This window comes from Capricornis sumatraensis, chromosome 19 (assembly GCF_032405125.1).
Source record: "Capricornis sumatraensis isolate serow.1 chromosome 19, serow.2, whole genome shotgun sequence".
NCBI lineage: Eukaryota > Metazoa > Chordata > Mammalia > Artiodactyla > Bovidae > Capricornis > Capricornis sumatraensis.
The window spans coordinates 14,175,434-14,247,522 of NC_091087.1; positions in this window are offsets into that span (position 1 = coordinate 14,175,434).

The window sequence follows — 72,089 nt, forward strand, 5'->3', positions numbered from 1 at the left end:
ATTGAAAATTTCCTCCCAGGTTAATTGCTCATTTCTAATTTACTACTTCCCTTCATTCATCTTTCTTCTACTTTCTTCTTTTACTGACAGATCCATTCTTTTATTTTTTCCACTCACCTCCCACATCCATTTCCTCACTCTCTTTCTGCCACAGTTTCTCCTGTTTGCTGTTCAGTCACTCAGTCATGTCCGACTCTATGTGACCCCATGGACTGTAGCACATGAGGCTTCCCTATCCTTCATCATCTCCAGGAGCTTGTTCAAACTCATGTCCATTGAGTCGGTGATGCCATCCAATCATCTCGTCCTCTGTCATCCTCTTCCTCTCCTGCCTTCAATCTTTCCCAGCATCAGGGTCTTTTCCAATGAGTCAGCTCTTCGCATCAGGTGGCCAAAGTATTGGAGTTTCAGCTTCACCATCAGTCTTTCCAATGAATATCCAGGACTGATTTCCTTTAGGATGGACTGGTTGGATCTCCTTGCAGTCCAAGGGACTCTCAAGAGTTTTCTCCAACACCACAGTTCAAAAGCATCAATTCTTCGGTGCTCAGCCTTCTTCATAGTCCAACTCTCACATCCATACATGACCACTGGAAAAACCATAGCCTTGACTAGATGGACCTTTGTCAGAAAAGTAATGTCTCTGCTTTTTAATATGCTGTCTAGGTTGGTCATAGCTTTTCTTCCAAGGAGCAAACATCTTTTAATTTCATGGCTGCAGTCACCATCTACAGTGATTTGGGAGCCCTCCAAAAATAAAGTCTCTCACTGTTTCCATTGTTTCCCCACCTATTTACCATGAAGTGATGGGAATGGATGCCATGATCTTAATTTTTTGAATGTTGAGTTTTAAGCCAACTTTTTCACTCTCCTCTTTCACTTCCATCAAGAGGCTCTTTAGTTTCTCTTCACTTTCTGCCATAAGGGTGGTGTCATCTGTGTATCTGAGATTATTGTTATTTCTCCCAGCAATCTTGATTCCAGCTTGTGCTTCATTCAGCCTGGTATTTCGCATGATGTACTCTGCATGTAAGTTAAGTAAGCTGGGTGACAGTATACAGCCTTGATGCATTCCTTTCCCAATTTGGAACCAGTCTATTGTTCCATGTCCAGTTCTAACTGGTACTTCTTGACCTGAATACAGGTTTCTCAGAAGGCAGGTAAGGTGGTCTGGTATTGTCATCTCTTTTAGCATTTTCCATATTTTTCTCTGATCCACACAGTCAAGGCTTTGGCATAGTCAATGGAGCAGATGTTTTCTGGAATTCTCTTGCTTTTTCTATGATCCAACAAATGTTGGCAATTTGACCTGTTTCCTCTGCCTTTTCTAAATCCAGCTTGTACATCTGGAAGTTCTCAGTTCATGTACTGTTGAAGCCTAGCTTGGAGGATTTTGCACATCACCTTGCTGGCATGTGAAATGAGTGCAATTGTGCGGTAGTTTCAACATCAGTCCTTCCAATGAATATACAGGACTGATTTCCTTTAGGATGGACTGGTTGGATCTCCTTGCAGTCTAAGAGATTCTCGAGAGTCTTCTCCAACACCACAGTTTGAAAGCATCAGTTCTTTGGTGCTCAGTTTTCTTTATGGTCCAACTCACATCCATACATGACCACTGGAGAAACCATAGCTTTGACTAGATGGACCTTTATTGACAATGTAATGTCCCTGCTTTTTAATATGCTGTCTAGGATGGTCATAACTTCTTTGGAACTCTGCATTCAGATGGATATATCCTTCCTTTTCTCCTTAGGCTTTGCCTGAGAGGCATGGCATCTTGGCATAAGTCCTTTGGAGTAGGTCACCATTACCCCTACCGTAGTTTGGCCTCAGGTCAAGCTACAGGGAGGGAACACAGCCCACCTATCAGCAGCAAACTGGATTAAAGATTTACTAAGTGTGTCCTTGCCCACCAAATCAAGACCCAGTTCTCCCCACAGCAAATCCCTCCAATCAGGAAGCTTTCACAAGCTTCTTCTCCTGTTTAGTTTGGCTGATTGCTCAAAGAATTGATGAAACCCCCTTTAAGTCACCACTCGCTGAGCATCTGCCTTGTCCGTGTGCTCATCCTGGTACATTTCAGTGGCTGCATCTGTGGCCCCTCTTCATTCAACCTAAACCTATTGACCACTGGTATATAATAGGCTTCCCCCAAGGCAAGGACATTACAGACACAGGAATGGAACAGAAACCTCCATGTCCTGCCCACAGGACATATGCCTGGTCACTGAAGCTGTTGCTGGATGGGAGACCCCTTCCAGGGCCCAAGAGTTGGGTCTTGTCTAAGCCTTGGAAATGAATTGTCCAAGAAAACATACAAGCTGACAAGACCTTATTGGGAAGGGGCGCCCAGGTGGAGAGCACCAGAGTAAGGGAACCCAGGAGGACTGCTCTGCCATGTGGTTTGCAGTCTCAAGTTTTATGGTGATGAAATTAGTTTCCAGGTTGTCTGTGGCCAGTAATTCTGACTCAGGGTCCTTTTGGGCATGTGAATCACTCAGCCAAGATGGATGCCAGCGAGAGGATTCTGGGAGGTGGTCAGACACGTGATGTGTTCTTTGACCTTTCCCAGACTCTTCTGGTTGGTACGTGTTAGTTCTGTGTTCCTTACCAAGATCTCCTATTGTAAAATAACTCATGCAAATGGTTACTATGGTGTATTGCCAGGGAGGGCAGTTTCAGTTAGCGTGTTTCCCCCCACAGAGACACTTCACAACTGTGGTTTTCTTTTCAAGTCAGAGAGCTTACTCTGGCCTGGATGGAGAAGAGGGGGCAGTCCCTGGGCTCTGATGACCCAGGATCCCCCCTCAGCTGGCCAGCATAGAGGCTAGTGAACAAACGCTCCAGCTGCCTCCGTCCTCAATGACACAACACCAGGGCCTGTCTATACTGGCTCTCAGCGGTGAGAGTGGGGTGAGTCCCATTACCTGCAATCCACTTTCTTCCCTCCTGTCTTACTCCCCTTTATCCTCCTGGGATTACCTTCCACACAAAACACTCACCCCATTCCTTGTTTCTGGATCTGCTTATGGGGGAACCTCAGATCCAACAGAATACTGATCTTGTGCTGGGAGAGATAAGGGTGGTGTGAACAGCATTGGGGACACAGAAAATTGTGCCCCATCTTGGACACTGACACCTAGTAGGGCCCTGTGGGGCTCCTAGGCACAAAAGTTTTTCTGTGTCCCTCATTTCTTGGTTGCAGGAAATAGACTTTATTCAACCTCCATGAACTTCCCTGAGTTCCAGTAAGCAGATTCAAGCAGATGCTAATTAGGGAAGGGAAGGGCCATTGAGATAAGAGAGAAAAAGTCAAAAGAAACAAAAGAAAATCTTAGGGCAGGGTCCTTTGGTTCTTCCTCAAGGGATACACATAACAATATCTATGAGCTGTTTTGCGGATACTGAAAAAAGTTAATGGTATCTACCCCAAGCACATGGACCCCAAACCTGTTGGATCCAGAGGCTGATGATGCTGAATCTCACCTCACCACCAACCAATCAGAAGAATGTCCATGACCCTCTTTGAATCATTACTATAAAGCTTCTCACTACCTCTCCCAGGCTTGGACACACGGTTTTGAGGGCATTAGCCCATGGTGGCCCCCTTTACCCAGCAAAGCAACAAAGCTATGTTCTATTTCACCCAAAACGCTGTCTCCAAGATTTAACTGTGTTGAGGTACAGAAGCTAATTCAGCTTCAACCTCTACACTTTTAGTAAACCTTCCTCACAAAGGAAACAGCATGTTTCCTTTCACTTTACTATTAAAAAATTTCTTGTATGTTAGAACTATTGGTTGGGGAAGGGATGAATTACAAGTTTGGGGTTAGCCAATACAAATTACTGTAAATAAAATAGACAATCAGCAAGGTCCTACTCTATAGCATAAGCTGCTATATCCAATATCCCATAACAAATTTAATGGAAAAGACTATGAAAAAGAATATATATATATATATATATATATATATATACACACACACACAAATCACTTTGTTATACATCAGAAACTAGCATAACATGGTAAATCAGCTATACTTAAAAAAAAGAAAACTGAGAACTCTTGGTTGACATGGAACTGGCTGCCTGGATCATAAAGGCAGGAGGCCCAACTCCTCACCTTTCAGAAACAGGAAGTGAGGAAGGCAGTGAGGTCTGATCCATGGCTGGCCCATTGTCACTCCAGGAAGAAAAAACTAGAGGGGCTAAAGCATGGCCAGGTTTTGTGCAGGAAGATTGAGTGAAGAGTACCCCAGGCAGAAATCCTTTACCTTCTCTCACTGACAGTCTCTTGGGCTGATTCCAGGTGTCCAGCCCCAGGTGCAGATTCTAGCTGTGACATAGCTCCTTGACCTGGTGGAAGAAATTCAGACTGCCTGCTGTCCCCCAGGGGTACATTCCTGAACTCCACTTACAGCAGAGAGCCTTTATTTTAGGAAACCACAGCTGCCTTTGAAGGAACCATGGCCATATCAAATTGGGAAGCTAATCTGATTTCAGAAGTGTGGCCAAATCTCTGCTTAAAACTCCCTCACAATTGTCAGGGCCTTGAATCTACGGCAATCATCTCAGACTAAAGGAGAATATATGACCCAGAAAGTCATTAATTCAGGTTCTCTGTACTAGCATGGACACCTCACTAGAAAAGTGAAAGTGAAAGTTGCTCAGTCGAGTCCAACTCTTTGCGACCCCATGGACTATAGAGTCCATGGAATTCTCCAGGCCAGAATCCTGGAGTGGGTAGCCTTTCCCTTCTCCAGGGGATCTTCCCAACCCAGGGATCGAACCCAGGTCTCCTACATTGCAGGCAGATTCTTTACCAGCTGAGTCACAAAGGAAGCCCTAACTAGGTCAGATTTTAAAGGTGACCATCATGCTCTGGATGGAGGTGCAGTTACATGTGACTGAAAGGAGTCCATGGTTTTAGAAGGAAGTGTAAAACTAATCCATTCTGGTGGACTTTGACTATATGGACCTTTGTTGGCAAAGTTATGTCTCTGCTTTTTAATGCTGTTTGTCTAGGTTTATCATGACTTTACTTCCAAGGAGCAAGAGTTTTTTAATTTCGTAGCTGTAATCACTGCCTTAGTGATGATTCTGGAGCCCAAGAAAATAAAGTCTCCCACTGTTTCCATTTTTTCCCCATATACTTGCCATGAAGTGATGGGAATGGATGCCACGATCTAAGTTTTTTGAATATTGAGCTTTAATCCAGCTTTTTCACTCCCCTCTTTCACCTTCATCAAGAGGCTCTTTAGTTCCTCTTCATTTTCAGCCAAAGGGTGGTGGTGTCATATTTCTCCTGACAGTCTTGATTTCCAGCTTGTGCTTCATCCAGCCTGGAATTTCACATGATGTACTTTGCATAGAAGCTAAATAAACAGGGTGATATTATACAGCCTTGATGTTCTCCTTTCCCAATTTTGAACCAGTCCGTTGTTCCATGCCTGGTTCTAGCTGTTATTTCTTCATCTGCATACAGGTTTCTCAAGAGGTAGGTAAGGTGGTCTGGTATTCCTATCTCATTAAGAATTTTCCACAGTTTTTTGTGATCCACACAGTAAAAGGTTTTAGCATACTCAGTGAAGCGGAAATAGATATTTTTCTGGAATTCCCTTGCTTTCTCTATGATCCAACGAAAGTTGGCAATTTGATCTCTGGTCCTTCTGCCTTTTCTAAATCCAACTTGTCTATGTGGAGGTTCTTGGTTCGTGTACTGTTGAAGCATAGCTGGAAGAATTTTGAGCGTTATCTTGCTAGTGTGTGAAATGAGCACAGTGATTATTCTTGTTTTACAGATAACAAACTAAGTTTCGAAGAAGGTATGTGATTTGACTAAATTCACATGAATATTATATGGTACAGACAGAATTTGTTTGCAGGTCTGTGTGTAAAAGTTAATTCTCTATATGCGCTCCTGGATTAGTCTTCTTTAAGAAGTCTGCTCAGCACAATAGCAGAGCAAAGCTGAGAGCAGAGAGAGCATTGAGGGCTTACATAGCAACCCTGCCAGGAGCTGAAGAGGGTGTGTCTGATGAGTGGGCCTGGAGAAGAGGGCTAAACTGAGACCTATTCAGGAAGCAGAAAGAACAGGAAGGTGGACAAAGAATGCTTTTCTTTCACAATATATTTTTGAGGTTACTTTATAATTTTTAATAATAGTATTTTATGGGAACCTGCCAAATTGTATATCCATTTATTCTGCTGATGTTTAGGTTATTTTGCTGTTATGAAAAATGCTCCTGGTGCAGGAGCTAGAAATAGATCCCAAACTGTGCATTTTTCTTTTGAGTTTCTACCATGCAATTATGCGTTGTTCCATATATTTTAATATTTACATATGAGTAAAGGCAATGAAGCAGTACTCCTATGAACTGACTATGTTTCAAAATGTGATATTCTTCTCTAAGTATTTTCTCTTATTAAATTATTTTTCTGTTATAATAGTTTTTTTTTTTCCACTGAAATTTATATTGGTAATGGTGCAACTGGATAAGCCCCAGAATCCATGGCTAAAAAATGTTCAAATATTGTTTTAAGGAGAGATATAGAATTTGGTGTTGGAAAAAATACAGATAAAAGAAACATGGGCAAAACATGACTACCATATTCCTCATCTAATCAATGGGTATAATCATGCCTACCACCAAGGACTGGAGTAATCATTATATGAGGTAATGTAAATGAAAATTTCTTTATAGTTACTATGTGCTAGGAATTCCCTGGCAGTCCATTGTTTAGGATTCTGCAGTCTCATTGCTGAGGGCCCAAGTGCAATCCCTGGTGGGGGAACTAATATACTACAAGCCATGTGGGATGGCCAAAAAAAATATTACAAATGCTATATAAATGCTGTATGTTGAATATATATTCTTCTTGGAACTCCAAAGAATTTAAGTTTCTCTTTAGGTAGATTATTCTGAGAAGCTAATGTTAGTATACAAATATATTTTTACTGAAAATAAAACACAGATACAGAAACCCATTCAACATCTGTATATGGCTTAATAAGTCATAAGGTGAACATCCTGCAACCACTGCCATAGATAAGACATAGATTTGGCCATGTAGGCTATCTTTGTCACCTAGGAAGCACCCACTCCCTCCCCGAATGTCCCATCTCTATCGCAGGCCCTAATATCCTGACTTTTATAAAAGGTACTTCCTTATATTTCCTTTCATTACCCAGATGTGTATCTCCAAACGTTATGATATAGTCTTGCCTTTAAAAGGTTAGTGATATATCTTTTAAAGCTCTTTTAATATACTTTGATTCTCCCTTGCACTTTATATAAATCTGCAGTTTCCCACAGTTAGGCTTTTGCTGATGGCACACACAGGGCGCAACTCAATCAGCTCCTCTCTCCTCTGCATTTCATGCACATGGTCAGCTGGATCCAGAAACTTGTGCAGATTCAGATTAGACCTTCTTGGCCAGGTGAACGAGTGACCCCGTGTCCTTTCACAGGAGGTCTATAGTTTCTGGTTGTCTCTTTTTTTATAGTGTGAAGAGTCATGGATGGGCAGTACCTAAGTCCATTACTTAACAGAGGGCTGCAAACAATGATATTGTAATTCTGTAATTTCTTTGCTGTATATTCATTGAACTTTTTTCATAAAGAAATATTTCTTGTTATTTGCCTTTTGTTTACTCAGTTCAGTTCATGAAAAAAAGCAGAATAAATACTTGATTCTTTCCCTATATTAAACAGTTTTCAGGATAACATGTTGGTTTCCTTTCAGCTACTGAACATGATTTATTTTTCCCTTAAAGTCATTGTGAATTAATGGATTTAAAGATACCTATTGGCTTAAATCCTTTGAAATTGTGCCAGTTCTCTCCCATGGTAACTTTTGAAGTCAAAACTTCTTGTTATCAAACCCTTCCACTTTCTCACTGCCTCTGCATTGTAAGCTTTTGCATAGTGAATGACAGCTTCTTTCTGCTTATGGTCTCACGTCTCCTCCAATCCTCTTTAAAAAAAAAAAGTCTTTTATTTTATTTGGATGTTTAACCTGTATGTAGAAGGGCATAATGCATAACATACAGCTCTGTAAGTTTTCACCAAACAAGTAGTTCTACAGACAGAAACTGCCAGCACCCTAGAAGTCCTTTGCACATGCCCTGCCCAGCCACTATGCCCTCCATCTTTCCCCCCATTCTGAGTTCTGACACTGTGATTGGGTTTTGTCTTCCTATTTAACATCCCACAAATGGAATTATGTGGGATGTATTTTATTGAGTTTGACTTCTTTTTACTCAAGATCATGTTCCTGAGCCTCATCCATGTTTTGTATGACCTGTGGCTCAGCATTCCACTGAACAAATATACCACAATTTTATTTGTCTATTTTTCTGTCTTGGGGTCATCATGAATGACACCAGTGTGAACATTTTTGTACAAGTCTCTTGATGTCCATGCGCACATACTTTCGTTGGATTGGAATTTATGATTCGTAGGACATGCATATATGTGTGTGATTTGTAGCTCATGCATATACGTGTGTGTGTATGTATAAGCATGTACGTGTATACACATACATACATATATTCAACATGGGTAATTTCAGTTTCCCAAACTTCTCATCATGATTTCAAATCCCACCAGTTGCATATGAGACCTCCTATTACCCTCTAGTCCTTGTCAGCACTTGATATTACCAGTCTTTTCAATTTTAGTCATTCTAGGTAAGTGATATTTTACTGTAGTTTTAATTTGCAGTTCTGATTACTAATGAGATTGAACACATTTTCATTTGTTTATTGTCCACTTGGATATCCTTTCTTTTGAAGTTCCTATTATACATTTATTTTTGATTGGTTTGACTATCTTTTGGGCAGATTGATTTGCATAAGTTCTTTACATATCCTGGCTATAAGACGTTTGTTAGCTATCTGTGTTGTAAGTATCTTTTCACTGTTTCCCCTTTCACTCTTTTAATGATGTCTCTGGATGAACAGAAGTACTAGATTTTAATGCATCCAATTAACAAACCAAACTTCTTCTTAATGGCTGATGCCTTTATAAAGAAACAGTTCCCTTCCCTGAAGTGATTAATTATTGTGTTGCTTTTCACATTTAGATCTATCAGTACTCAATGTTCAGTTGCTCAATGACTCTGTCAACTGACCTCAGCACCATGGACTGTGCCTGTCCATGGAATTTTCCAGAAGAGTTCTGCAGCAGGTTGCCATTTCGTATTCCAGGGGGGCTTCCTGACCCAGGGATCGAAATCACGTCTCTTGCATCTCCTGCATTGGCAGGCAGATTCTCCATCACTAGTGCCACCTGGGAAGCCGTTAGATTTATAATTCACTGGGAATTTTTGTATACACTGTGAGGTAGGGGTCAAGTTTCATTTTTCGCCACATGAATAGGCAGTTTTCAGACTCAGTCTCATCTGAAATTAATATCTCCTTTCCCACCTCCCAGTGCCCTGAGGAAAAAGGCTTTTAAATGTTGATCCCCACCTCTCTGGTTTTTCATCTTGGCCCATAATTCTTCGCTACCTTGTTAGTGCTCTGACATCTTCAAGAAGATATTTTGTTATTGTTATTTTACTTTGTCCAGCTTTTTCTATTTCTCCTCAGAGATAGGGTTGATTCAGATGATATACTCTACCATTATCCAAAAAGCTTCCTCTCTCGTGTAGTCTTGGAGAAAGAAATGGCACCCCACTCCAGTACTCTTGCCTGGAAAATCCCACAGATGGAGGAGCCCGGTAGGCTACAGTCCATGGTGTTGCGAAGAGTCGGACACAACTGAGTGACTTCACTTTCACTTTTCATTTTCATGCATTGGAGAAGGAAATGGCAACCCACTCCAGTGTTCTTGCTGGAGGAACAGAGGAGCCTGGTGGGCTGCCATGTATGGGGTCGCACAGGGTCGGACACAACTGAAGTGACTTAGCAGCAACAGTAGCAGCAGCTCATTTAGTCTTCTTTCTTGTCAATTATCAGTTCTAAAATGTAAATAATGAAAACTTATCTCACTCCTTTGATTAAAATATTTCAATCTCTCCTGAATATATTTGCAGAACACTTTCCAACAGGTATTCTGGGTCTCTCTTTATGATTTGCAAAGAAAATATAAAGTTTCTATGGTCAGATACCTTCTTCCTAAGAGTTTGGAATATGCTGGAGCAAACTACCTCACTCAGGGTTTTTACCATAAGCTTCCTAAGTGTACAGTGTGCATTTTGAGGAGAGTGGTAGAAGAGTGTTCCCCAAATCTGTTTGACCGTAGATTTCTTTTCTTGACAAGCATCTCAAAAAAACTACTCTTTTAGGGAATACTCTAGGAAGTGATGCTTTAGATGTTAATAAAAAGGACATCCTCTTCTACTTTCTAGCCTCACCCCTGGGCTCCTTCTTCCCCACAACACACTCTAGCCCACTGGAACTGCTCATACTTCTCTGCACTCTCTGTGAAATGTTTTGTTCCTTGGCTGATGGCTGGAATGTTTTCTCCTGCTTCTTGGCCTGATTAACTCATAATTACTCTCTATGGTAAGGCCTCATCTCCAGGGGACTTCTCTGACTCCTGGGCCTGTGAAGTCCCTTCTCTGATCTTTCAGAGATGCCCTTGATGATTCCTTCTCCTCACGATACTGATATAACAGCATAGAATTGTCTACCTCTTTCCCTGCTTCCTTCAGCTTCCTTTGTGGCTCAGCCATAAAGAATCCATCTGGAATGTAAAAGATGCAAGAGACATGGGTTCAATCCCTGGGTCAAGAAGAACCCCTGGAGAAGGAAATGCAAGCCACTCCAGGATTCTTGGAGAATACCATGGACAGAGGAGCCTGGAAGTCTACAGCCCATGAGGTCGCAAAACAGTAGGACATGACTTAGCAACTCTGGGCCTTCCAGGAGAATAGGAGTAGCCCATCCTTTATCTAGCTCCTTTGTGCTTCAGTGAAAGTGAAGCGTTAGTCACTCAATCATACCTGACTCTGTGTGACCCCATGGACTATAATCCTTCAGGTTCCTCTGTCCATGGGATTCTCGAGGCAAGATTACTGGAGTGGGTAGCCATTTCCTTCTCCAGGGATTTTCCCGACCCAGGAATCAAACCCAGGTCTCCCACGTTGCAGGCAGACTCTTACATCGAGACAATTACAATGGACCCAATCATTCATTTACTTATCCTACTGACAGTCACTGAGTATCTCAGGCTAGGCTCCATGCTAGAGCAGAGAAGTAAGCAAAGTCAACTTGGACTTCACATTCTCGTAAATGCGTGTAGTCTCTAGACATGTCAGCACTGAAAATACAGGACAAGACACTTTTGGTTTATGTGAGCCCTGCCCCAACCTCAAGGAACCATGGGGCTATCTCTAAATGCTGTCAGATCTTTCTCAAGGGAGCTTGTAGCTTGTCTGCAGTCAAGGAGGAGCTGGAAACTGGAGACCGTAGGGACCTATAATGTTGTATAATCTGAATATTCTTAGTGGAATTTGAGATCTACCAGAATGTTCACTCACATACAGGGTCCTGTCACAGTAAGATAATGGCTTGCTATTTCATTAAGCAAATAATCTTCTGTCTCTTCACATGAGAGGAGATGTTCCAACAGGGCCCAGCTTTGGGCAACTGTTCAGGTTGAGATCATCTTTCTCCTTATCTTTAGTCTTCATAGGTGAATAAAGTTCTGGCACAAGTGAAAGCTTTATTTACTTTGCATTATTTACTATGCCTGGTAAGATAGTAGTAATTATTACTATTATTATTAAAGAACAGTAGTGTAACAATGATGGCTACCATTGATTGAATGTCCCACATGTTCTAGTCAACAGTCAATAAATGCCCTGTTTGGGATACAGTCCAAACACTAACCAACTTGTTAAGGAAATGACATGGCTCAGTGGAAAGCATGTGCCGTGGAGTCAGACAGACCATGGTTCGACTTCCAGCATTGTCACTTATGAGTTGGGTGACTCAGGCAAGTGTCCCACTTTTCTGAACTTCAAGGTCCTCTCCTATAAAATGATCAGCTCAGACTCACAGAGTTCTTGAGGAGAATGAAGTCTAATGTATGGATTGCACCTTGCTTAGCACCTGGCACATGGTCTGTGCTCAAAGCTTTATTGCTTTTCTCTGTGGCACACTGGACACCTCTCTCTGGCTATCTTGGACTTGTGTGCAAGGAAGAGGGCTGGGTCCTGGACCCCACACCTGAGGTCCCAATCTGGGGCTCCTCTTTTCCCAGGGCCATGAACACTGCAGGGTTGTGCATTTTGGGTTGGGGAGAGTTTCTGCTCCCTGCTGACTCTACTATAACTCTCTTATTGGGTTTTTATTATGGAGTCTGACCTCAAACAACCCTGAGCTCTTAAATGTTGAGATCCTTTTCTTTGCTTGAGTTGAGGAGAAACATGGGTTTTACAAAATGTTCCAACATCCCATGGAAGTCCAATCAGTGAGTGAGAAGAGGGCCAGTGATTACTCTGTGGAGCAGCAGTGTGGATAAGGGCAGTACTGCTTAGAGCCCTTCAGGGGGAGACCAGCTCTGGGGGCCAGCTCCTGATGGGCTGGGAACACAGCTTGTTCACTGAATGATATCCCATCTGTGTTGTAGTAGACTAATTTCCACTACCTGCCAGGTTTGGTTCCAAGAGCCCTCAGCTCATTATCTCTTATCCTTCCCCAGATATCTTCTGACTTGAAGGTTTGTGACGATTAAAAAGCTGACATGAAAAGACCCTGGCACCATTTCTGGTGTATCATTGGCCCCCAATAGGTGGGGAAAGTTACATTAGAAGATCAGGTTTAGAGATGTTAAGTGATTTACCCAGGGACCAGACTCAATCCCGTGAAAGTCTGTCTCTCATTTTTCTACCAAGACTTTCCCGAAACTAGAAAGGGTAGCTATATTCCAGGGAGACTTAAACACTAAAATATTGTATTGAATTTTTGTTGAATAAAGGAGATAAATATTTACTGAATGAACACATGAATGAGTGAATGAATGTATGGATGCATGTATGAAATATGACTTTTCTTCTGTAGAAAGCATGAATTATTGAGCCTTCCAGAAGAACTGGATAAACCCCTCCTCTTCATTCCCACACACACACCCAGCTTCTGCCTCAGGACACCTTATAGCTCAGTCAAGAAATAAAGTATGGGAAGGGGACTAATTTAATCCGGAGGCTCTTGGAAGTATCAACCAAGGTTCCTAAATGAAACACATTTTTGTCTCATTTTCTTGGATAAAGCCAATATCTTCATGTATTTATATATTCATACATACATTTATTCAGTATGTATTTAGAGATTAACCATATGATAGATATTCTTCTATATGCTGGAAATAAAAAGATGATTAAGAAAGGTCAAAGAAGGCTCTAAAAGAGTTCATATAGTTGCTGATAGTATTTTCTTATGATTCTTTGTATTTCTGTGTTGTCTGTTGTGATTTCTCCATTTTCATTTCTAATTTTGTCCATTTATGATAAAACCCTCCAGAAAGCAGGAATAGAAGGAACATACCTCAACATAATAAAAGCTATATATGACAAATCTATAGCAAACATTATCCTCAATGGTGAAAAATTGAAAGCATTTCCCCTAAAGTCAGGAACAAGACAAGGGTGCCCACTTTCACCACTACTATTCAACATAGTTTTGGAAGTTTTAGCCACGGCAATCAGAGCAGAAAAAGAAATAAAAGGAATCCAAATTGGAAAAGAAGTAAAACTCTCACTGTTTGCAGATGACATGATCCTCTATATAGAAAACACTAAAGAATCCACCAGAAAATTACTAGAGCTAATCAATGAATATAGTAGAGTTGCAGGATATAAAATCAACACACAGAAATCCCTTGCATTCCTATACACTAATAATGAGAAAGCAGAAAAAGAAATTAAGGAAACAATTCCATTCACCATTGCAACGAAAATAATAAAATACTTCGGAATAAATCTACCTAAAGAAACAAAAGACCTATAAATAGAAAACTATAAAACACTGATTAAAGGAATCAAAGATGACACAAATAGATGGAGAAATATACCATGTTCATGGATTCGAAGAATCAATATAGTGAAAAGGAGTATACTAACCAAAGCAATCTATAGATTCAATGTAATCCCTATCAAGCTACTAATGGTATTTTTCACAGAACTAGAACAAATAATTTCACAATTTGTATGGAAATACAAAAAAACCTCAAATCAATCTTGAGAAAGAAGAATGGAACTGGAGGAATCACCCTGCTTGACTTCAGGCTATACTACAAAGCTACAGTCATCAAGACAGTATGGTACTGGCACAAAGACAGAAATATAGATCAACGGAACAAGATAGAAAGCCTAGAGATAAATCCAGACACCTATGGACACCTTATCTTTGGCAAAGGAGGCAAGAATATACAATGGAGAAAAGACGATCTCTTTAACAAGTGGTGCTTGGAGAACTGGTCAGCCACTTGTAAAAGAATGAAACTAGAACACTTTCTAACACCATACACAAAAAATAAACTCAAAATGGATTAAAGATCTAAACATAAGACCAGAAATGGTAAAACTCCTAGAGGAAAACATAGGCAAAACACTCTCTGACATAAATCACAGCAGGATCCTCTATGACCCACCTCCAAGAGTAATGGAAATAAAAGCAAAAATAAATAAGTAGGACCTAATTAAAGTTAAAAGCTTTTGCACAACGAAGGAAACTATAAGCAAGGTGAGAAGACGGCCTTCAGAATGGGAGAAAATAATAGCAAATGAAGCAACTGACAAAGAATTAATCTCAAAAATATACAAGCAACTCCTGCAGCTCAATTCCAGAAAAATAAATGGCCCAATCAAAAAATGGGCCAAAGAACTAAATGGACATTTCTCCAAAGAAGACATACAGATGGCTAACAAACACATGAAAGATGCTCAACATCACTGATTATCAGAGAAGTGCAAATCAAAACCACAATGAGGTATCATCTCACACCTGGTCAGAATGGCTGCTAGCCAAAAGTCTACAAACTATAAGTGCTGGAGAGGGTGTGGAGAAAAGGGAGCCCTCTTACATGGTTGGTGAGAATGCAAACTAGTATAGCTACAATGGAGAACAGTGTGGAGATTCCTTAAAAAACTGGAAATAGAACTGCCATATGACACAGCAATCCCACTGCTGGGCATACACACCAAGGAAACCAGAAATGAAAGAGACACATGTACCACAATGTTCATCACAGCACTGTTTATAATAGCCAGGACATGGAAGCAACCTAGATGTTCATTGGCAGACGAATGTGTAAGAAAGCTGTGCTACATATACACAATGGAATGTTGCTACTGCTGCTGCTGCTAAGTCACTTCAGTCATGTCTGACTCTGTGCGACCCCATAGACAGCAGCCCACCAGGCTCCCCCGTCCTTGGGATTCTCCAGGCAAGAACACTGGAGTGGGTTGCCATTTCCTTCTCCAATGCATGAAAGTGAAAAGTGAAAGTGAAGTCGCTTAGTTGTGTCTGACTCCTAGCGACCCCATGGACTACAGGTTACCAGGCTCCTCCATCCATGGGATTTTCCAGGCAAGAGTACTGGAGTGGGTTGCCATTGCCTTCTCCGAATGGAATGTTACTTAACCATTAAAAAGAATACATTTGAATCAGTTCTAATGAGGTGGATGAAACTGGAGCCTATTATACAGAGTGAAGTAAGTCAGAAAGAAAAACACCAATACAGTATACTAACACATATATATGGAATTTAGAAAGATGGTAATGATGACCCTATATGTGAGACAGCAAAAGAGACGTAGATATATAGAACAGTTTTTTGGACTCTGTGGGAAAAGGCGAGGGTGGAATGATTTGAGAGAATAGCATTAAAACATGTATATTATCATATATGAAACAGATTGACAGTCCAGGTTCGATGCATGACACAGGGTGCTCAGGGCTGGTGCACTGGGATGACCCAGAGGGATGGGATGGGGAGGGAGGTGGGGAGGAGGGTTCAGGATGGGGAACACGTGTACACCCATGGCTGATTCATGTCAATATATGGCAAAAACCACTACAATATTGTAAAGTAATTAGCTTCCAATAAAAATAAATAAATAAATAAATAAATAAATAAATAAATAAATAAAAGAGTTCATAATCTTGTAACCCATAAGATACCGTGGTTCTGTGGGGGCACAGAAAAGTTGAGTTTAAAAGGATCAATAGGTGTTTGCCAGACAGAGGGAGCAGCATCTGCGAAGGTGCAGAGTATTGCACCTGGGAGACTATTGCACTTGTGGGAGCTCTGAGTTCAGTTACAGTTGGAGGGGCAACGCAACAGACAGGTGAGAGCATGGATATTGACTCCTGTTCTGATACAGCTATTGGATCTCGGCCAAATTGTTCAGTTCTCTATGTGTCCAGGGCTTCTCTGGTGGCTTAGATGGTAAAGAATCTGCCTGCAATGCAGGAGACTTGGGTTCAATCCCTGGGTTGGGAAGATCCCTTGGAGGAGGGCATGGCAACCCACTGCACTATTCTTGCCTGGAAATTCCCAGAGACAGAGGAGCCTGGTGGGCTACAGTCCACGGGGTAACAAAGAGTCAGACATGACTGAGCGACTAAGCACAGAGCTCTGTGTCATTTCTCTTCTTTTTAAACATAGAATATTGATGATGATGGCAAATATAATGATGAAGGAAAGATAAGCTTCAGCCCTTATGTGCCTGGTGTTGTTCTTTTTGACATATATTAAATCCTTTTGTCCTTAAAATACCCTAATGAAATGGATATTATTATTTCCCCCATTTTAGAGACAACAAAACCGAGGCAATTACCTCAATGAGTTACTGAGATGATTCTATGAAAAAAAAAATGCATGTATGTGTGTGCATGTATGTGTGTGCATACATCCACATGTAAAATCTACCAGCAGGATCCTTAATTCAGAACCATGGTTCTATGCATTCTGAGGTAACAGAAAGAAAGAAAACTTGACTGATTACAAGGTCTTAGAGTATTTTTGTTGATATTATGAAGTCTGCCACATTCTGGGAGCAAGGGATAGATCCTTCCTGCCAGGATTTTCAAGAAATCATAGGAGAAACAACCCTCACTCACTGAAGCTTACAATTCTCTCTGAAGGTCAGATTTCTCCTCCTACTATGACCTCTTTTGACATTATCAGGGGTAAGTTTTGACACCCTGCTGCTGTGAACTTTGCTCCCTGTTGAGAAAGGCTTATCTTGTGATATCCTTTCTGATTTTCTTCATGGGAACTCTCAGCATCTTGCATTCTGGAGCTGAATTCTCACCTAGGTTTAGCACCAAAAGATCAAACATTCTTTACGTTCTCTACATTCCATAAAACCTTCATGACAAAAAAAAACCCCAAAAACCCCAAAACAAAAAACCCTTCATGACAACAAGAAAGACAAAGTTTTCTAAAACAAATTGAAGAGGACAATATGCTCCCAGCTGACTTTTAATGGATAAAGACCAGTGGGGTCATGAAGAAGTATCATTAGGAGGAAAATGAAGATTTCGGCAGAGGAACTCTGACCCCAGAACTCTGTGTATGAGTGTGCGATGGACTGGATATGGAGGATATGGCCAGATCAAAGGGGAGAGGTCTTATAGGTTAGACTATGTAGTCTGAAAGTACTTGTCTAGTCAATAGGAAATTTTTGAAGGATTAAATCAATGATATGATGAGATTCAAAGTTTAGAGAGATGACTGCAGCAGTGGAGGAAAGAAATGGAAAGGGACCATAGAGGAAGAGAAGAAAATAAGTTAAAGAGCTATTTCTATGTCACATTGGGAAAGGATGAGGCTTTGAACAATGTGTAGAGAAGTGGATGTAGTTATGAGATAATTGGGAAGCCAAAATTGTAGGGCTGGGAATGATCTAAAATTAATGAGATTATATACAATAGAATACTCCTCAGCCATAAACAAGAATGAAATAATGCCATTTGCAGCAAAATGGATGGACTTGGAGATTATCAAACTAAATGAAGTAAGCAGAAAGAGAAAGACAAATACCATATGATATTGCTCATATGTGGAATCTAAAATAAGATGCGAATAAACTTATATACAAAACAGAAATAGATCTTCAGACAAAAAGACAAACTTATGGTTACCAAAAGGGAAAGTGGGTGAGGGATAAATTAGGAGCTTGGGATTAACATATATACACTATTATATACAAAATAGATAACCAACAAGGGCCTACTGCATAGCCCAGGAAACTATACTCAGTGTTTAGTGATAATTTTTAAAGGAATTGAATCTGAAAAAGAATATGTGTGTGTGTGTGTGTGTGTGTGTGTGTGTGTATAACTGAAGCAGTTTGCTGTATACCTGAAACTAACACAACACTGTAAATCAACTATACTTAAATTAAAAATTGATGTTAATGAGAAGTTATTTATAGCTCTAGTCTCTGATTCAGATTCTCTAGAAGACCCTGAGACAAGGATTTGGATGTTAAGTTGTTTATTTAAGGAAGACATCTCAGGAAGCAAAGATATTTCCTTAGACAGAAACATAGGTCCTAATGAAAGTCAGGAAAGGGAAGTAAGTTGATACAGGATGCCTTAATAAGTAAATGACCACTATGGGCAACTGGGATTCCTCCTATTATGGCCCTCGGGGAGTCTGTATAGAAAATGCCTCAGTGGGCTGGGTTATTTTTCCTCCAACTCCCATCCATCACTGTTGAGGGCTGCTCACAGGGACAGGCATTAACTCTGACTTTTCCTTCCTTTCCTAGAGCTGGATTCATTCCCTACTCCCCCAAATAGCCTCTATTAATAAGTAGAAGATTGAAAGCAATCAGGTGGCAAGCTCCTTTGGCCAGAGAAAGCCCTAAGCAGAGGATTGGAGGTGCTCATAGAAAGAATCCCTGGGCATATACTAGAGGGTGAGTGGAAGGGGATAGGAATGGGTACTAATGGCAGCTACTACAGCTCCCTCAAATTTTAATTTTAAGATGAGATAATGGGGAAAGTTTGGCCACAAGCCTGCATCTCAGAATGATAAGGTCACCCGGGATGGCAGTTGAGTATAGCCTCTACTTGGGGTTCATCTATGACAGGTTGGGTCCCACTAGCTTGGAGATAAGTCTGGGGCACACTGTCCAGCTGAGAGCCTGTCCTGCCCAGGTCTGCTCTGGGTCTAGAGACCCCCACTTCACGGGTCTGCCAGTGCTTACTGACTTAAAGAAATACAAAGCTGATGTCAGAAAAGGGTTTATTACTCCTGGCAGAAATAACAAAAATGAGGAAACCATGTCTCACAGAAAGCTACCAAACAGTGATAAATACATGCTGGTGGGCTTAGGGTAATCCATTAGTGAACAGTAGATGAGGAACACAGTCTTGGATGGGATAAATGCTAACGTGGTGACCCAGCTGATGGAACCCCTTCCCCCTTCTGGCAGAGCACTCATCAGCAATGTAGCCCTGATGACCCTTTGCCTCTCACATCCCTAGCCACTCATTGGGGATATAATAGAGATGTGTAAGCTGGCAAAATGCTGATTAGTTTAGAAAAGCTAGAAAATGGAGAAGAGAGTTGATTGCATGATAATCTGATTTTAATTCGCCAAAAGGTAAAAAGAGAAAAAAATTTTTTTCCTTTTAGATTTAGCCTTTAAAAGTCAACATGATTTATTCAGACTGAACTGCAGAAATTGTTAAATGCCTTCATGTTTTGGGCATATATACAGACCATGGCTCCGGGAAAGAGGACACCATGAATTAATATGTCATGATAAGTGCCTCTGCTCTGAGAGGATCACCACATTTCATCTTCCATTGCCATTGGTTCTAAGTCTAGGTACCTGTGGAACCTGTCTCTTTTTTTCCTCCATGACCATCACCACTGCCCCAGCTCATTCTCTGTCGTCTCTTATCCCAGTGACTCCATAGCACCCTCTTCATCTATCTCTTTCTACCTTTGTTGTTGCTGCTGCCGTTCAGTCTCCCAGTGCTCAGTCATGGCTGAGCACTGTCTTTGCAACCCCATGAACTGCAGCACACCAGGCTTCCCTGTCATTCAGTATCTCCTTGAGTTTGCTCAAACTCATGTCCATTGGGTCAATGGTGCCATCCAGCCATCTTATCCTGTGTCACCCCTTTCTCTTCTTGCCTTCAATCTTCCCCAGCTTCAGGGTCTTATCCAATGATCAGCTCTTCGCATCAGGTTGCCAAAGTATTGGCACTTCGGCTTCACACATCAGTCCTTCTAATGAATATTCAGGGTTGATTTCCTTTACAATTGACTGGTTTGATCTTGCTGTCCAAGGGACTCTCGAGAGTCTTGTCCAACTCCACAGTTCACAAACATCAATTTTCCGGCACTCAGCCTTCTTTATGGTCCAACTCTCATATTTGCACGTGCTACTGGAAAAACCATAGCTTTGACTAGACAGACCTTTTTGGAAAAGTGATGTCTCTGCTTTCTAATACACTGCCTTGGTTTGTCATAGCTTTTCGTCCAAGGAGCATGCCTCTTGTAATTTCATGTCTGCAGTCACTGTCTGCCGTGATTTTGGGGTTCAGGAAAATCTGTCACTGTTTCCATTGTCACCCCATCTATTTGCCACGTAGTTTTGGGACCAGATGCCATGACCTTACTTTTTTGAAAGTTGAGTTTTAAACAAGCCTTTTCACTCTCCTCTTTCACCTTCATTAAGAGGCTCTGTAGTTCTTCACTTTCTGCCATTACCTCACCCTAATTCTGCCTTCCTCCTAGAAACTCCTGCCAGGGCAGTCTTCTCCAAATCCCAACTGATCACATGATTCTTTCAACACTCCCCATCATCTAAACTGGTACCCTTCAGATAGAATCTGACCTGAAGACATCTTTTATTTCACCAGATCAATACCCATTTGTAATACTAACTTTAGAAGTTTTTTTTACTGGGACAGGAACTCTAAGGATGACCAGCCCTTGCCTCTGTTTTCTATATTCTGCATACATTTTGGTTGCTTGTCTGACCCCTTTTAGCATGTGAGATTGCAATGCCTACCTGTGATGATAAAAGGGTTCCTATTATCTGCCTTCTTCTTATTTTTCTGCATCATCTTTTTCACTTCCACCTAACAAACCACAGAAAATTCTGGAATTCTTTCTCATACCTCCAAACCTTTCCAATGTACTATTCTTGATGCCTGCATGTTTTTTTTTTTTCACTGATGCTTTCAGACTTATTCAAATGTCACTTACTTGGCAAAGGTTTCTCTGAACTCTTCAAACTGCATTGGCTACTCTTGTCTTTGGGTCCTCAGCACATTATTCATTAATTCACTTATTCATTCATCTATTCCACAATGTATTGCACTTATAGAAGGTATCCAGTGCTGAGAGAGGTATTGTGAACATAAAGATATTCAAGGCATGGGCTTTGCCCAAAAGACCACCATAGGAAAACTTCAGAGGGTTGGCTTGACTAAAATGAAGGGTGTGAATATAGTGGGGAGGAGATAAAATTGGAAAATAGAGCAGGGACCAAACCACAGAGCACCTTGTCATCTATGCCAAGTATAGCATTAGGAACTTTCCATGAAGGATTTCACAAGAGTGAAATGGTCAGACTTATGTTCAGACACTTCTCTTCTGGAAAAGGGGAGGCTAAATTAGAGCTAAGTTAGCCTAGAGTCAAATAGACAAAGTGAGGATTCTGTAGCCATGAATCCGGTGTCAGATGCTGAGGGGCTGAACCAAGACCCGCACAGTGGAAAGGACAGGAGGGAGGAGATCGGTGCAAGAGGAATTTTCACTCAGTGAATAGCTGATTGGGTGTGGAAGGTGAGGGTAAATGTGGCAAAAAAGGACAAATACCAGTTTGTCTGTTGATGACTGGTGATGGTACAACCACAGAAATGAGAAATACGAGAGAAGGTGGAACAGATTTCAGGCAAAGACCAGAAGTTGGGTTTTGAACTTATCAACTTGGTTTAAAAAAAATTAAATAAAAATTGTGTATAGTTAAGATGTACAAGATGATGTGCTATACGTGTGCAGAGTGACATGGTGATTACAGTCAAAATTATTCACCTATATATCTCACATAGTTGCTGTGTGTGTGTGTGTGTGAAAGTACCTGAAATTTGCTATCCTAGCAAATTTCCAGTATTTAATACCTGTTGATGTGTTGAGTTGCTGACTTTGGTGTCCCCATGGGACAGCAAAGTACTGGAGAGAGCTCAGGGTGGGTGTGCCCTGGGGGGTGGGGACCATGGCCAGCTGGAACTGTAACCTGAAGCGATGTTGGGTGAGCATGGGAGAGAGCAAGGAGAAATGAGGTGGGGACAAAGCTTTGGAGAACAGCAACAAAGGCAAAAAAAGAGAGCCCTCCCCTTACCATCAGAGAGGTAAACAGAAACCCAGGATGACACAGTGCCATAGAACCCATCTCCCCAGTGAGAATCACGATGGTCATTTAGGGAGCCCAAGTTCCACTAACAAACTTGTTTTTGACTCTCCTATAAGTTGCTGTGCCCAGGCCAGCTGTCTCCCTTTCAGCATTTCTTTGATTATTTATCGGGAAGGGTATATCTTTGCTAAACTTCATCTAAAGGGGCTCTCCCCATCGCCCCATCGTTTTAGTCTGTCAGTACCTGTGGGGGAGCTGTCCACAGTTATCCACAGCCCACCCTCCAAATTCCTTCCAGCTTTAGTCATCTGCACATATGGAGAGCATATGTCACAAGCAAAAAATAAGTAAGTGAAGTGATGTTAATAAGAGTAAACTAAAACTATCCTGGAAGCCCCACAGTGGCCTGATAGAAAGTCCCTTGATGTGGCCTGCGCGCCATCACCCCCGGCTGGGTAGAGCTGTTCATCTGGCTACTGAGCCACCTATTTGCCCTTGAATCCAGCCCTTGTTTTCTCCAATGTACGTTCCAAAAGAGTGGGTATACTTCCCCATTTCCATTATCTAGCACACTGCAGGGCACAGTGTGGGTACTTTCAATCTTTGAGAATGAATGAGTGAATTAAAGATCATTCCTCCCCTGCCAAAATAAACAGTTTTCAGTCTATGATACAAGAAGCTTATAATCCTGTCAAAATGAAATGATGCCTAAGTGTCCATCAACAGATGAATCAATAGAGACGGTGTTCAGTTCAGTTCAGTTCAGTCACTCAGTAGTGTCCGACTCTTTGCAACCCCATGAGTTGCAGCACACCAGGCCTCTCTGTCCATCACCAACTCCTGGAGTTCACTCAAACTCACATCCATTGAGTCAGTGATGCCATCCAGCCATCTCATTCTCTGTCGTCCCCTTTTCCTCCTGCCCCCAATCTCTCCCAGCATCAGAGTCTTTTCCAATGACTTCCATCAACTCTTCGCATGAGGTGGCCAAAGGACTGGAGTTTCAGCTTTAGCATCATTCCTTCCAAAGAAATTCCAGGGCTGATCTCCTTCAGAATGGACTGGCTGGATCTCCTTGAAGTCCAAGGGACTCTCAAGAGTCTTCTCCAACATCACAGTTCAAAAGCATCAATTCTTTGGCACTCAGCCTTCTTCACGGTCCAACTCTCACGTCCATACATGACTACTGGAAAAACCATAGCCTTGACTAGATAGAACTTGGTTGGCAAAGTAATGTCTCTGCTTTTGAATATGCTATCTAGGTTGGTCATAGACTTCCTTCCAAGGAGTAAGCGTCTTTTAATTTCATGGCTGCAGTCACCATCTGCAGTGATTTTGGAGCCCCCCAAAATAAAGTCTGACACTGTTTCCCCATCTATTTCCCATGAGATGATGGGACCAGATGTCATAATCTTTGTTTTCTGAATGTTGAGCTTTAAGCCAACTTTTTCACTCTCCTCTTTCACTTTCATCAAAAGGCTCTTTAGTTCCTCTTCACTTTCTACCATAAGGGTGGTGTCATCTGCATATCTGAGGTTATTGATATTTCTCCCAGAAATCTTGATTCCAGCTTGTGCTTCATCCAATCCAGCATTTCTCATGATGTATTCTGCATATAAGTTAAATAAGCAGGGTGACAATATACAGCCTTGACGTACACCTTTTCCTATTTGGAACCAGTCTGTTGTTCCATGTCCAGTTCTAACTGTTGCTTCCTGATCTGCATACAGGTTTCTCAAGAGGCAGGTCAGGTGGTCTGGGATTCCCATCTCTTTCAGAATTTTCCACTGTTTATTGTGATCCACACAGTCAAAGGCTTTGGCATAGTCAATCAAGCAGAAATAGATGTTTTTCTGGAACTCTCTTGCTTTTTCCATGATCCAGTGGATGCTGGCAATTTGATCTCTGGTTCCTCTGCCTTTTCTAAAACCAGCTTGAACATCTGGAAGTTCACGGTTTACATATTGCTGAAACCTGACTTGGAGAATTTTGAGCATTACTTAACTAGCATGTGAGATGAGTGCAATTGTGTGATAGTTTGAGCATTCTTTGGCATTGCCTTTCTTTGGGACTGGAATGAAAACTGACCGTTTCCAGTCCTGTGGCCATTGCTGAGTTTTCCAAATTTGCTGGCATATTGAGTGCAGCAGTTTCACAGCATCATCTTTCAGGATTTGAAACAGCTCAACTGGAATTCCATCACCTCTACTAGCTTTGTTCATAGTGATGCTTTCTAAGGCCCACTTGACTTCACATTCCAGGATGTCTGGCTCTAGGTGAATGATCATACCATCATGATTATCTTGGTCGTGAAGATCTTTTTTGTACAGTTCTTCCGTGTATTCTTGCCACCTCTTCTTAAATATCTTCTGCTTCTGTCCACACCATTTCTGTCCTTTATTGAGCCCATCTTTGTATGAAATGTTCCCTTGGTATCTCTCATTTCCTTAAAGAGATCTCTAGTCTTTCCCATTCTGTTGTTTCCTCTATTTCTTTGCATTGATTGCTGAAGAAGGCTTTCTTATCTCTTCTTGCTATTCTTTGGAGCTCTGCATTCAGATGCTTATATCTTTTCTTTTCTCCTTTGCTTTTCGCTTCTCTTCTTTTCACAGCTATTTGTAAGGCCTCCCCAGACAGCCATTTTGCTTTATTATATTTCTTTTCCATGGGGATGGTCTTGATCCCTGTCTCCTGTACAATGTCACAAACCTCAGTCCATAGTTCATCAGGCACTCTATCTATCAGATCTAGGCCCTTAAATCTATTTCTCACTTCCACTGTATAATCATAAGGGATTTGATTTAGGTCATACCTGAATGGTCTAGTGGTTTTCCCTACTTTCCTCAATTTAAGTTTGAATTTGGCAATAAAGAGTTCATGATCTGAGCCACAGCCAGCTCCTAGTCTTGTTTTTGCTGACTGTATAGAGCTTCTCCATCTTTGGCTGCAAAGAATATAATCAATCTGATTTTGATGTTGACCATCTGGTGATGTCCATGTGTAGAGTCTTCTCTTGTGTTATTGGAAGAGGGTGTTTTCTGTGACCTGTGCGTTCTCTTGGCAAAACTCTATTAGCCTTTGCCCTGCTTCATTCTTTACTCCAAGGCTAAATTTGCCTGTTACTCCAGGTGTTTCTTGACTTCCTACTTTTGCATTCCAGTCCCCTATAATGAAAAGGATATCTTTTTGGGGTGTTAGTTCTAGAAGGTCTTGTAGGTCTTCATAGAGTTGTTCAACTTCAGCTTCTTCAGCATTACTGGTCAGGGCATAGATTTGGATTACTGTGATTTTGAATGATTTGCCTTGGAAACACACAGAGATCATTCTATCATTTTTGAGATTGCATCCAAGTACTGCATTTCGGACTCTTTAGTTGACCATGATGGCTACTCCATTTCTTCTAAGGGATTCCTGACTGCAGTAGTAGATATAATAGTCATCTGAGTTAAATTCACCCATTCCAGTCCATTTTAGTTCACTGATTCCTAGGACGGTAGTGTAAATATACATGGACCTCTCGGCTGACTCAGTGTTAAAAGAATCCACCTGCCAAGGCAGGAGTCTTGGGGGCACCAGTTTGATCCCTGAACTGAGAAGAGCCTCTAGAGAAGGAAATGACAACCCACTCCAGTATTCATGCCTGGGAAATCCCATGGACAGAGGAGCCTGATAGGCTATAGCCCACAAGGTCAGAAAGAGTTGGACATCACTGAGTGACTAACAATTTCACTTTTTTCATATGAATATGTATACGTATATACGTATACAGAGAGATATTGATAGATAAGCCGACACAGACACAATGGAATACCCCTCAGCTATGGAAAAGAATGCAGTTTTGCCATCTGCGGCAGCATGGATGGACTTGGAGGTTATTATGCAAGTGAAATAAGTGAGAAAGAGAGAGACAAATACGGTATGATATCACTTACATGTAGAATCTGCAAAGTACAATGAGCTAGTGAATATAACCAAAAAAAAAAAAAAAAAGAGAGAGAGAGAGAGACTCACAGATACGGAGAACAAGCTAATGATTACCAGAGGGAAGAGGGAAGGGGGGAAGGGAATCCGAGGGTAGGAGACTAAGAGGTACAAACTCCAGGGAACATAGCCAATATTTTAAATAACTATGAATGCAGTGTAACATTTAAAAATTCTGAATCACTATATTGTATACTTGTAATTTACATAATATTATATATCAACTATAACTTCAATCTAAAAAAAAACCTAAATGAAGGTTATTCATGGCTTTCCTACTAAATAATGAGAAAATCACAAGATTGGGCTCAAGGATCTCTAAAGACCTCTTGAGTTTGTGAAGTTTTGGAGCTAACTTGAAATCAAGGAGATGTTCATGAGTTTATATGGTTAATCCATGATAAGATAAGCCTCACTTTGCAATTGCAGGTATAGGGCTGAAAACTGTGTTAGGGTCCTCCAGGAACACTGAACCAATAGGATGTATATATATGTATATATATAATATATAATATGTAATACCTAGCACACTTCCTAGAGCTTCAGAATTGTTGCAATGGCCCTAACTCATAGCTGCTTGCATTTTCCTGTTAGCACAGATAGTTTTTATAAGCTGGGCCATCTTCCAGGGAAGTGTAAGCTGGGGCTGGTCTATGGGCTTTGCTTGGGACCTAACAGACCCTCATGAACAGTTCTCTTGATTTCAACTCAACTCCCACTGATTATAAAAAAGCCATTATTGGCTATGATTAACAGCCAAAAAGCAAAAGAGAAAAGGAAAGATACAGGCATCTAAATGCAGAGTTCCAAAGAATAGCAAGAAGAGATAAGAAAGCCTTCTTCAGTGATCAATGCAAAGAAATAGAGGAAAACAACAGATTGGGAAAGACTAGAGAGCTCTTCAAGAAAATTAGAGATACCAAGGGAACATTTCATGCAAAGATGGGCTCAATAAAGGACAGAAATGGTATAGACCTAACAGAAGCAGAAAATATTAAGAAGAAGTGGCAAGAATACATGGAAGAACTGTACAAAAAAGATCTTCATGACCCAGATAGTTATGATGATGTGATCACTAATCTAGAACCAGACGTCTTGGAATGTGAAGTCAAGTGGGCCTTAGAAAGCATCACTACGAACAAAGCTAGTGGAGGTGATGGAATTCCAGTTGAGCTGTTTCAAATCCTGAAAGATGATGCTGTGAAACTGCTGCACTCAATATGCCAGCAAATTTGGAAAACTCAGCAATGGCCACAGGACTGGAAAAGGTCAGTTTTCATTCCAGTCCCAAAGAAAGGCAATGCCAAAGAATGCTCAAACTATCACACAATTGCATTCATCTCACATGCTAGTAAAGTAATGCTCAAAATTCTCCAAGCCAGGCTTCAGCAATACGTGAACCGTGAACTTCCAGATGTTCAAGCTGGTTTTAGAAAAGGCAGAGGAACCAGAGATCAAATTGCCAGCATCCACTGGATCATGGAAAAAGCAAGAGAATTCCAGAAAAACATCTATTTCTGCTTGATTGACTATGCCAAAACCTTTGACTGTGTGGATCACAATAAACTGTGGAAAATTCTGAAAGAGATGGGAATATCAGACCACCTGACTTGCCTCTTGAGAAATCTGCATGCAGGTCAGGAAGCAACAGTTAGCACTGGACATGGAACAACAGACTGGTTCCAAATAGGAAAAGGTGTACGTCAAGGCTGTATGTTGTCACCCTGCTTATTTAACTTATATGCAGAGTACATCATGAAAAACGCTGGACTGGAAGAAACACAAGCTGGAATCAAGATTTCTGGGAGAAATATCAATAACCTCAGATATGCAGATGACACCACCCTTATGGCAGAAAGTGAAGAGGAACTAAAGAGCCTCTTGATGAAAGTGAAAGAGGAGAGCAAAAAAGGTGGCCTAAAGCTCAACATTCAGAAAACGAAGATCATGGCATCCGGTCCCATCATTTCATGGGAAATAGATGGAGAAACAGTGGAAACAGTGTCAGACTTTATTTCTGGGGGCTCCAGAATCACTGCAGATGGTGACTTCAGCCATGAAATTAAAAGATGCTTACTCCTTGGAAGAAAATTTATGACCAACCTAGATAGCATATTCAAAAGCAGAGACATTACTTTGCCAACTAAGGTCCGTCTAGTCAAGGCTATGGTTTTTCCTGTGGTCATGTATGGATGTGAGAGTTGGACTGTGAAGAAGGCTGAGTGCCAAAGAATTGATGCTTTTGAACTGTGGTGTTGGAGAAGACTCTTGAGAGTCCCTTGGACTGCAAGGAGATCCAACCAGTCCATTCTGAAGAAGATTAACCCTGGGATTTCTTTGAAAGGAATGATGCTAAAGCTGAAGCTCCAGTCCTTTGGCCACCTCATGCGAAGAGTTGACTCATTGGAAAAGACTCTGATGCTGGGAGGGACTGGGGGCAGGAGGAGAAGGGGGCGACCAAGGATGAGATGGCTGGATGGCATCACGGACACGATGGACGTGAGTCTGAGTGAACTCCCGGAGATGGTGATGAACAGGGAGGCCTGGTGTGCTGCGATTCATGGGGTCGCAAAGAGTTGGACACGACTGAGCGACTGGTCTGAACTGAACTGAACTGAATTAGAACTTAACATTTGGCTACCTAGAATATGTTTGTACCTTATATCAGGAGACCCAGCGGTAAATAATTGCCAACCTTCTACAAAGCACTGGACTACACTTTGAGGCAACTGTTATATTGAATCCACCTGAGCCAGGTAATATAGAATAACAGGTCCTATCCTTGCCTCGATTTTATAGTGAGAAAACGGAGGCTCAGAAAGCTTGAGGATCTGCCCATTGCCTCTTGTTCTGGCATCAGAATCTATGCATGAAACCAAGGCTGGTAAATTCAGAGACAGTGGGAAGGCAACTCTGCTCCACTGTGGTGGTCCCTCAGCTCGTTTGGCGCCAGTGACTGAAGGGGGCTGGGACAACATGGTCTGGTTTCGGACCTCTATCAGATCCCTTGGTTCTCCATATCACAGAAGGAAAGGCCACACGAACTTTCCCCCCTCATCTATACTTGGTCCAGCTGACACCACTCTCTCCTTCCAGCCCCTTTCTCCACATTGCTAGCCTAGCTTCCTTACAGCAGAGTGGCCTCGGGCAGCTGGCCTTCTTGCCCAGCAGCTGGCCTTCCCCAGGCCAGACGTTATAAAAGTCTCTGAGCCTTCTTACAATCTGGCCTCAGAAGTCACAGATTGTCACAGCTGCCATATTCTGCTGTTCAAGCAAATCACTGAAGTCAGTTTAGGCTTAAGAGGAGAGAGACTGGATTTCATCTCAATCGGAGGAGTAGCAAGGAATTTTATCTCTTTCAGCTACCACGCCCATATTTAGTAAGAGGTGGAATGGGGACTTGGAGCCCAGATATGTTTACCTTCAAAATCCTTGGTTTTTTCCCCCAAATTGCTTCACCTCTGCTGTGTCCTCTGTGTGATGGCCACAGGGTCCCTCATTGCAAGCAGGGCTGGGTCACCATGTAAATACACAATAGCTGCTGATAGCTTATGGTGAACAATGTCAGATCTGTGATCTCTGAAGAAGAAGATTTAACTTCGGGACCAGGGACAGGTCTTGATCACTCAAGAGCTTCTATATAAAAAGTTTTATTAAAGTATAACAAGGGACAGAGAACGTTCTTGACACAGACATCAGAAAGGGGATGGAGGATGCACCCACCCCCCACGAGTCTTTAGCAAGATGTTTTATGTCTGTGCAGTTCAGTTCAGTCGCTCAGTCGTGTCAGACTCTTTGCGAGCCCATGGACTGCAGCACGCCAGGCCTCCCTGTCCATCACCAGCTCCTGGAGTTTACTCAAACTCATGTCCATCGAGTCGGTGATGCCATCCAACCATCTAGTCCTGTCGTCCGCTTCTCCTCCCACCTTCAATCTTTCCAAGCATCAGGGTCTTTTCAAATTAATCAGTTCTCAACAGGTGGCCAAGGTACTGGGGTTTCAGCTTCAGCATCAGTCCTTTCAATGAACATTCAGGGTTGATTTCCTTTATGACGGGCTGGTTTGATCTCCTTGCAGTCTAAGGGACTCTCAAGAGTCTCCTCCAACACCAAAGTTCAAAAGCATGAATTCTTTGGCGTTCAGCTTTCTTTATGGTCCAACTCTCACATCCATACATGACTACTGGAAAAACCATAGCTTTGACTAGAGGGACCTTTGTTGGCAAAGTAATGTCTCTACTTTTTAATATGTCTAGGTTTGCCATAACTTTTTTTTTTATGTCTGTTAGGAAGCTATTAAGCAGATAAGAGAGATGCCTCAAGGCTGACAGAGTTTCACCAGGCCCCTCTCCCACAATATGCATTTTTGAGATAGGATGGCATGAGGTGTGTCATCCCCCGGCCATAAAACAATTAATATGAATACTTGTTTGTTGAGCTATTATCAGCCCAAGGTTTGAGACAAGAACAAATGTTAGTCTTAGGTGGAACCATTTTGAAGAAAGGCAAATTCCAAAGCAAATACATAGTTTCACTAACATAGCTTAAGAAAAACATTTCCACAGAGAAATCGCTTTTAAATTTTGTACGGAGAAGAAAAAAAATCTGATTCTTGTAGTTTATTTCCGCCTGCTGCTTAAGAGAGAGATAAAAAATGTCTGACCCTTGCCGCCTATTTCCTTCGTTTGGAGACCCCTGGCCTTCCTGCCTGTTACCCTCTCACTGCAAGAGGTTTGTGAGATGGTGCCCCACGACGCGTCAGGGTGAGATAAGGAGAAGGGCCAGTGCCAACGTCCTGCTGGGTAGAACGGACACCACATCAGTGTCACCCCTCATGTTGCAGGGGGTCTGGCCCTGAGATGGTACAGTATTTCAGAACTGAAGGGAAAATGTTGATGACCAGCGCTAATGAGAAACAGGAAGCAAGGGGAAGAGTGGAGGAGTCAAGTGCGTGGGAGGAGAGCTGAAGGAGTTGCCTCCCACTACAGCATCCTCCCGGAGAGTGAGGGCCTTCTGGAAACCGTGTTCAGGTGGGAACATGGGGGCCTGGCTCTCCTGAGCCGTCTCTTTGGTGGCCAGGCAGGTGAGGACAGGAAGGAGGTCAGGACAGTGGAGAAGGAGTCAAGAGAACACCTTATGAACCCATTTATTTCCATCCCTCCTGCCTTTCCTTTTTCTCTCTGGAGACGATTCTTGGAATTCGTTGGAGTTAAATATTACTCATTAAAAACTGACTAAAGCATCAAATTTATACCTCTTCCATGCACAGCTCTTTATAACTTGTTAGGGGTTCTTGTCTGAGTTCCAAAACGGAACTTCTTTTCTAATTTCTGACAATAGTAGTTTCATTCATTTAAAAACCCTGCTTTTAAAATGAAAACATGGTGTTTACTTCCCACACAGAGTTTCTCTTTTAGCATGTTTGCAGCCTAACACGGAGAGGGTGAATAGAATGTTCACCGTGCCGTGTTGCTGCCTCTTGTCAGTTGATCCCTTTCCTCTTCTTTACTCTTGTTTGGAGTAAATGTGTTCATCTCCTGACATGAACCATGATTACTGTCCATCAGTCATGACAATGCCAGCCCCTTGGCTAGTGATTGGTGTAGAGGTGAGCATGTGACCTCCCCATCCTGGCTAATGAAATGTCATGGAACATGAGATGGGGTTTTCTGGGTAAAACCTCCCTCATAAAGAAAGAGAGCAGCACAAGATAGAAGGCACTCTTGACTCCTATACTGTCTGTTTTAAGTAATGTTATGCGGGACTTGGATGCTTTGAGTTCCTGCAACCATTTTGTGACCACGAGGAGAAAGGTTAAGAAAACACCAGAGTTGCTGAGCCACCTCTCTGGCATTGCTGAGTCACAGAATCAGTCCTGCAGCAGTCTTCCTTCAGACTTTGGTTTCTAAGCCATTCTTAGTCAGGTATTCTGTTATTTGAAACCAAAAGTTGCTTAGTGTGAATGTTTGACCATGGGGTCCAACCATCGGGGATTTGCAACCTGGCTTGCATCTCAAATGAAAGAGCAATGCGTCCCAGAGTCTCCTGGATTTGCTGCTGGTTCCCTTGAGTGAAGTGAAGTGAAGTGAAGTAAAAGTCGCTCAGTCGTGTCTGACTCTTTGCAACTCCATGGACTATACAGTCTATGGAATTCTCCAAGCCCAAATACTTTCCCTTCTCCAGGGGATCTTCCCAACCCAGGAATTGAATCCAGGTCTCCAGTATTGCAGGCGGATTCTTTACCAGTTGAGCCATAGTTTCCCCTGAGAACGTAGTGTATTTCCTAATTCTAAGCCAAGGTTTATTTTCCTGGCCTACCTTTGATATGTGTGTATAGGAGTGTGTGTGCATAACACACACACACACACACACACACAGAAAGAAAGAAAGAAAAGTAGTGGAGAGAGATGATATTTTCCACCCAAGGCAGAACAATTATATTTTCCTACTCTTATTTTTTTTACAATTTTAAGCACAGGACATAGTCTCCTAAACTTGAGGCAGCTGCTGAAGAACCCGTCTTAAGCCAGTGCCTGCCTTGAAGAGGAATCCACTTCTACCTCCTATTTTCCTGGCGTAACACATTTGTGCTGTGTGGTCCTTATGATGGAAAAGTCAACATTTTAGGGTTGTTAGCTTTCACCATGCCCTGGCATGAATTCATCCTCCATTGTTTTTTTGACACTATCGATTAGCAATTTTTTGCTTCTCAACTCCAAATTCACCTTTGAGGCCTCATTTCCTCCTTTACTCTGACAGCGGTGTTAGAAAGATACCTTTACAAGGGCTTTTCTCCTTCACGCTGACCGCAGCGTTAGGCTTTGCCAGTAGAGGGCGCCGGTGGGCCATCGCAGGAGGAAGCAGCTCCGCTTGGCGTCTCCAGCTGCCGTAGTCCCACGTGCGGCTGTGGGGGACGTCTGTGGGCCTCAGTCCCAGCCCCGTGCCTAAACTGCACACACCTGGGCCTGTTGGCCACCTTTCTGGAGCCGTCCCAGTGCAGACGCACACCCAGCCTGGCATTAGCTCACCTGTGAGTGGACTCTGGGCACTGGGACCCCTCTGTGCCCACTGTCAGCCTGCACCCTGGAAGGCGGCTTCCTGCTTCCCTTTTGCTGGTGCATCCAGATGACCCTCTCGGCCATCCAGTCCTCCGACACCGCACCTTCTCCAGTGACGTCTGAGTCCCAGCCTTGGGGAGTGTGTCCTTCCTTGAACTCCCTTTGGGCGCCCTTCGAGTCCTTGTTACATATATACAATGGCATAACCATTCTTTATATTAACCCTCTCATCCTGTTCTGGGGCAGGCAATTCTTTCCCCAACTTGCCATCTCTCATCAGATTTCTGTCTCCTGATTGCACCCAGATTGGTGTCTTGAGTTTCAGAGTTAAAAGGTACTTGGGATAAGACTTTATGATGTAAGCTGGAGTACAGTTATCTGCGTGAGGGGATTAGGCCCGTTGCCTGTAAGTGGAAGTCCCTTGGGGACTGAGTTGGCAATGCCGGGGTGCGAGTGTGTGTGCAGAGACCTGAGGGGCACTGTAGGCAGGTGGTTACTGATTTCTTCAGAAGCAAACAGGCACTGCCAAGAGTGGGTACTACAGAGGACCCTCCTCTCATTGTGGCTTCCTGGCCAAGTGCCTAGGAACTCCCAGTTCAGTTGGATAAAAATGCTAGGAAAGAGTCTAAACCTTCTCTATCAGCTTTCCTAAGGAATGTGCCTAGGAATCTGCACTTAAATGCACAATAGAGTGTGCCCACACTCTTGTGCCCACAATAAATATAATGCCCACATAGAGTGTGCCTTAGGAATCTGAAATGAAAAGCCCTCCTAAGGGGATCTTTAGGAGAAAGCAATGGCACCCCACTCTAGTACTCTTGCCTGGAAAATCCCATGGGTGGAGGAGTCCATGGGGTTGCTAAGAGTCAGACATGACTGAGTGACTTCACTTTCACTTTTCACTTCCATGCCTTGGAGAAGGAAATGGCAACCCACCCCAGTGTTCTTGCCTGGAGAATCCCAGGGACGGGGGAACCTGGTGGGCTGCCGTCTATGGGGTCGCACAGAGTCAGACACGACTGAGCGACTTTGTAGCAGCAGCAGTAGCACCAGCAGCAAGGGGATCTTTGGGGTTTCCTGCTGGCTCAGATGGCAAAGAATCTGCCTGCAATGCAAGAGACCCCAGTTTGATCCCTAGGTTAGGAATATCCTCTGGAGAAAGGGTTGCAACCTATTCCAGCATTCTTGCCTGGGAAATCACGTGGACAGAGAAGCCTGGTAGGCTAGAGTCCATGGGGTCATGAAGCATTGGGCCCGACTGAGCAACTAACACACAAGGGGATCGTTAGGCACAGGAAAAGCACATGTCCCCCTGCCAGGGGAAGTGCCTCTACCAAAGGCCCTTTCAAGAGAGGAGAAAGCACCTGGAGAAAGTGCTGAGATGTCAGCTGGGCCCTGTGTGGCCCTGGGCCCTGGGGATGTGCTTTCACAAAGGTGGGCATCCTGTGTCAGGGATTAAAGATCCAGCTGTGAACACTACTTAGAGACCTTGGACATGGAACGTCCCCTGGTCCTTCAGTAAATGAAGGATGCTGTGACCATTAAGCCCTCAGCCACAGCAGCACTCCCCCAACTACGGAGATTCAGGTTGGGAAAGAACCAATTCTAGGCTCATTGAAATCCTTCCTTCCATGTGGCCCTTAGGTGTCTAGGTCTCGTATCCTGTTTCTCCATTCTGAATCCCTTCAGGGTGCACAGTCGGGCGGCAGTGGCTGAAGGTTTGATGGCTGTTTACTGATATGGCAGGTGGCATTTTTTGTCCACATTTTTGTAAGTTAAAATGAGGCCTTGAGTGCAGACCCTAATCCTGTGTGATAGTGTCCTTAAGAAAAGGAGACTTAGGACAGGGACAGAAATAGAGTGAATGTGAAGAGAGGGAAGATGGCCACGTACAAGCCGAGGAGAGAGGCTGAGAGCAGACCCTTCCCTCGCGGTCCTCAAGGGGAACCAAGTCTGCAGACAGCTTGATCCTGAGCTTCTGGACTACAGACTGTGAGACGGTGCCCTCCTGTGTCTAAACCCCCTGGTCTGTGGGAATAGGGTCGGGCTGGAAGACTGACACAGGTTTATCTCCACATCTATCTCTTGCCCTTGTTGAATAAAGAAAATCGGCACCACCTAAAAGTTGAGAGCTGTGTTTTATTTGGTGGAAATTTTTAGGACTTCAGTAACTTCCCTGGTGACTCAGGTGGTAATGTGTCCGGCTGCAATGCGGGAGACCCAGGTTCAATTGCTGGGTCAGGAAGATCCCCTGGAGAAGGAAACGGCACCCCACTCCAGTATTCTTGCCTGGAAAATCCCATGGACGGGGGAGCCTGGTAGGCTACAGTCCATAGGGTTGCAAAGAGTCGGACACAACTGAGAGACTTGACTCTCTCTTTCTCGCTCTTAGGACTTCAAGCCTTGGAAACAGCATTGCAAATGACCCTGAGAGAACTCCAAGGAGGTGAGGGGAGGAGCCAGGCTATATGGAAGTTTGCAACAAGGGGTGGGTAGTCTGAATATCAAATGATTATTGTTAATTAAGGAAAATCAGATATCTCACATTAAGGAATTTAGCACTCTTTGATGTATGGGAAGATATAAGAGTCTGGGCTTACTGAAACCATTCCTTTCATATGCATCTCAGCTGTCTGGGGCCAGTATCCTGCATCTTTTCAAATACCCCACCACCCGCCCGCCCCCAGATCCTCAGTGCTAGCACAGGTAGCCCCATGGCTACCAGGGAGCAGTCATTGTTCTTCCTGGGTACCTTCACGGCTCAGAAATCCACATTTAGAGGGCCGGAATCACTGATAGCTGTGACATCCTTCTTTAAGGACATGGCAGGAAATGCTTCATTCCTTGAGACTTGGTCTCATGGTCTGCTAAGATAGGAACCCAAACCATGAAGACCTGCTGTCCTTTCATCCCCACAACAAATGTGGAGGCGGGCTTTGTAGTTATCATCTTTGTTAACAGGTCAGCGAAGTGAAGCCCACAAAGATAAGGCGAGGGGCACGTGGCCTTCAGTGTTGCATGAATCCTACCCCATGCTCTTTCCCATGCTGCCCCTGCCCAAAGCCTGTGGCTGATCTCATCCAGGGACACTTTCTGTTCCCTTTGCACTTGGAACTTGTGACTGGCCTCAATGAGACTGTAGCCTGGGGATTGCTTTTCTGTCACCTCCATGGGTCAAGAAAGGCTTGGGCTTGTCTCCCAGGGAGAGCATGATGGAATTGCTGAGGCTCCACTTCCCTCTCCGGTGCTGGTTACGTGGCTCCAATTTAAGGCCGAAAGACAGATGAGAGGAAAATGTTTCCAGTTTCACCACTGATGCTTTGACTTTTGGAAATGGTTGGAGACCTTCAAAAGGGGGAAAAAATAAACTTGGAATGCAGCGAAATATGGGGAGATTAACGCCTGACCTCCCTAAACTGGAAAAGACTGTGGGTATGTCGATGAGCTGCGGGGAAAGGAAGCAGGACTGGGTTCCCAAGGGAAGAGGAGGGCAGGGGTTCCGAGATGGTGGGGGCCAGTGGGGTGGCTGGAGCCACGGCGAGTGTCCCTGTGTGGGAAAGGGAGCTGGAAACACGACCATTACGATGAGGTGGCCCAGGAGCCTTGTCATTTCTGGGACAGGGAGATTTATCCCAGTAAACGGCTCATGGTTCTTGGAGACAGATGTGGCCCTTGTTCGACACCGCAGCCAGATCATCTGTTTTGCTTTTTTTTCCATAAGTATGTTTCTCTCAACGCTGACAGGGCGAGATTTGGAAATAAAACACAAAATCGTTTTCTATGAACATGAAAGGCTTAATTTATTACCAACCTTGCAACCAGATGAAAATGATTTGCTTTTTTTAGGAGACTGTTTGCTGAACAAATGTTTTAAAAATGCAACAGATTATTGCAATTATTGTACCTACTTTTTAAAAAATTTACCAACGGATAGACAGGTGCTCTGAGAATGTTTTCATACATTTCTCTCTGAGAAGGTGGAACATGAGATGGAATTGCGTGGGAAGATTTTCATGTACAGACTTTCAGTTCGCTGGTCCTGCTGCTCTTTGGTGCTGTGCCTGAGATAAGCCTTGAGGTGGGCAGTGAGCAGTTGCCGTCAAGCACTCGCTGTTACTCTGCCCATAGCGGTGCTGTTGGCCTTCTCGTCGTTTACGGAGTCCATGATCTATCAGGATCCAGAGGAGAAATATGTTTTAGACTTCACCCACAAGAAAAGCAGGAATGCTCTTGAGGGTGTGGGCTTCTCTGATAGCTCAGTTGGTAAAGAATCTGCCTGCAATGCAGGAGACCCTGACTTGATTCCTGGGTTGGGAAGAGCCCCTGGAGAAAGGAAAAGCTACCCACTCCACTATTCTGGCCTGGAGAATTCCATGGACTGGATAGTCCATGAGGTCACAAAAAGTCAGACATGATTGAGCGACTTTCATGTTCTAGAGGGTGTAGGACACGTATGTCTTATAGATTCTGTGAATCTTGAAGACAATCACCTTTCCTCTTGTTACCATCTCTGGGAAGCTTACAACCAAGTTTGTGGCTCCTGTTTAATAGATGTGTAGCATCTTTGGGGCAAATTTTTGTTGCTGATCCAAATGAGTCCACTTGCCCATAAGCAATAAAGTCAATTTACTGACACTGGGTTGTGGTGAAGGAAAATTAGGCGTTTATCACAGTGCTCTGTGTAAGGAGTCTGAGAAGGCCAATGCTCGGAAAGCCTTTACTTCCAGATGGATTTGAAAAAAAGCCTTTTTAAAGATGAGGTGGGTTTTCCCAAGTGGCGCTAGTAGTAAAGAACCTGCCTGCCAATGCAGGAGACGTAAGAAGTGAGGGTTCAATCTCTGGGTCGGGAAGATCCCTTGGAGGAGGGCATGGCAACCCACTCCAGTATTCTTGCCTGGAGAATCTCATTGATGGAGGATCCTGGTGGGTTACAGTCCACAGAGTTTCAAGGAGTTGGACACGATTGAAGCAACTTAGCACGCAGGCACCAGGGAAGGGGGTCACAGGGATTGCAATCAGCTTGTGCACAGTTCTCTGACTGGTTGATAGTGATGTAACAAGGTGGTGTCTCAGGGGTTAACATGATCAACTCTTAGGTGGGGGTAGGTCTGGGGGCACGTCTGGGGGCAACCACTCATGGTCATCAAGTAAATTTCTTCTGCTTGGTGCCTTGAGCACCTGTAAAGCAACTCCAGAAATGTGTATCAGACACTGTTGTTTAGGCCTTTCAGAGAGGGGTGACGACAGAGGATATGGGGTGGGGTCTGTCTTGAGGAGGCTCCTTCAGGTCCTGCTTGGTTACTTATGTGCTTTTCAATTTTATCCTCCTTTCCTCACCTCTGTGTGGTATGGTTTCTACAAGTTTGTTTGGTTTATTTAGACTAAGATGCTCTAGTGGATGCTGGCTAGGGTGCCTGAGTCTCCCTTTAAGACCAAGGCCCTTGTTCCCCTAATTTCTGGGGGTGCTGCCTGCTGACCACTGGAATCGTGTCCCTCTCCAGGTGTTGTCCTCTCTGGATCTCATGGCTGCGTCCCTCCTCTGGAGGCAGTCTGCATCCCAGGACAGGTTGATGGGGACTGAAGGCCGGGCAAACTTGCCTCAGTTAGAGACACCTCAGTTTCAGGGCCATCACAGCCTGTTTTCTGGGGAGCTTGACCAACAGCTGCTGGTGCCAACAATGATCTGAGGAAGCAGACTCAAAAATGGGACTTGGGGGCTGGGTCAATACTGGCCAAGGAACAGTGAAAACACCCTCCCTTGTGATAGCAGAGTCTAATGGTCCTGGCCTGGGCACTGCTGTACTGCACAGGCTGGGCTGGGCTGGCCAGATGAAGGTGGACACAACGTCTAAGAAGTGTGGTAAAGCTTGAAAAGTTAGAAATTATAAGGCTAGTAATGGGGCTACCAATGCCTCCGAGAATGACAATGAGAGGCGGAGGGTGAGTAATCAACAATGTAAAGCAAAATGTGAAAGCACGAGGGCCTCCTTGGCAACTGAGGAGCAAGAAGATGCATGGAAGTCCTTGGTAAGACACATGAACTCCAGAGAGTAAGAGAGAACCTGAAGAAATTCCGGAGGCCGCCACACCAGTAAAGTTTGCAGGGGTCTAGTGGTCTTATGCGGAAATGGCAATGGCACCCCACTCCAGTACTCCTGCCTGGAAAATCCCATGGACGGAGGAGCCTGGTGGGCTGCAGTGCATGGGGTCGCGAAGAGTCGGATACAACTGAGCAGCTTCACTTTCACTTTTCACTTTCATGCATTGGAGAAGGAAATGGCAACCCACTCCAGTGTTCTTGCCTGGAGAATCCCAGGAACGGGGGAGGCTGGTGGGCTGCCATCTATGGGGTCACACAGAGTCAGACACGACTGAAGTGACTCAGCAGCAGCAGCAGCAGTGGTCGTATGCATACTGTGACAGCTCCTTCAAAGGATAGAACAAAGGATTGCTTCTTGCAGAGCAGGGAAGGGCTGTAGCAGTTTCAGGCTGTGGTTCAAGCTACTTAGCAGCCCCTGTGGTAACTGTGATGGAAGAGCTCCCAGGCAGTGCGAGAACCATCATGTAGATACCTAGGGTTCTAGGGCAAGGCCACAGCATCTGTATCAGGAATTATCCACCACTTGAGACAAAGATCTTGACATGCAACTGGCCCTAGCAGAGGCACTGTATTAGTTGCTCAGTCATGTCTGACTCTGTGACCCCGTGAACTGTAGCCCACCAGGCTCCTCCTCTGTCCATGGAATTCTTCAGGCAAGAATACTGGAGAGGGTTCAGTTCAGTTCAGTCGCTCAGTCATGTCTGACTCTTTGCGACCCCATGAATTGCAGCACACCAGGACTCCCTGTCCATCACCAACTGCCAGAGTCTACCCAAATCCATGTCCATTGAGTCAGTGATGCCATCCAACCATCTCGTCCTCTGTCATCACTTTCTCCTCCTGCCCACAATCTTTCCAAGCATCAGGGTCTTTTCAAATGAGTCAGCTCTTTGCATCAGGTCACCAAAGTATTGGAGTTTCAGCTTCACCATCAGTCCTTCCAATGAACACCCAGGACTGATCTCCTTTAGGATGGACTGGCTGGATCTCCTTGCAGTCCAAGGGACTCTCAAGAGTCTTCTCCAACACCACAGTTCAAAAGCACCAATTCTTCAGTTCTCAGCTTTCTTTATAATCCAACTCTCACATCCATACATGACTACTGAAAAAAACATAGCCTTGACTAGATGGAACTTGGTTGGCAAAGTAATGTCTTTGCTTTTTAATATGTTGTCTAGGTTGGTCATAACTTTCCTTCCAAGGAGTAAGTGTATTTTAATTTCATGGGTGCAATCACCATCTACAGTGATTTTGGAGCCCCCAAAATAAAGTCTGACCCTGTTTCCACTGTTTCCCCATCTATTTCCCATGAAGTGATGGGACCAGATGCCATGATCTTCGTTTTCTGAATGTTGAGCTTAAGCCAACTTTTTCACTCTCCTCTTTCACTTTCATCAAGAGGCTCTTTAGTTCTTCTTCACTTTCTGCCATCAGGGTGGTGTCATCTGCATATCTGAGATTATGGATATTTCTCCTGGCAATCTTGATTCCAGCTTGTGCTTCTTCCAGCCCAGCATTTCTCATGATGTACTCTGCATATAAGTTAAATAAGCAGGGTGACAATATACAGCCTTGACAATACTCCTTTTCCTATTTGGAACCAGTCTGTTGTTCCATGTCCAGTTCTAACTATTGCTTCCTGACCTGCATACAGGTTTTTTAGGAGGCAGTTCAGGTGGTCTGGGATTCCCATCTCTCTCAGAATTTTCCACAGTTTATTGTGATCCACACAGTTAAAGGCTTTGGCATAGTCAATAAAACAGAAATCAATTTTTTTTTTTCTGGAACTCTCCTGCTTTTTCGATGATCCAGCAGATGTGGTAATTTGATCTCTGGTTCCTCTGCCTTTTCTAAAACCAGCTTGAACATCTGGAAGTTCACGGTTCATGTATTGCTGAAGCCTGGCTTGGAGGATTTTGAGCATTACTTTACTAGTGTGTGAAATAAGTGCAATTGTGTGGTAGCTTAAACGTTCTTTGGCGTTGCCTTTCTTTAGAACTGGAATGAAAACTGACCTTTTCCAGTCCTGTGGCCACTGCTGAGTTTTCCAAATTTGCTAGCATATTGAGTGCAGCAGTTTCACAGCATCATCTTTCAGGATTTGAAACAGCTCAACTGGAATTTCATCACCTCCACTAGCTTTGTTCGTAGTGATGCTTTCTAAGGCCCACTTGACTTCCCATTCCAGGATGTCTGGCTCTAGGTGAGTGTGAGTGATCACACCATCATGATTATTTAGGTCATGAAGATCTTTTTTGCACAGTTCTTCTGTGTGATCTTCCCCAAACAGGAATCAAAACCAGGTATCCCACATTTCAGGCAGATTCTTCACTGTCTGAGCCACCAGAAAACCCAGGAGAGGCAGAGCAGCTGACACTGGATATCACCAGGTGACCACATCTTCCCACAGTGAGTTTGGTTCCATCTGGCTCACCAGGGCATAAGGTGTCAGTGGTGCATCTGGGAGTGGGGCCGAGTAAGCTCCATGAGCAGGTGGCCCAGCTTCTCAGATCAACCGGCACCACCAACCCTCTGCATCTCCATCAGCTCAGACCCATGGCTGCAAGGAGAGCTCCTCAGGACCAGCTAACAGAAGAGGCAGACGAGCTCCATTCTCCAATAGCTGGGCTTGCTATGAGGGTGCAATATGAAGATGGCAAGTGTCCCACGCAGGGATGAGCCTGCAAAGACAGCAGTGAGGGAGGTCCATCCAGTGGGCAAGTCTTGTCTGGTGCCCCTGAAGCTTCTCTCCTAACTACGGGATTTTCCCATAAACCTCTATGAACTGAATCATATGGGCCCTCCACTTTGTCTGACAAAGGAGAATGGTGTTGCCATCCTAAGCAGAATCTATGTGACTCATGACATTGATAGAGCGCACAGTCCTGATGCAAAGCCAGAATTCAGATGGCACAGAGTGAGGTGAAGGGGGAACAGCTGTTAGGCAGGCAAGCACCAGGGTCTGCTGCAGAGGCACTCATTGGATACTCTAAAAATGGATGATAATTATTTGATGAGTTTCCTCTTTGTTTCTCCTGCTTCCAAGCTTCCTGATTCCACTTCCAAAATAGTGTGTCATTCATAATGTTGTACTGTGTTAATTACATCCTTAAATAGTGGACAGTGCATTACTGAATTCCCGTTATCTCTTGAAAACATGTGGCTTGGATGGTAAAGCAAGCACCTACAATCCAGGAGAGCTGGGTTCAGTCCCTGGGTTGGGAAAATTCCCTGGAGAAGGGAATGGCAACCCACTCCAGTATTCTTGCCAGGGAAAGCCCATGAGCCCATGAGCCTGGTGGGCTATAATCCATGGGGTTGCAAAGAGTCAAACACAACTGAGTGGTTAACACACACACACACACACACACACACACACACACACACACCATCTCTTGCAGGAGCAGCGATCCTGAGAGACTGCGGCTGTGTGTGCATGCGTAGGTAAGGTGTTTTATCAGAGTGAACATCAACATTTTAGGAATCAGTGAACTAAAATGGACTGGAATAGGTGAATTTAACTCAGATGACCATTATATCTACTACTGTAGCCAAGAATCCCTTAGAAGAAATGGAGTAGCCATTATAGTCAACCAAACAGTCCAAAATGCAGTACTTGGATGCCATCTCAAAAACGACAGAGTGATCTCTGTTTGTTTCCAAGGCAAACCATTCAAAATCAGTTATCCAAATCTATGCCCTGACCAGTAATGCAGAAGAAGCTGAAGTTGAACAGCTCTAGGAAGACCTAAAAGACCTTCTAGAACTAATACCCCCAAAAGATATCCTTTTCATTATAGGGGACTGGAATGCAAAAGTAGGAAGTCAAGAAACACCTGGAGTAACGGACAAATTTAGCCTTGGAGTACAGAATGAAGCAGGGCAAAGGCTAATAGACTTTTGGCAAAAGAACACACTGGTCATAGCAAACACCCTCTTCCAACAACACAAAAGAAGACTCTACACATGGACATCATCAGATGGTCAACGTTGAAATCAGATTGATTACATTCTTTGCAGCCAAAGATGGAGAAGCTCTATACAGTCAACAAAAACAAGACTGGGAACTGACTGTGGCTCAGATCATGAACTCCTTATTGCCAAATTCAGACTTAAATTGAAGAAAGTAGGGAAAACTACTAGACCATTCAGGTATGACCTAAATCAAATCCCCTACGATTATGCAGTACAAGTGACAACTAGATTCAAGGAGTGCCTGAAGAACTATGGCTGGAGGTTCACGATATTGTACAGGAGGCAGCGATCAAGACCATCCCCAAGAAAAAGAAATGCAAAAAGGCAAAATGGTTGTCTGAGGAGGCCTTACAAATAGCTATGAAAAGAAGGGAAGCAAAAGGCAAAGGAGAAAAGGAAATATATACCCATTTGAATGCAGAGTTCTAAAGAATAGCAAGGAGAGATAAGAAAGCCTTTGTCAGTGATCAATGCAAAGAAATAGAGGAAAACAATAGAATGGGAAAGACTAGAGATCTCTTCAAGAAAGTTAGAGATACCAAGGGAACATTTCATGCAAAGATGGGCTCAATAAAGGACAGAAATGGTATGGACATGACAGAAGCAGAAGATGTTAAGAAGAGGTGGCAAGAATACACAGAAGAACTGTACAAAAAAAAAAAAATCTTCATGATCCAGATAATCACGATGGTATGATCACTCACCACCTAGAGCCAGACATCATGAATGTGAAGTCAAGTGGGCATTAGGAAACATCACTATGAACAAAGCTAGTGGAGGTGATGGAATTCTAGTTGAGCTATTTCAAATCCTGAAAGATGATGCTGTGAAAGTGCTGCACTCAATATGCCAGCAAATTTGGAAAACTCAACAGTGGCCACAGGACTGGAAAAGGTCAGTTTTCATTCCAATCCTAAAGAAAGGCAGTGCCAAAGAATGTTTAAGCTACCACAGAATTACACTCATCTCACACGCTAGTAAAATAATGCTCAAAATTCTCCAAGCCAGGCTTCAGCAATACATGAACTGTGAACTTCCAGATGTTCAAGCTGGTTTTAGAAAAGGCAGAGGAACCAGAGAGCAAATTGCCAGCATCCGCTGGATCATCAAAAAAGCAGGAGAGTTCCAGAAAAACATCTATTTCTGCTTTGTTCACTATGCCAAATCCTTTGACTGTGTGGATCACAATAAACTGTGGAAAATTCTGAAAGAGATGGGCATACCAGACCACCTGAACTGCCTCTTGAGAAACCTGTATGCAGGTCAGGAAGCAACAGTAAGAACTGAACATGGAACAACAGACTGGTTCCAAATAGGAAAAGGAGTATTGTCAAGGCTGTATACTGTCACCCTGCTTATTTAACTTATATGCAGAGTACATCATGAGAAATGCTGGATTGGATGAAGAACAAGCTGGAATCAAGATTGCCGGGAGAAATATCAATAACCTCAGATAGGCAGATGACACCACCCTTATGGCAGAAAGTGAAGAAGAACTAAAGAGCCTCTTGATGAAAGTGGAAGAGGAGAGTGAAAAAGTTGGCTTAAAGCTCAACATTCAGAATACGAAGATCATGGCATCCAGTCCTATCACTTTATGGCAAATAGATGGGAACACACTGCAAACAGTGAAAGACTTTATCTTTTTTGACTCCAAAATCACCGTAGATGGTGACTGCAGCCATGAAATTAAAAAGCGCTTACTCCTTGGAAGGAAAGTGATGACCAACCTAGTCAGCATATTCAAAAGCAGAGACATTACTTTACCAACAAAGGTCCATCTAGTCAAGGCTATGGTTTTTCCAGTAGTCATGTATGGATGTGAGAGTTGCATTATAAAGAAAGCTGAGCACTGAAGAATTGATGCTTTTGAACTGTGGTGTTGGAGAAGACTCTTGAGAGTCCTTTGGACAGCAAGGGGATCCAACCAGTCCACCCTAAAGGAAATCAGTCTTGAATATTCACTGGAAGGACTGATACTGAGGCTGAAACTCAAATACTGTGGCCACCTGATGCGAAGAGCTGACTCATTGGAAAAGACCCTGATGCTGGGAAAGATTGAAGGCAGGAAGAAAAGGGGACAACAGAGAATGAGATGGTTGGATGGCATCACCAACTCAATGGGCATGTGTTTGAGTATACTCCAGGAGTGGTGATGGACAGGGAAGCCTGGCATGCTGCATTCCATGGGGTCACAAAGAGTCAGACACGACTGAGCAACTAAACTGAACTGAACTGAACTATTGGGCTGCATCATGACTGATTACTTGAAAGGCATATTGATACTGATATATTCTAATATGTGTGGGGCAGGAAAATAATATTTTCATGGATGAGACTGTCCTACCTCTTTGCCCCAGATCAGTGCAATCATTTTTCTTTTTAGTTGTAATCCTCCTGAGTGCCATCCTGCTCCACTGCATAGACTCTGTTCTCCTCTGTCTGAGGTCTCCACCCTCGGGACTGGCATCCATAGTGGGTTCTTACCATTTGTAGCCTGATGCACTGGCTGCTGCAGACAGCCCTGGACTGGGAGTCAAAAGACCCCACAGCCAAAGTCATTTCACCTTTCTGGGCCACAGTTGCATCCTTGCACCCTGAAAAACAGGTTGGAGGTGAGTAGGTGGACCAGTGTGGACCCATAACTACCCTGTCTGATTCTCCTTAGGATCCTAGTCACTTTAGTCAGACGTCTTGACCATAAACCTCTATAGCATCTCACATACAGTAGGTCCTCAGTAAACGCTGGTTGGTTGATTACTGTTAGTTTCTCTTCAGGTAGCTAAGAGGAGTGCTGTGCTATGCTTAGTCGCTCAGTCGTGCCTGCCTTTTCGTGACCCCATGGACTGTAGCCACCAGGCTCCTCTGTACATGGGATTTTCCAGGCTCTCCTCCAGGGGATCTTCCCCACCCAGGGATCAAACTTGAGTCTCTTGTGTCTCCTGCATTGCAGGCAGATTCCTTACCCATTTGGGAAGCCCCGGATAAGAGGAGATGATCCATTAAATGGATAAAATGGGATGCTTCTAGAGCTGCTTTCTCAAATTCTTCCTGGCTGTGTTGCTCACTGATTTTGCAGCCTTGGGCAGGAAACTTCACTTCAGAGAACTCCAGATCAGATGACAAATACCTCCCAGACTGGATGAGAATATCCTTACTCAGAGGGAGGTGGGCGCTCATCATCTGTGAGTCCACAGCTCCTGCCCCTGATGCCGTCTGGACACTTCTCACACTACAAAGTTGAACTCACCCAGAGCCCTTGAGGGCAGGCACCAGGGCTTACTTGTCCCTGGTGTCTGTGTCCACCTGGGACAGCTGGTCGACCTTAGTTGACACACAGAGTGTTTGGCCTTTTTGCCTTTCTTCTTTCCCATGGTACTCTAGCGCTCCCTCCAAAACCCATTCTCTGACCAGGTTGAGAATTCCCACGTCTCCTTCACCCTCTTTATCTAAAATTGTGGACTCAGCAAGTCCGTGTGTTCATTTCACTTGATAAAAGTCCAAAACAGGGGCCAACACACGGGAGAGAGAACTTTCATGAGGCAAATGTCTGTGCTTGATTAAGACTCAGCTGGGTTAACACACCATCACCTGGATGAAAATTTTTTTTTAAAAATTGAGATTTAAAAGAATTTATTTCAAGATACCAAGACATTTTTTCCACTGGAGGCAGCCAGGGTGGGTGTGAGTTTTCCAGGGCTCAGATACTTTCGACCTTTAGCTCAAAGACCACGGTTCGAGTCACTCGTGGCCTTGTTTCCTCCAACCTCACATTCTCCACTCACCTTTTCTAAGACCTACTTCCCTGCCCTTTAATCATTTTTATTGCTTTTCCCTGGGTCATCTCTAGGTCTTGACATCTCTCTTAAGAGGCAGAGGCCTCAAACTGGGTAAAGAAGGCTAATGAGGAAGCAAGCAATGTGGAGACCATTAGGAGGATTAGTTCCTGGGCTTCCACGTGTTGCTCATTCATCTCAGCTTTGAGAGTCGTGTCCAGGAGGCTCACTCGCCTCCAGACCTGGGGTCCTCGATGACCCGCAGTGCTTCCACTGCTTCTCTGCTCCTGCGTCTTCTGAAGCTCAGCCCTCCTGGGTTTAAGGCTTTTCCTCCTGATCAGTCTGCCTTGTATTGTACGCATCTGCTTTGGATAAAGACTTTTTAAAAGATTTGCCTGGAATTTAATCTCACTTAATCTGCAAACTTCCCATTGCTTCATCAGACCCAGCAGGAAAAATACTCGCAGAAGCCCTGTGCCTGGTGTGGTGGCCGGAAGACACAGCACATGCTGCTGGGAGCCCCTGGCTCTGAACAGGCTGTGCGGCTATTGGGCTGACCTGCACCTGTGCTGGGTGAGCTGCCTCACCCCACACATATTCTGAGGTGCTGTTGCAGGAATGGTGTTTCATCAGTTCAGGCAGCAAAATTCAGCCATCTCTGTGACCCCATGGCTGGTCTGGAACTGGCTGCAGTGGATTTGTGAAAAATAAGTGGTAAAAGGCTGCCCTTGGTACTTTCTTATTCTAACCTTGGATGAAAAGTAAAAGCGTGGTTTTAAGTTGTAAATAAGGGAAGGCCTGTGGGTGTGGGTGAGGCGGGGGTGCTGCCTTATCTATTATACAGAGTTCCTTGGCATGTAAGCCAAAGATGCCGCTTAGGGAAAGCAGACACTGACTGAGGTGGGAGCCCTCCTGAACAGTTCTCTCAGAGGCTAGAGAACAGCTAGGTCAAGGATGAGTCTTGCCAAGTCAGGCTGATTGGAGGCAGAGACTGAGCTTAGGCTCAGGGCATGACAACTCAGTCCTGACCAGCACCTCTGGCCTCCTGCCACCTATGGGCCTTACAGTCTTTTCATCTATGCTTTTTTTTTTTTTTAAAAAAGGACAGGATATGCTTTATCTGCATATCTCTCAAGGTTGTTATGAGGATAAGGCAAGACAGGGATCTTATAGGGCTGTGTCCATGCCAAAGAATTCTACTCTAAGGAGCAAAGCTTATATACCAGTTCACATTAAGTTTGGTGGCACAAAACCTCTAAATAAAAAGGGCTTAAATACAATGCAAATGTCTCCCTCTCATGTAAAAGTGTTCCTGGACAGGTTAAGCTTCCCAGCTACTTCCAGTTTGGCTACATGTGGCGTCATCCTCATGGTCCAAGGTGGCTCCTAGGGCTCCAGCCATCACATCATGATTCCAGATGGTAAGATGATGGGAGGAGAGAAAGGAGAGAGTGGGTCTTTCTCATGAAAACACTTCTTGGGAGTTTCACAGAAAACCTGTTTTCATCTTGTTGATTAGGACTTGGTCATCTGTCACACCTCATAGTGAGACTGACAAGAGAGGGGCATTTTGTCTGGACAACATTGTGTCCAACTAGACATCGCAGTCCAGGGAGCAGAGGAGGATCGAGAAGCTAATAGGGTCTACCACAGATTATATCTTCTTAATAAAAGTTAAAGCCTAATTAATACCCTTCATCTAGGCCTTTCAGGCCCATTTCACCTCCATGGGTAGAACACATGACCCCCTCTGACTAGGTTTTCTCATCTCTGAAACAAGGGAATTCCCACACTTCAAACATTCAGAGGACACTCGCATGGTGTGGCCGTGCTCCTGTCTGGACACGTATCCCTTGCCAGGGCTGGTGTCTACAGACCACCCCCTGATTTGTTCTCTTCCAGTGGACTTGTTTTGAATTTCTGTTTATTTTGGAAAGAAAACTTTGTGTCATTCCCACAACTGGAAAACTATTGTTATTTGCCATGAAGAGAAAATAAATATTAAAAAAAAACAAGTAAGATAAAAACAAGGAAGTATGACAGCTCCCAAGGCTCAGATCTGAGGCCCTGTCCCTCCTGGTTGAAGAGAACCATCAGTATGTGGTGGGGAGTGTTAGAGAAACTGTATCTCCAAGCTGGAACCTTCTTCTTGCCCTAATGAGAAGGACTGAAAACTTCTTCTCTGTGTGATTTAATTTCTCTTGATGTCACCTGAGATCATTTCACTTTCCCTGGTGATATGGGCTCCATCCTTTAGGAGACATGCTATTCTATGATTCCTAAGTGTTTTTTTATCTTGCACTGAGAGTTTTTAAAAGACATGTACCCTCAAGCCAATGGGTCCAAGTACCGATGTGCAGCCTCAGGGATTTTCCAAGGGAACTCAGGTCTCTGGGGTTGACCTAAGGTTCAGAGACCTAGGCAATGCCTTTAAGTTATCTTAACGTGACATTCGATGCCATCAGAGGCCAGGTGGGGCCTGAGCTCAGCCCAGAGCAGCCAGGAGGCCAGGTGTGGAGGGGTTCTGCTAACTGCATGACCTGTTTGCATCGGACTTGTAGCCTAAAGGGCAGGAAGAGGGCCCAGTTTGAAGAATAGGGGGCTTCCTCTGAATGCAGAAGACCCCAGTGGCTGCTATTGCTGCAGCAAAATGCCATGCAGACCCTGGACTGCTGCCCCATCCCAGTGACTCTCGCTGTGTGGCCCCTGACAAAAGTCTCCAAACCTTGAAAAAACTGGAGTAAAGATGAGAAATGTGTAAAGGAAGCTGGCTCTGTTTTTCTCACAGCACATTTCAAAGAGCCCTGGGAGCCGGGGAAGATCTTAATGGAGACTATTTGGACAGTTTCCTTAAATTTTATCTTCTGAGGCTTCTTTTAACTTGTGCTGGGTAAATGGCTTGCTCTTTTGTAGTAAAGGTAGCTGGGGGTCCTCATCAAATTCAGTAGAACGGGAGGGTCCCAAAGGCCTTGGGCAAGGCTGTCTACTGCTGGTTAAAACCTGAGCTACCAACAAACCCAGATGCAGATCCAGGAGCCCTTTGAACTTGGGGCCTAGTGTGATGGCTTAGCTGTCAGGGTCTAGGGGAAATCTCACAGGTTCCTCCTTTGTGTATGTGGGGCTGTTGGAACACTGTGTTCCTAAGGGGGAGAGTGATGATGGGGTGACAGACAGGCATTGAGGTGCAGCTGAGGACACTGCCTTATGGCACGTGAGAAATGACATCTGAGTGAAGGTGAGGCGGATCGCCGTGAGTGGACAGATGGGATTTGGGAGGAGCCATGCGGTCTTCACTGTCCTGTGGAGGGGAAGGCAGAGAAACAAGAGGAGGGGATGGTGGTGGGGGGAATGGGGCAGAGGCCAGGAGCCTATCTCATCAGAAGAGAAATCTGCACACTTTCCGTGCAGAACACAGAGGCTGGGCCAGCGCAGCATCAGCTCTGTGTCACTCACAGCCCCCAGAGTGGGGGCCCACGTGCCTGGGAAAGGTTGGGTTAGACAAGGTCCCATATATAGCTCTCTTTAGCCTTAATTTGCTCATGGGTTCCCTGGATCTCTAAGGAATAGAGCACACAACTTCAACCACAAAATCTGATTTTTCTCTCCCTGGGATAGCTCATAACCAGGGGCAACTGGGATAAAGCATTAGGTCACATCTGCAAAGACCCCATTTTATCATTCACTCATAGAAGCATCTGCTGAACACAACTCAGGGTAAAGACCAGGGATGGTACAAAATAGTTATAATCTTTATGCTCAGAAGTTCCCATTATACTGGGAGAAACTGACTTTTAAACATCTAAAACCAAGTGAATACGTGTAACTGCAGAACCATGTAAAATTCCAAGGACATTCAAGGGCAGTGCAGAGGAAGCAGGTCAGCTCTGCTGCAGGGACCGGCCTGAGATTCAGCAGAGGACCTACCAGGAGTGGGCATGGGGTTTACCTGAGAGGAAAGAAAGTGAAAGTTGTGTCCGACTCTTTGCCACCTCATGGACTCATGGACTTCTCCAGGCCAGAATACTGGAGTGGGTAGCCTATCCCTTCTCTCTTCCTGATCCAGGAATCGAACCTGGGTCTCCTGCATTGCAGGTGGATTCTTTACCAACTGAGCTATCAGGGAAGCCCAAGAAGAAAGAGGGCCTTGGCAAAAGAAAGACAAGTGCACAGCCACACACCCTGGAGGCTGTGTGAGAATTTCAGTGTAGCTAAAGCTCACAGCAATATGGGGGTGGGGTGGGAGAAGATGCTGTACAGCTACACAGAATCAACTTCCAGGTGGGGTGAGTGCCATCTGACAGGCCAGCTGTTTCCCAAATGGACCCTATCAGCACCTTGAGACGAACAAAAGATATTCAAGGGAAAAAAAAAAACACCCTTGGGTCAAATGCACTTGAGGAAAACAGGAGCTAAGTGCCCATCAACAGATGAATGGATAAAGAAGACATGGTTTATATAGACAGTGAAATACTACTCAGCCATAAAAAGTGAAATTTTGCATTTGCAGCAACATGGATGGAGTTGGAGGGTATTATGCTAAGTGAAATGTGAGACAGAGAAATAAAAATACTGTATGATCTAACTTATTCGTGGAATCCAAAAAATACAACAAGCTAGTGACTATAACAAAAAGAAGCAGACTCATATGTATAGAGAACAAACCAGTGGTTACCAGTGGGGAAAGGGTAGGGAATTAAAAGGTAAAAACTATTATGTATAAAATAAGCTACAAGGGTATATTGCATACCATGCGGAAGATAGCCAATATTTTATAATAACTATAAATGGAGAGTCCTGGTGGCTCAGACAGCAAAGAATATGCTTGTAATGTGGGAGACCCAGGTTTGATCCCTGGGTTGGGAAGATCTCCTGGAGAAGGGCGTGGCAACCCATTCCAGTATTCTTGCCTGGAGAGTTCCATGGACAGAGGAGCCTGGTGGGCTACAATCCATGGGATTGCAAAGAGTTGGACACGACTGAGCGACTAACACTTTCACATAAATGGAGGATAATCTTTAAAAATTATGAATCACTATATTGTTATAATCCGTCAGTTATATAATATCATATATCAACTAACCTTAAATTAGAAAAATTTGAAAAAAGGTAGGTGGCCTTTTTGACCAGAGAACACTCAGACCATTAACTGAGTTGACATGCATTTTGAACTTTTGAGGGTTGTTTATTGTAGTGCTGGTCGAGAACTCACTGTCTGTGGAACACTTGATGTTGTAATGTGATGGAAAATGTTGCTATGAGCTACAGAGAATTAAGAAGGGTTTTCAGCAGCAGATTGGCCTGGCCAGGTATTAGAAAGATCACTTTGGTAGCTGGTGTGAAGGATGCACTGAGGTTGGGGTAGAGGGACTCAGGTGGAATACCTTCATGGTCTGACCCCAACATTTCCTTCTCTAGTCAACGTTCCCATCTCTCCATTCAGGAGAAACCGTCTTCCAACGTGTGGACTCCTGGGGCAATTTAACTGAATGTCTTCTATGGATAATTATGTTATCTCCCCTATTAGAGAATGAAATAATTGAGGGAAGATCTTTTGTCTTACTGTGCCCCAGTAGGTCTATCAGGGTAACCTTCCCATAACCTTTCATGATTTTGGATAAAGAGTGGTCAACACACTGCAAGGTAGAGCTCCGTGTCTGCTAAGAGCTCAGGGAGACGCAGCCACGCACAGACTGCTTGTCGAGGATGGTGTTTCAGGAGAGGTCACACTGGACTTGGAGGAAGGGTAAATTTTAGATGGAGCGAAGGAAGAGAGGTGAGCATGTGAGCAAGGTGGTAGGCCTGGAATGATCAGCACCTGCTTCTGAAACCGGGTGAACTGGAGCATGTAATAGGGTAAGGATTAGGGATCACAGAGCAGCCTGAGAGCTGGTGAGACAGAGGAGCTGATTTCTTGTGACAGGTGGTCGCAGTCATCTCCAGATGTGCTTTTGCAGAATGGCTAGTGACTCACAGGCTGGTCCTCTAATGTGTTTTGCCTCGAATTTGATGTCTGTGGCAAAGAGAGAAGCCTGTCCATCAGAATCTGATGGACAGATTTTTCTCTGGTACTAGGTACCTGGCTAGATTACATTTCTGAGCCTCCATCCAAAGTAGCTATCAGCCACATGACCAAGTTCTCTCTAATGGAATCTGAACAAGAGTTCAACACTGCTCCAGGCTTTGGTCCTAACTAAAACAATGCCCTGCTGCTGCTGCTGCTGCTAAGTTGCTTCAGTCGTGTCCGACTCTGTGCGACCCCATAGATGGCCTCCTACCAGGCTCCTCTGTCCCTGGGATTCTCCAGGCAAGAACACTGGAGTGGGTTGCCATTTCCTTCTGCAATGCATGAAAGTGAAAAGTGAAAGTGAAGTCGTTCAGTCATGTCCGACTCTTAGCGACCCCATGGACTGCAGCCTACCAGGCTCCTCCATCCATGGGATTTTCCAGGCAAGAGTACTGGAGTGGGGTGCCATTGCCTTCTCTGAAAACAATGCCCTAGGGTTTGACAAAGGAAAAAAGGAAAGACTCTGAACCCCCAAATGACCAGGGGAGTCATAAGGCATTTGACTTTCACATGGGACAAGAATGTGAAAGTCAAACCAGAAGCTGTAAAGAACAGAAATTTGGAAACTACACATCACTACATAAATGTAAAAGATTTGTTTGACTTTAAGAATGTAGTTAAAAACTGAGATATAATTCACAGAACATAAAGTTCATCATTTAAAAGTATACAATTCAGTGTTCTTCAGTATACTCACTAGATTATGCAACTATCACTATTATCTAATTTCAGAACATTTCATTATCCCAAAGAGAAAACTGGTATCTTAGCAGACACTCCCCATTTTCTCCTCCCTCCAGTCCCTGACAGTCACTAATCTGCTTTCTGTCTCTATGCACTTTCCTATTGTGGACATGGTGTATAAGTGGAATCAGACTTATGTGATCTTTAGTGTCTGACTTCTACTTAGCGTCATGTTTTAAAGGTTAGCCATGCCGTAGCATCAGTAGTACTTCACTCCTGTTTATGGTTATGTACTAGTCTATTATACGGATATACCAGCTTTTGTTTATCATTTAAAGAGTTGATGGATTTGGGCCTTATGACATCCATGGTTACTTCCACGCTTGGGTATTATGAATAATGCTGTTGTGGATATTCATGTACAAGAATTTTTGTTGTGTTTTTATAACAAATTTGTGTGTGTGTGTTATGTTTCATGATGCAGGTCATGTTTTCATTCTCTTTATAATATACCTAGGAGTAGCATTGCTGGGTCACATTTTGAGGAATGCAGAGTGTTTTCCAAAGTGGCTTCCTCACTTTACATACTCAAGACATATGTGAGGGTTCAAATTTGTCTATAACCTCACCAATACTAGCTATTGTCTTTTTTTTTAATTTAAAAAATTATAATAGATACCCTAGTAGGTGCGAAGTGGTATCTCCTTGTGGTTTTGATTTGTATTAATATCTTAATTATCAGTGATCCTGAGCATTGCTTCATGTGCTTACTAATCACTTGCATATCTTCTTTGGACAAATGTCCATTCCAATCCTTTGCCCATTATTAAATTAGCTTGTCTATTTCGCTAAGTCGCTTCAGTCGTGTCCGACTCTGTGCGACCCCATAGACGGCAGCCCACCAGGCTCCCCCGTCCCTGGGATTCTCCAGGCAAGAACACCGGAGTGGGTTGCCATTTCCTTCTCCAAGCTTGTCTATTTAGTTATTGATAAATTATGAGTTTTTCAAATATAAGATTTTTATGGACTTGGTTATCGCATTTGGGTCTTTGAGCCTCAGTTTTGAGGTATTTTTTGAATGTGGTGTAAAGTAGGGGTCCAAGTCTATTCTTTTGTATGGGAATATCCAGTTATCCAAGCACTATCTCTTTTTTTTGTTTTGTTTTAATTTAATTGGAGTATACTTGCTTTACAATGTTGTGTTAGTTTCTGCTGTACAGCAAAGTGAATCAGCTATACATACACATATAACCCTTCTTTTTTGGATTTCCTTCCCATTTAGGTCACCACAGAGTGCTGAGCAGAGTTTCCTGTGCTACACAGTAGGTTCTCATTATTTATCTATTTAATGCCTAGTATTAATACTGTATATATTGTCAATCCCAATCTTCCAATTCACCACCGCTGCCCCCCCCACCTTCTGTTAAAAAGACCAGTTTTTTCTACACTGAATGATCATGTCCATGGGGTCGCAAAGAGTCGGACACAACTGAGTGATTTCTGAGAGAGGGAGAGAGTGTTTTTCAATGGTTTTTTAAAGGATTTTTCTACATTCAAGATCATGTCATCTGTTAATTGAGTTAGTTTCACATCTTCCTTTTTAATCTGAATTCATTTTATTTCGTTTGTTTTCCTAAGTTCCTTTAGCTAGAATCTCCAGTACAACATTAAATGGAAGTTGTTAGAGCAGATATCCTTGTTTTGTTGCTGAAGTTTTCAGCTTTTTACCATTAAGTAAGATATATTAGTATGGGGTTTTCATATATCTGCTTTATCAGATTGAGAAGATTCTCTTTTATTCCTAGTTTATTGAGTATTATTGCTATGCAGTGGTCTTGTATTTTTTTTTTCTATTGAGATTATCATGGGTATTTGAGCTTTGTTCTATTAATGCAGTGTATTACATTGATTCTTATATATTGAAGCACTCTGGCATTCGTTGGATAAATTCTACTTGTTCATAGAGTATGCGCTGGTGCTGGTGCTTAGTCAGTCAGTCATGTCCAATTTTTTGTGACCCTTTGGCTCAGATGATAAAAGCCTCTATGTGCAATGCAGGAGACCTGCGTTCGATCTCTGGGTTGGAAAGATCCCTTGGAGAAGGAAATGACAACCTACTCCAGTACTCTTGCCTGGAAAATTCCATGGATGGAGGAACCTAGTGTGCTACAGTCCATGGGGTCGCAGAGTCGGACAGGACTGAGTGACTTCACTTTCTTTCTTTCTTTGGACTATAGCCTGCCAGGCTCCTCTGTCCATGGGATTTTTCAGGCAAGAATGCTAGAATGGTTTGCCATTTTTCTCCTTCATGGAATCTTCCAGACCCAGGGATCTAACCCACATCTCCTGTATTTCCTGCATTACAGGCAGACTCTTTACACACTGAGTCACTGGGGAAGCCTCATACAATATAGCCCATTATATATGTTGCTGAATTTGGTTTTCTAGTATTTTGTTGAGGATTTTTGCATCCATAAGATATCTAGGTCTGTAATTGTCTTTCCTTGTGATGTATTCATTTAGCTTTGGTATCAGGGTAATACTGGCTTCATAGAATAAGTTGAGAAATTTTCCCTTGTTTTCTTTTTTAGAAGAGTTTGTGAAGGGTTGGTATTAATTCTTCATTAATTATTTGGTAGAATTCACCAGTGAAGTCATCTGATCATGTGCTTTTCATTGTAGAAGCTTTTTTGATTAATAATTCAATTTCTTTACTTGTTTTAAGTCTATTCAGATTTTCTGTTTCTTCTTAAGTTTAGGTTGTTTTTGTCTTTCTTGAACTTGTCCATTTTATCTAGGTTGTCTAAGTTGTTGGCATAAAATTTTCTTAGTATTCCTTGCAATCCTTTTTATTTCTAAAAGGTTAGTAAAACATTGTTTCTCTATGGATTTCAGTAATTTAAAACTTCTCTCCCTCCACTAACCAGTATAAAGATTTTTTTGGTCAATTTTGTGGATCTTTTCAAAGAATTAAGTTTTGGTTTTGTCTTTTAAAAATTTATTTATCCATTCTCCCTTTTTTCTACCTTGATATTTATTATTTCTTTTCTCCGCTTCCTTTGGGTTTACTTCCTCTTTGTTTCTTGTTTCTCAAAGTAGACGTTTAGGTTATTGAATTAGATCAATAATTTAATAATTAGATCAGTAATTTAATAATTACTGATCTATATCTATTTAATAATTACTAGATCAATAATTCAATAATTAGATCAGTAATTTAAAAAAAGTCCATCCTGCCAAGCTCTGCCTTTTAATTAGAAAGTTTAATTATTTTATATATATGTCTATTATATAGACATACCTGCCATTTGTTTGTATTTTATTTACTTGATGCCTTTTTTGTTGCTGTTCCCATTACTGACTTCCTTTTTGTTATATACATATATATTTTCTGATGTTTTATTTTAATTTCCTTGATGGTTCTTTTACTATATATTTAAATTTGTTTCTTTGTGATTACCTTGAGTCTTATAATTATCATAACTTATTAGAATTTATTTTATATAATACAACTTAATTACAATAGTACAGAAAAATGTTGCTCTTATATAGCTATGCTCCCTCCTCCTTTGTGCTTTTATTACTGTAGAAGTGACATTTTATACATAGTATGCCCATTAACATAGATTTATGACAATTCAGCTTTCAAGACAGATAGGAGAAACAAAGAATTGTAATAAAATAATGTTTTCGGGAGTTTGGGATTAGTAGATGCAAAGTACTATATATAGAATGGATGGATGGACATTCCATATAGCACAGGGAACCAGATTCAATATCCTGTGATAAACCATCATGGAAAAGAATATGAAAAATAATATATATGTAATTAAATGTATATTACTAAATCACTTTGCTGTGCAGAAGAAATTAATACAACATTGTAAATCAACTATACTTCAATAAAAACGTTAAAAATACCTTTACACAGGATTCTATTTTTACTTACGTAGTTACTGTTCCTGGCGCTCTTTATTTCCTTATATGGATTTGACTTATTTTCTAACGGCATTTCAGTTCAGTCTAAATGACTCCTTGCAGAGCAGGTCTAGTGATAAATTCTTTTAGTTTCTGTGTATCTGAGGACATCCTAATTTTTCATCCGTGAAGGATAGTTTTGCTGGATAAAAAATTATTTGTTAGTAGGTTTTCCTTTCTAGGTCAGCATTTTGAACGTGTTGTCCAGCCTCTTCTGGAGTTCCTGCGCCGTGACGAGAAATCGGCTGATGCGGGGTCCTTGCGCATGATAATTCTCTTCTCGGCTGTGCTTTCACTATTATGTCTTCGCCTGTATCTTTTGGTAGTTTGATTAGGAAGTGTCTGGCCGTGTATCTCTTTGAGTTTATGTTTCTCACTTGGACTTTGTTGAGTTTCTTAAATGTGTATGTTAGTGTTTGTCATCAGATTTGGAAGTTTTAAGTCATATTTCTTCCATTGGCCTTTCTGTTCCTTTGTCTCTCCTCTCCTTCTAGGATTTTGCATAAGTTGGTTTCTTGATGGTGTCTCATGAGCCTCTAAGGCTGTGTTAATTTTTTAATTCTACTTGCTTTCTGTTCTTCAGACTAGATAACGTGAGGTGACCCATCTTCAAATATGCAACACTTTCTTCTGCTTGTTCTAATTTGATACCATTCCCTATAGTGAAATTTTCATTTCAGTTATTGTACATTTCAACACCAGAATTTCCATATTTTTAGTATACAATTTCTATCCTTTTATGAATATTCTATGTTTGGTGAGACATTGTTTTAATTCTTTAGACATGATTTCCTTTAGCTTTTGCAGTCTATTTAAAATGACTGATTTAAAGTCTTTTACAGCACAGTCCATGTCTCTACTTCCTCAGGGACAATTTCTATTGATCATTTTATGTCCTTTTAAAGAGCCATACTTGTTTCTTTCCATACATTGAAAATTCTGTTGAAAACTAGCCATTTAAAACAATATATAATGTGGCACCTCTGGAAATCAGGTTTTCTCCCTTCCCCAGGGAGTATTGTTAGTTGTTTTTGTTTATTTGGTGACTTCTCTGAACTTGTTCTATAAGGTCTGTATTCTTTATCATTTGTGGCCACTGAAATCTCTATCTGGTTTGCTTAGCGGTCAGCTAATGATAGGATCGGGATTGAACCAGTAAGTCTCCAGGTCAGGTCAAATACAGTGGCTCAGATGGTAAAATAATCTGTCTGCAATGCAGGAGGCCTGGGTTGGAAACATTCCCTGCAGAGGGGAGTGGAGTAGGCTGGAGAATTCCATGGACAGAGAAGACTGGCGGGCTACAGTCAAGTCAGATATGATTGAGAGACTAATACACACACAGACAGCTTTGCAAGTGGAGTCTTTCAGAGAACCCCCCGGGGAAGTCTGACCAGATATGTCAGATAACGATAATTCTTTGCGAATGAGGCCTTGAAAGAGCTCCAGTTCCACTTTGCTGCTTCTGGTGGCTCTGAGCCTTCACTGGGAATGACTTTCAAGTTTCCTGCTGAGCTAGAGAGTTAGAGATGGGACTCAGTTAAGCAAACCCACAAAGCTCATTGTTCTCAGCAAGATTCAGCTGGTTTTTAATTACATGCTTTCCCAACTGCTGCAAGCTTTTGATTCATTTCTGGCGTTCTGAAAAAAAGTTGATAGTGGTAATTTTTGCCAATTTTTTCATTGCTTCTAAGGAGAAGAGAACTTCTGGGTCTTTACTCCAACATTCATGCTGACTTGACTTATTGATTTTTTAAAAATGAATTATTAAGTTGTAGTCACAGTTATCAAAAGAGCACTGGAATATGACTTTTTGGGTTCATATCCTGGCTTTGTCACTTATTAGCTCCTGGCTTTGGCAAGTAACTTAACTCATTTGGGTATCAGCATTCTTTTATGAAATGAGCATATTCATAGTACATCATAAATGTGTGTTTGTCCTTAGTTGCTCAGTCATCTCTTACTCTCTGTGGCCCCATGGACTGTAGCCCTCCAGCTCCTCTGTTCATGGAATTTTTCCAGGCGACAACACTGGAGTTGGTGCCATTTCCTACTTGAGGGAATCTTCCTGACCCACAGATTAAACCCATTATCTCTTGTGTCTCCTGAATTGGCTGGTAGATTCTTTACTACTAGTTCTACCTGGGAAGCCCTTATAAGTGCATTGTGACTAAATAAAATGAAGTAATGTGGAGAGTTCTCAGAAGGTTCCTTAGCATAGAATAGGGATATGGTGGCTCTTAGCTATTATTACTGAAATCTCACTACATGAGTATACTGTTGATAGACTGACAATTTTTAAACTGAAGTTGGCAAAATTATTTACTGAAGTCATAGAGGCAATGAATAACTGATTCAACCAATCTTGCAGAATTGTTGCAAGGATTGATATGTGGTCGCTAAGTCATATCCGACTCTTGCGACCCCACCCATGGACTGTAGCCTGCCAGGCTCCTCTGTCCATGGGATTCTCCAGGCAAGCACACTGGAGCGGGTTGCCATTTCCTTCAAGGATTAGTAGTATGTAAAAATGTCAAATTGTACTGAGTAGGTGCGCATTAAATGGGAGCTGCTCCTACAAATTATGGCTCTCAGTACCTTCCCATAGTCACGAAGTGCATAGCTTCTCGACCATTTCATTTGATTTTCTGATATGAATATGTGTGTTGGGATTAAGTGTATCTTGTAGCGGCTGTGAGTTTTGGTGAAACTGTTCTGTCTGTTATCTGGGTTTTGGCAGAGCTCAAAGACTCAGAAGGAAGAATCAGCCATGATGGGCTTCTAGGCATGCTAATGGCCACATGGACAAGCAAGGTTGGCTTGATGTGAGGCCTTAGCACATTCTAGAAATTATCATCAGTTCTGAGTCCTTTGGAGGAGAAGGAGGCAAGTGAAAGGGCTTTCGGAATACAGTGAATGGGGTGAAAGCAGTCGATCAGGAGTGGCTAAAATGGAACAGGTGGCCCACATAAATACCAGCTGTGCATTATGGCCAATTTCATTGCCAGTTTATAATGTGGTCCCTGGTAATTTTACAACAGTTTTCTTTATTCTTGACATTGCTATAAATCTTGCTGTAAAATGGCTTTAATGCAGCAGAAAAGCTGTGAAATAAAAGGGGGAACTTCAAGGATCAGTTGGTTGTAGTGGAATGGAAAGGAGGCTAAGAATGCCCAGAGGGAAAATAATGGAAAGCCACAGGGAAAAATTGAGGGACCAAGTGTCTCATTATGTGCTAGGATCTGTCCTCCCAAGTCAAATTAATTGCAAGAACAGATAGCACTTTTAGGATGAGTCCACCAGATGGCACCATCGAAAACATTCCTTAAAAGGCCCGTTTTTCCAACTACTTGGGACAATTTAGCAAACCTGCTCTTTTCAGAGGAAGAAACAATAAGCTCCCCTGGTGGCTCAGACGGAAAAGAATCCACCTGTAGTGTGGGAGACCTGCATTCAATCCCTGGTTTGTAAAGATCCCCGAGAGGAGGGAATCGCAACCCACTCCAATATTCTTGCCTGGAGAATCCCCATGGACAGAGGAGCCTGATGGGCTACACCCCATGTGATCACAGAGAGTCGGACGTGACTGAGTGACTAGGCACAGCACAGAGCACAGCTGTTTTCAGAGGAGGAAACAATATTTGTTTGTTTTTGGATGGAGAATAATTGTTCACCTATTATCCTACTTTGTGTGTGTGTGTGTGTGTGTGTATGTGTGTGTGTATGTGATAGTTTTAAACAATGAAAAAAACTTTTCTCAAGAGACAACTTCAGCTTGGTTAGATTCTGGGCAAGTCTGAGCTAAACATCTCAGCTTCAGCTATACAGTTTTATATCTTCTGATTAATAGCAGGATACTTCTTGCTTTCTTCTCGTTTCTTAGGCTCGGACTATACAAACCTATAACTCTACTTTTCTTTTTTGTCATCCCTGCCAAGAGCTAGGGGACACCACTAAACGCCCCCACACCCCCTCCTCCTCATCCCTGACCTCTGTCTCTACCCGCATCTTTCCTTTCCAAGACATGTTTCCCAAGCCTGGAACTCCTGGGAAACTCTCATAGGAGAGGTTCCTATGGTTCTTGAATTTATACACCAAACATAGCACAGAATTGGAATCTGAGAAAGCCAGGTCCATCCTGCCTCTTACTAGCTCACTTGCTATTTCAAGGGTTATTGCAAGGATGGGAGAGGACACTGTCTGCAAGGTCCTTAGCATACACCCTGGCGCAGCCTTGGTATTCAGTATACACAGAATTTTTTTTTTTTTAATGTACATGTATTAATGTCTTCGGAGAAGGCAGTGGCACCCCACTCCAGTACTCTTGCCTGGAAAATCCCGTGGATGGAGGAGCCTGGTAGGCTGCAGTCCATGCTAAGGGTCGGACACGACTGAGCGACTTCGCTTTCACTTTTCACTTTCATGCATTGGAGAAGGAAATGGCAACCCACTCCAGTGTTCTTGCCTGGAGAATCCCAGGGATGGGGGAGCCTGGTGGGCTGCCATCTATGGGGTCGCACAGTTGGACATGACTGAAGTGACTTAGCAGCAGCATTAATGTCTTCAGCAGAAGCCCCCAAACAACTTCTTGTTATTCTTTGTTTCTGTTTTCCTCACTAACTTTTCCAAGAAATCAGGGAAGATGAGAGAAAACAGGAACTGAAATTTGGTATTAATTTCTCTTTATGAAAGCCCCAGAGGGACTTCCCTGGTGGCTCAGACAGTGAAGAATCTGCCTGCGATGTGGGAGACCTGGGCTTGATCCCTGGATCAGGAAAATCCCCTGGAGAAGGAAATGGCAACCCACTCCAGTATTCTTGCCTGGAGAGTCCCATGGACAGAGGAGCCTGGTGTGCTGCAGTTCATGGAGTTGCAAAGAGTCGGACACGACAGAGCAACGAACACTTCCTTACTTCCTTACTGTGCTGGAGAAGGACTTTGCCTATCAGCTATGAGACAGACTGCTGTTTTTGACACTGAATTTTTTGGTACGATGTTCAGCATTCTTTGTGATGAGACTAAATGCCTGCACTGTAGACAGATTTAGGGGAAAATGGAGACGGGCCCAGTTCCTGTCACTGTCTGGGAAGGACCAGAGCAGCTTGCAGACACAGGACCTGCAAGGTTCAGGTGAAAATAGAGATGCCCTGGGAAGTTTTAATTTTCACTGTCCATTTCACTAGAATCACTTCTGTAAGGATGATTGATAGATGGAGGTGGGGAGCAGGGAGATGAGGTACTGTGAATACACAGAAATGGATGTTTTATCTCAGTGAGCCTTTGATAGTTGTTTTCCTGGAAAGCTGGAGTGAATGGACAGGCTCTTCTAGCCAAGTTGTTTATTGCTGGGGTTCAGCCCCCGCGGGATCCAGGGAAACCCGAAGGAGAAATGGCGTCGGCAATGATTTAGAGAGAGAAGGAAAGAAAGTTGAAGATAAGAAAATAGAGGAGAGAAAGAGGCTGATATTCCTTGGTTTACATAGAGAACCAATAAAACTTCAAGACAAGAAGTTTGCCCTGTTCACGAAGGCCACAGGTGCCCTCCCGGTCTCCCGAGGGAGTGAAGACGCAGAACGTCTTCCCGTTTAGGTCTTAGAAACCCGGGCAGATAAGTGAATGCAGGGAGCCCCCATGCTCCAAGGGATCAGCCTGAAAAAGAGAGGGAGAGGGGGAGAGAGAGAGAGAGAGAAAGATAGAGAGAAGAAAAAACACGAGGTGACCAAGCTTCTGCGAGGCCCAAAAGCTTTCTTTTTCAAAAGGTACTTTTATACCTTGCCTTATGCATAGAGGGAAATGAACGATGCAAGGTCATACAGAGTCAGGCCAAATATTCCAGCAGTTTTGCCCTTATCGAAACCAGGATTTTTCTGCATACCTTTTCCACAAATGATGTTGTGTACAGTATCTTCTGGCCTTGGAGGCCTGTGAACATTTTATGACCCTCTTTTGATAAAGGCTGCTCAACCAGAAAACTTATTTTCCCTCAAAGTGTTTTTTCTTTATATTTCTAATCTATGTCAGCCTCAGAAAATGCCAAACAGAGTTACGTTTTTCACAGAGCAAAGGTGCAGTGAGTTACAAAAAAGAACCAATTAGCTCAAAAGTCTGATATGGTTAAATTCAAGGCTACACTTGTTTTTCTAGCATTCTCACTATGTTAACTAATGCACTCCCAGGTGCACAGTGGATAAGAGATATGGGAACTTAGCAACAAGCATTAGCCCAATAATGAAATCCTACATCAGCACTTAGCACTACTCTAATAACTTTTAACTCTTTCAAAGACTCTATGTTTTAGGCTTTCCGTGCCTCTCACAGTTGGGAGGCTGTAAATAATCACATGCGTAGCTGTAAGAGTCTGGATATACCTGCCGAGCAAGCTAGAATGCTAACAGAGGGGGTTTGATTTGAAATATTCCTCTCACGGCCAGGAGACTTATTAGCTATAGCCCTAAGTTGATTTTCTCCAGAGAAAGGTGGTCAGGGTTAGCCCCGTGTTAATGTCAGAGGAGTTGGGGAAAGTCATGAAACAGTAAGACAGACAGATTCTGGTTTGGGGGTAGATGCTCGAGAAAGCCTAGGGAGCCCCTTGAGTTCTGAAGCCTTGCTTAACAATTCTCTTCCACATGACCCTGTCATGGGTGGGATCTCCCATGGCGGCTCCCGGCAGTTTATCCCTCCCATCAAGTCTGGCCGTCTCCCCCTGCCCGCCGCCCGCCCTCCTCGGCCTCTCCCTGTAAAGCACCTCCCAAATCTCCTGTGCTTTCACCGAGGCATGAATTGGAGCAGGACTGATGGATACTGTTTGGAGGCATGCCAGACAGGAGCACTTGGCCTGGTCTGTCCCTGGAACCTCAAGTTCAAATTCCAGGGGACCTTAGGACTTCTAGAGTGCTCAGAAAACCAGAGCAATGGTCTGAGAGCCTGAGGGCAGGGCAGGGACGGCTCACCTGTAAGGACGACGTTACACCCCAGCCTCGGCAGCTCCCGTGCCGCTTTGCAGTTTCAAACACTTGCAGAGCCTGGTTGGTCACAAACATCCCTGCGGTGGCCCAGGGTCAGGGGGCAGAACTGGGTCTTGTTCAGACTGAAAGATAACAACTCTACTCTTCAAACAAATCTCAGCTGCTGCGGGGCCTAAACTTTGATTACATCTTTTGTTTGGATTCCACAAATGCTTCCTGACTGCCTGACAGTTTTCATGCTTACTATCTCATTTCCTCTTCCGAATTCCCAGGGTGGGGGTGGAGGGCAGAAGGGAGATGCTCTACCTGTTTAGTTTGACTCCTTTCAGGCTGGAAGCAGGTGGAGTTCTCAGACTCTCCTTGACCGTCCTTAAGGACTGTAACCAGAAGTCTCTGGATCCTGGTGGGCTGCAGAGCTGTGGAGTGGGGGACTGCAGGAGATATCCTGCCCAAGGCCATGTTAGTAAACACTGCTGGCTTGGGGTGTGTGTATGTGTGTGGAGTGTCCATTACTTGCCCCAAATGAGGCAAGAGAGTTGTGAGCAGTTGTCCCCTGGGCCACCCCATCCGGTGCTGGCTCTTAGCACTGACTGCGTGGTGGCCGCCCCTCTGAGGTCTCCTCCTCAGTCCTGTGAGTAACATCCACGCTGGGGCCCAAGGCCACTCAGTAAACTGAAGAGTCTCACTTTCAGGTAAGACAAAGGATGGATCTCAGTTTTGTGGGTCTGAATCTTACGCAATTGTGGGATCCTCTCTGAGAATAAGAATACATAGTTACATAATCAAATTGGGTATGAAAGAGAATGTGTAGAATAGAAAATAAATTATAAGCTACAAACTTTTAAAGCTGGCAAATATTGCAAATGTCACAAAAACCTCATAATTTATAATTATCTGTCTGACATACTCAGTAATTTTTTTTCCCTAGATCTTCTGGCGGTATCCTCTTTAATGGCACTTTTGTGATATTTTTTACAGATAACTAGGCAAGATAATTTAGTCCTTCTTGTGGCATGGTTAATTAAAAAAAGTTTGAGGGGGGGTTATTATTGATAGTTTGGAAAGCTTCTTTTAGCTTCCCAAACAACTACTCTTAGAAACACAGATAAAAATCACTGATGATGTCGTGGAAATGTTTAAGATTGTTGTCAAATTTTAAAATATCTCAAGTTGCTTTCACATGAATATATGAGCTACAAGATTTGGAAGGATATTTCAGACTAGCTTCTTCTGGCTCTGTGATTTTCCTCCTCCCATCCCCTAGTTTTGGTGTTGGACACGCTGTGTAGCACAGGGCTGCATCCGGACCTCTGGCCTTGCGTCTGATGTCGTGACACTGGCTGAGTCCACATGGTGGATGGAAGAGTAACCCCGGGAGCCAGGACACCACTAGGACAGTCCTTACTAACTCACCTCGACAAGGAAGTGACTGCAAATCACATGCACGTATTCCATGAAAACCAAACTAGATGTATCGCCAACTTAACATCCCCTTAGCCTGGCCCCAAAACTGCTCACGGCCACTCCTCCAGCACCGGACGTGATGGGAAGCATGCAGATGGAATGTCAGTAGAAAGACCCAGCCTTAACTGATTGGCAGGGAAAATACCTCACTTTTGAAAATTTCACAAAAGCATATGGTTAAACACTCCTATCAGAACCGCTTCCAGGGCCTCAGAGGGACCTGTGCAAATGAGACACCCTGAAGCTTCAATGTCATCAGCCTCTTGTTAGCTTCACCTCTGGGCTCAAGGAAGGGCAGGTATTGCTTTTATCAAGTTCAAAGGGAATAAAGAGACAGTCAAGGCCTTGGGCTGCTCTCTGTCTCTGTAGCTTGCATTTTCCAGTTCTTGTGATAAAAAATAGATTTAAATTATGTTCTAGGACAAAAAATGAAAGGCATTTGCACTCTTGGCAGGCCCCACAACATCACTTCATCATCCAGTCCTAGGTGGGGAGAGCCTCTCTTTTCTAACAGGGGCTGGGCCCTCCAGCTCAGGAAGTCCTTAGAGCTCTGTGCATCTGGGGATGACAGTGAAGGCAGCCTGCATTTACTGAATGCTTGCTGTGTGCTGGATATTATCTGGTTATAACAAAGCTACATGAGATATTCTTAATCCCACCTGAATACCGGTTAGGTGTTAGACCTGTTGACGCTCAGAGAAGTCATTTACTCAAGTGTTGAGCTGGTGAGCACAAAACCAGGACTTAAACCTGTGTCTCTGTGACTTCCTAGCCCATACCCTCTGGACTATTACCAGTATGGAAAAGGCTGCCAATTCCAACACATGCTCCATTTTGCACAAAATAACCATTGCCTCAAAAAAAAAAAAAACAACAACAACAAAAAACAAACTGGATTTGGACTGGAAGTGAACTGAATCTATGGACTGCTTTGGGGAGAATTGGTCCTTTTTTAAAAAATTATATTGAGACTTCTTAATCTTGAATATGAATAATTTCTTTGGTAATTTAGGTATTCTCTAGAAATCATTGTTAAAAAAATAGATGACTGTAAAACTCATAGAAGCTCGTAGTAACACACACTCTTTTTAAAAAATATTTAAATTTACTTATTTTAATTGGAGGCTAATTACTTTACAATGTTGTATTGGTTTTGCCATACATCAACATGAATCTGCCACGGGTGTAGACGTGTTCCTCATCCTGAACCCCCCTCCCATCTCCCATACCATCCCTCTGGGTCATCCCAGTAACACACACTCTTAATAAAGGATTAATATTCAGCATATATAAAGGACTACTATAAACCCCAAAACCAATCAATCCAATAAAAAAAATAACAAAGGATATGAAGAGACATTTCACAGAGATGGAAATAAAAAGTCAATAAACCTATGAGGATAAGTTCAATCTTGTGGGTAGTTGAGAAAATAAAAAGGCCACCATGGAATACTTTTTTGCCAATGACTTCTGAAAATTAAAAAAAAAAATCTGTTAAGATCAAATGTTAGAAATATAAAGAACAGGAACACACACTCAGTTGACATAAGAGTAAACTGACATAAATAAAGTAAACTGACTTTGAAAAACAATATCTTATAAACTTGCCTGTAAGTTAATACTATGACCCAACAATTGTCTGTATACTTTGGAGATGCTCCTTTCCCTGGGCACTCAAAAGGCCTGTATCAGAACACTTACAGCAGTTATCGTAGTAGGTAGTAGCCAAAATGAGAACGAATTAAATCTCCACCCACAAGAAACTGTATAAGTAAAGGAGAGAATATTCACTCAGAGGAATCTTTCATAGTTAAGAAAATGAACTAGCTAACACTGCCCACCAACAGGTAATGATGAAGAACTTTCTCGGCAGCCCAGTGTTTAAGACTCTATGCTTCCACTGCAGGGGGTTCAGGTTCAATCCCTGGTGACAAGAAGACTTAAGGTCCTGCATGCCAAGTGGCACAGCCAACAGGCAAGCAAATGTAATGACAAGTGAAAATTATTTTCTCAGACTTTCCTAGTCAGATAAGATGATATCACTTTTATCAAGCTAACTACCAAAAAAGGCAAAAAAAAAGTATATCGGTTAGGAATACATGCACAATTAACAACATTATTTTTTTAAAAAGCAAGAGAAGGAGAAGCACAGACTTGAGGGTGGTGGCTCCTTTTGAGCAGAGATAGAGTCACTGGGTGGGAGGATACATGCGGCTTCCATGTAGGTTGGCCATGGCACCTTCTGAAGTTGGGTGGTGGAATCAGAGGTGCCCACCTCACAATTATACTGCACAACTTTAACACAATCCTATCTGTTTTGTGAACTCTGAACAGGTGCATCCTCAAAGCCCCCTGCTCCTGACACGTAATGCCACTTGCCATAAATACTAACCATATCAGAAAAAAGACAAGTGCTAGACACTGAGAAAAGTTTCCAGGGGTGGGAATTCTGTATCTGACCGTGCACGGTGGTTGGAGTAGGTGGGGCCCCGAGAAGGAGATCTCCCCACCCTTCAGGCGCACACCTTCCCTTGATTCTATTTCCAGTCCTCTGTCTTACGCTGCTAAGACCATTTCCCTGAGCCTGGGTTTCTTTGTTTCTGTTTTTCTGGAGTGACTTTTCAAGCCTTGCAAGAGTTGGAGGGCAACAGTTGCTGGATGGGTTTGGATGGGGTCCTGGGATCCACAGCCCCTCAATTTCAGGGTCAGAGAGGAGAGCCACAAGTGCTTCTGACTCCCCGCTTCCCAACGTGGGTGTCTGAACTTCTCTTGAAGGTCTCAAGGCTCTGCTGGGCCGGCTTGCCCAGCTCCACTCAACACCCAGCTTCCAAGAGGGCTGTCGTCCCTCTCTCCTCTCCACTGTTGCTTTCTCTTCTTCTCTTTGTCCCTGTCACTTGATCTCCTTAAAAAGTTCCCTTTCTGCCCATGCTAGTGGCATTCGGGGAAGTCACGCTAGGCTCGCCCCACCAACCCCACTGCACAGGGCGACTCGTTTCATTGGAATTCGTCTTCTCTAAGTGGAATAAGGAAGTTCCTGTCGCTGGATCTTCTGGGTGGTTGAGTTCTGTTGGTCTAGGCTGAAGGAGGGAAGGAACGGTAAGGCCGCTTGACATGCCGCTGTTTCTGCTCATGCAGCTGCAGCCCCTCCCTCTGCGGTTCCCAGGAGATTGCTGGGTTCTGAGGAAGCAGTTATGAAATGGTCACAGCAACATGGTTTTTACCACCACCACCACCACCACTACCGCTGCTTCTCTTTCCCCTTCTTTCCCTCCTTTTCTTTCCTTTTCTTTTTTTCAGCTTTAAACTTTAGCATGTTAATAATCAGTGTTAAATTTGCTCTCTAGTTTCAGTCAGGAGGCAGATATAAAAACATGCTTATCAAAGGGATTACTTTTTGTACTTTATGTACCAATTTATCTCTTTCAAGGTAGAATGGATTCGTTGAATCTGTCTTGAAAGATTAAATTATTTGATTCCTTTACACTGCAAGGGGTGACTCCTGGCTTCTCATGACAATGGCGTCCAGTCAAGTGGAACCTTCCGCGTGTGCCTGCTTCCTGCCCCTGCGGCACGCTCCCCTCAAGTACCATCTGTGTGATTAAACTTTGTAGCACTGTCGACAAGCACAGAGCTCAAGTTAATTTATAAAATATCATGCATAACCTGTCCATTCTTTTCCTAACCCCAAACATTCAAGACTCATACAAGCCATGAGCATGTTATTTCAGCTGTCAGAGTAATGAAACTAATAACCAGGAGGTGCAGGTAATTCTAGATTATTGAAGACAAAGCACTTCAGCAGGGCATTTGAATAGGTGTGTGTGTGTGTGTTCAAGCTCATATTTTAAAAGTGAACATCATTCAAATAAATTGTTTTAAATGATTGTTTTCATAATACATAATAAATATACTGGACAGTCAAATTAGAAATGTCCACTAAAGGGATAATTGTCAGTGCAATGGACAAGGTTATAAAGAGGTGTACCTGCCATATCCTCTTTGGATTCTACATCTAGCCTCATGTTACTTTCCCAGTGACTGGCTTTGATCAAATTCTCGCATCTCCTTCTCACCTCAGTGCAACTGTCTTCATAATCAAGTTGCAAAGAGGAGCATCTAATTAAGATTACATTCAAACTTGAAATCTCCCTGTCCAATGGGGGAAGATAAGATTGTCACTCAGCACTTGGGGTAGATAAAGCCAGTAAATGCTTTTCCCTGGGGGCAACATGATTAAAACAGGGCTCTGTTTGCCTTTGTAGAGACTCTAGCATCTTTGAAGAAAGATGGTTAGGCATGTTCCCAGGGAGTCAGGCACAACTGCTTGCATTTTTCATGACCCTTTTCACTCTCTTCAGGAAACAGAGTTTAGATAGCCAACCACGGTTCTGCGCACTCTGACAAATGTACACAGTTGTGTAATAATCATATTATCTACCAAAGGACCCCTTTGTAGCCAATCCCCTTTTTCCTTTCCTGATAAACACTGACCTGTTTTGCCTTTTCCAGAATGTTGTATGATTGGCATCATAGTATATAGTCTTTTGTAACTGGCTGCTCTTACACAGTATGCGTGCTGTGTACTAAGTTGCTTCAGTCATGTATGACTCTTTGCAACCCCATGGACTATAGCCTGTGAAGCTCCTTTGTCCAGGGTATTCTCCAGTCAAGAATACTGGAGTGGGTTTCCATGCCCTCCTTCAGGGGATCTTCCCGACCCAAGGATCAAACCCAGGTCTCCCGCATCTCCTGCACTGGCAGGGAGGTTCTTTACCACTTCTAATATAATGCACTTTTAGTATAATGCTCCTGAAATTTATCCATGTTCTTTCAGTACCTTAGTTTTTTTCTTTATGTTTGCTTGTTTGTTTGTTTTGTTTTGGTGTTTTTTGTTTGTTTCTGAGTAGTATTTTTTTGTCTGAATATACCACAGTTCATCCATTCACCAGCTGAGGGACATTTGGGTCATTTTTGATTTTTGGCAATTTTCAACTAAGCTTCTATGAACATGAGCATACAGGTTTTTGTATGGATGTGTTTTCATTTCTCTAGAGTAAATACCTGAAAGTGAGATTGCTAGGTCATATGGTAGGATCAGTTACTTTTAAAGGAAAATGTGCTATCCAAAATAGGTGTATCGTTTCGCATCCCTGTCAGCACTAGGTGTTGTGCAGAAGAGTTTCAGCTATTTCAAGTACTCACCAGCTCTAGTTATGCCATGTTAAAAAAAATCATTCTAATAAGTGTGTAAAGTTATCTGAGTGTGGGCTTAATTTGCATTTCTCTTACGATGCTATGCATCTGTTTATATGCTTTTGGTCATCTTTCTTCTTTGGAGTGTTGGTTTACATAAAGTATTCTTTTGGTAATTTAAAAATCATTTTTGTTTTACTTTTCTATTGTTGAGCTCTGAGAAGTCTTGGCATATTTTGGATGTGAATCCAGATATGTGTTTTGTAAATATTTTCTCCCAGTCTCTGCCTTTTTGGATATATTTTTTAGATTATTTTAATTTCATTGTTTATGATCAGTACTGTATGTCCACAGCTCAAAAGGTTTGAGAAAATACACAGTGAAAAAGAAGCCGCCTTCCCATAAATCCTAGCAATCCAATTCTTCTTCCCAGAAGCAATCACTCTTTCTAGTGGTTCTTCTTTTCCTTCTTTCTTTCTGTTGTTTTAGAGAGAGGGAATTACACAA